This window comes from Populus alba, chromosome 5 (assembly GCF_005239225.2).
Source record: "Populus alba chromosome 5, ASM523922v2, whole genome shotgun sequence".
Lineage (NCBI taxonomy): Eukaryota > Viridiplantae > Streptophyta > Magnoliopsida > Malpighiales > Salicaceae > Populus > Populus alba.
The window spans coordinates 11,962,801-12,034,889 of NC_133288.1; the positions used below are offsets into that span (position 1 = coordinate 11,962,801).

At 31.1% G+C, this 72,089-nt stretch overlaps 6 protein-coding genes and 1 pseudogene across 7 annotated transcripts; 4 read left to right on the forward strand and 3 right to left on the reverse strand.

Annotated features, from left to right (window-relative positions):
• Positions 1-16,461: 16,461 nt before the first annotated feature.
• LOC118045717 (protein IRX15-LIKE) lies at positions 16,462-17,835 on the forward strand. The gene has a single exon (XM_035054410.2). The coding sequence runs from the start codon at positions 16,671-16,673 to the stop codon at positions 17,604-17,606; it is 936 nt and encodes a 311-aa protein (XP_034910301.1). The 5' UTR covers positions 16,462-16,670; the 3' UTR covers positions 17,607-17,835.
• Positions 17,836-23,924: 6,089 nt separating this feature from the next.
• LOC118045718 (probable WRKY transcription factor 7) lies at positions 23,925-25,797 on the reverse strand. 2 transcript variants are annotated; one of them, XM_035054411.2, is made up of 3 exons: positions 24,823-25,797; positions 24,607-24,735; positions 23,925-24,340 (listed from the first exon to the last, which is right to left on the reverse strand). In XM_035054411.2, the coding sequence occupies exons 1-3, from the start codon at positions 25,530-25,532 to the stop codon at positions 24,181-24,183; spliced, it is 999 nt and encodes a 332-aa protein (XP_034910302.1). In that variant the 5' UTR covers positions 25,533-25,797; the 3' UTR covers positions 23,925-24,180. The 2 variants fall into 2 exon arrangements, with proteins under 2 accessions (XP_034910302.1, XP_034910303.1); XM_035054412.2 differs by having other exon boundaries at positions 24,607-24,732; positions 24,823-25,794.
• Positions 25,798-31,209: 5,412 nt separating this feature from the next.
• Positions 31,210-35,578, forward strand: LOC118045719 (beta-1,4-xylosyltransferase IRX14). The gene is made up of 3 exons (XM_035054413.2): positions 31,210-32,176; positions 32,302-32,862; positions 34,928-35,578. The coding sequence occupies exons 1-3, from the start codon at positions 31,452-31,454 to the stop codon at positions 35,154-35,156; spliced, it is 1,515 nt and encodes a 504-aa protein (XP_034910304.1). The 5' UTR covers positions 31,210-31,451; the 3' UTR covers positions 35,157-35,578.
• Positions 35,579-36,282: 704 nt separating this feature from the next.
• LOC118045720 (cysteine proteinase COT44) lies at positions 36,283-38,545 on the forward strand. The gene is made up of 4 exons (XM_035054414.2): positions 36,283-36,897; positions 37,469-37,704; positions 37,809-37,949; positions 38,056-38,545. The coding sequence occupies exons 1-4, from the start codon at positions 36,423-36,425 to the stop codon at positions 38,350-38,352; spliced, it is 1,149 nt and encodes a 382-aa protein (XP_034910305.1). The 5' UTR covers positions 36,283-36,422; the 3' UTR covers positions 38,353-38,545.
• A 515-nt stretch (positions 38,546-39,060) lies between these two features.
• LOC118045778 (UPF0481 protein At3g47200-like) lies at positions 39,061-46,045 on the forward strand (annotated as a pseudogene).
• Positions 45,146-46,615, reverse strand: LOC118045721 (protein RER1A). The gene is made up of 4 exons (XM_035054415.2): positions 46,126-46,615; positions 45,737-45,917; positions 45,566-45,631; positions 45,146-45,468 (listed from the first exon to the last, which is right to left on the reverse strand). The coding sequence occupies exons 1-3, from the start codon at positions 46,500-46,502 to the stop codon at positions 45,575-45,577; spliced, it is 615 nt and encodes a 204-aa protein (XP_034910306.1). The 5' UTR covers positions 46,503-46,615; the 3' UTR covers positions 45,146-45,468; positions 45,566-45,574.
• An 8,331-nt stretch (positions 46,616-54,946) lies between these two features.
• LOC118045722 (F-box protein SKIP2) lies at positions 54,947-56,957 on the reverse strand. The gene has a single exon (XM_035054416.2). The coding sequence runs from the start codon at positions 56,697-56,699 to the stop codon at positions 55,125-55,127; it is 1,575 nt and encodes a 524-aa protein (XP_034910307.1). The 5' UTR covers positions 56,700-56,957; the 3' UTR covers positions 54,947-55,124.
• Positions 56,958-72,089: the final 15,132 nt, after the last annotated feature.

The window sequence follows — 72,089 nt, forward strand, 5'->3', positions numbered from 1 at the left end:
AAAAAAGATTTGGAAACACTTATGTGGTTGATATAAATAAAATTGATAATGATAATGTTAAGTACTTTAGTGCATTATTAGACTCATCTTGCATTTGATATTGAAGACTTCAGCAAGCTAACATGGAATTAATTTATAAATTGTCAAAGAAAAATCTAGCTAAAGGGCTTCCACATCTTGAATACAAAAAGGAAGTGATATTTGATGCTTGTCAATATAAGAAACAAGTAAAGAGCTCTTTCAAGGCCAATAATCAAGTTTTCACAAATCATGCACTTAACTCCTACATTTCGACTTATTCCATCCTATGCATGTTTCTAGCCTTGACAGTAAAAATCTTGCATTTGTTATTGTTGATAGTTATACTAGATTTACATGGGTTTTATTTTTTTTTCTCATAAGAATAAGACAATTCAAGCTTAAAATTTTGAAAAAGAGTTTAAAATGAAAAGGTTGTTTGATTTCTAAAATCAAAAGTAATCATGATGGAGAATTTGACAATTTTGCATTTGAGAATTTTGCGTAGAAAATGATTTTAAGCATGAGTTTTCTTCTTCTAGAACTCTACAACAAAATGGAGGTGTTGAGAGATAAAAATTATTCACTTTAAAAAATGGAAAGAACAATGCTTAAGGAGTATAGTATACTTCAATATTTTTAGGTAAAGAGCACTTTGTGTTATATTTCAAACTGATTTTTCCTTCGATCTATTTTACATAAAACTCCATATAAGTTTTGGTTTGAAAGAATACCCAATAATTTCTCATTTTTGTGTATTTGGGCCAAAATGCTTTATTTTAAATAACAAAGATAATTTGAAAAGGTTTAATGTTAAATTTGATGAAGGTATATTTCTTAGTTATTCCTCTACTAGTAAATCTTTAGAAGTAATAATCGTAAAACTCTAGTACTTGAAGAATCTATACATGTTGTATTTGATAAGTCTAACCTATTTGGTCTTTAAAAAGAAAAAAAAAATTATTGGTGTAAATGTTATTTTTATAGGTTAAACTTAAATGAAGCACAAGGAGACACCTCTAAAAAGAATGATCAAAGGGAAGAACATCAAATGACTCTTCAATAAAATGATCAACATGATAAAGAGCAAGCTTTACAAAGTCTTTCAAAAGTAATTAAAAATTAAAAAGACTCTTTTAAGATTCAATAATTGATGACCTATCAATGAAGTTAGGACACAATCTTCCATGATTAATCAAGTTGATAATGTTTCTTTCATCTCTAAACTTTAACCTAAAAATTGTGATATAGTTGGCACGATGAGTATTGGATACTTTTCATGCAAGAAGAACTTGATCAACTCAAAAGAAATCAAGTAATTAAGAAAATTAGTTTCTAGGACCAAAGGTCACTCTATAATTGGAATCAAATGGGTATTTCACAATAAATTTTATGAATCTAGAAAAGCTATTCAAAATAAGACTCGTTTGGTTTCTCAATGATATAACCAAGAGGAAGGAATCAACTATGATGAAACTTAAGCTCCCAGAGTAAAAACGAGATCTATTTGTATGTTTCTTGCATTTTCATGCTTTAATAATTTCATACTTTTCAAGTAAAAAGTGTTTTCTTAAATGGTTATATTTTAGAAGAAGTTTACGTTAAACAACCTCTTGGTTTTAAAAGCCATAATTTTTCAAACTATATTTTTAAGCTTAAAAAGACTTTGTATGGTCTTTCGTAAGAACCCAAAGCTTGGCATGAGAGACTAAGAAAATTCTTGATTTCAAAAGGTTTTAACATGAATAAAATTGATTCAACATTATTTGTAAAATACAAAAACCATGATTTAATTATCATTCAAATTTATATTAATGATATTTTATGTGGTGCTGCTAACAAATATTTTTGTTAGAAATTGAACTTTATATGCATAAAGAACTTGTGATGAGCATGATAAGAGAGTTAGCTTTCTTTCCTAAACTTTAAATCAAACAAGAAGACTATGAAATACTCATCATTCAAGTTGAATATACCAAGAAGTTAATCAAAAGGTTTGATTTGGAATCCCTATGATTCAAGTCCTGGACCAATAAGCACAACCATCAAACTTAACAAAGATGAACAAAGAAAAAAGATGGACATCAAGAGATATCAAGGTATGATTGGTAGTTTATTTTATTTAACGACTAGTATAATATATATTATTTTTAGCATTTTTTTATGTGCTGGATTTCAAGCTAATCCTAATGCTACTAATTATATTTTTAGATATCTAAAAGGCATGACCGAATTGGTTCTTCGGTACCTTTAGATGAATAATCTTAATTTGACTAGTTATTTGGACTTCAACTTTGTCGATTGGATATTAAATAGAAAAAGAACTAGTGAGACTTGTCAATTATTAGGACATGCATTATTCTCATGGTCTAGCAATGGCATGATTATGCTGGAGGAGCAGGGAAGGTAACACCGCTGGAAAGAGGAGCTAACATGACTGCTATTGGAAGGTCCTTCTCTTTTGAGCTGAAGCTGCTCACGGTTGGAGCTGTTGGAGTGGTCGAGGAACACAACCACCGCTACTCACGACTAAAACGATGATAGACGTTGGCCTTGGAAAACGGAGGAGCTCACGATGAAGCTTGCTGTCAGGGACTGCCACGGGTAAATGGGAGAGAAGATTCTAGCGTAAAGAAAAATAGAGAGGAGGGGTCTGTGCATGGCTCTAGGGTGTTGAGCATAGTTGTGGGTTACGGGGATGAGGGACATTAGAGGTTGTGGTTCCAGCCAGGTATCTGTTAGTTGGGAGATAGGTGCGCGGGTTGTGATAGCTGGGTTTTATGGATCGGAAACTAAAAGAGAAAAGCTGGGTTACTTATTTGAGATGAAGGGCAAAAGTTACTTTCTCTCTTCATCTTTGATCGAGAGGAGAGGACAGTAGCTGCGAGGTTTTGGTTTAGTTTTTCTATGACTGGAAAAGGAGGAGAGGGGCTGGGTCTGTAGTTGGAGGAGCTGCTGTCCTAGTGGTTCACGGTGGTTGACGGTAAAAGGTTGTTGGCAACGGTTAGAGGTTGAAGATGGGTGGTTGATGTATATTTTTTTTACAAAGGTAGCCAAGGAATGGAAGAGAAGAAGAGTGGTTGTTATTTCTTTTTGAAATAAAAAAAGGACTGTGCTGGTAACATGGGGTCACGGGTTTGTCATTTTTATTATTATTATTTTTTATGATTCAGGGAAAGAGGGTGTGATTGTCTATCACTTTTTTTTTTCCCTCTAACTAATTTTCTTGTAATTGTGTGTGCGATTCCCTCATTATTTATATAAGAAATAATTTGTATTTTTTTTTTAATTATTTAGTCTCCAAGCAAACTTGGTGGCCAAGCAACCTATAAATCACTTTAATCCCTCATTTGTTTTTTTCATTTTTAGTCCATTTGTCCATATATTTTTTGTTTTTTATTTAAAAAAAAATATATCAACGTTTGACTCAATAAGAAAAATAAGTCAATGATTTTGAAATGAGTAGGTTAAAAATTAAAGGCATGTCAAAAGTTAATTTTTTAATTTTTAATTCTTTTAAAAAGACACTTAAAATACTTTAAAAATAAAAACTTTTTTTTTTTGTTGCTTTTCTTTCTATTTTTAATTTTGTTTTTGAAAAAAGTCAAAATTAAATTATGACAACCATTCATTAGTCTCTAATGTCTGAGGAACTTCAACCAACTCTCTAATACTTCAGGCTAAAGAATCATTAATCCTCCCCTCAACTCCTATCTGAACCATTCTAAATCTATCTTTTGCTTCTTTAGTCAAAATCAAAGTAGAAGCAAAGACAAAAAGATTTAGAAATCATCTTTCATATTGTTTTATTGTCAAGTCTCCTTGTCTGAGTCCAAAGAACTCTTGCCTTACCTTTGATGTTGTCGAGGAGTAGTATCTAATCTCAAGCTCTTTTAAAAATCAGCCAACACAGCTCATCTCTTGTCTGTCGCGTCTTAAAAGTAGTCCACTAGGTCTGAGCACTATCTGAAAGTAATTGTACTACACAAATTACCCTAATCTCCCAAGGCATTGGAATATGAACAAATGCTTCCAATACATTACTGAAGCCATTACCTTTGCAACCTCACCCCTTGTAATGGCACACAACCACTATATCTCTTATACAATTAATCTAATAGAGTAAGGAATGGATACTCTCTTTACCAGGTGTACTTATAGTCCTTCGCATCTCTAATACAATAGCTTTAATTATCTATTATAAATAAACAAGATCTAGATATGAAGCTCCACCGAAATGCTCTAGCCTCTGTAATGCCTCTAGCTATGGTATCCTTGTTGTATATGATAGGAAAACACCTCTATATACAAAAGGTTCCCTCTAAACAAATTGAGACTATATCTCAAGTGAATGTGATGTTGTATCTTCCAAAAAGCCATTCATGTTATCTCCAGCTCCCTTTATAGAACTCTCTTGCCTTGTATAGGAGTTGGGTCCAATTCTTGTCCCTTATCGGATATGTATCTTCCTGAAATGCATATTTCATTCGCATTAACATAAAATCATTCTTTTTTAAGACCAATCTCATTGGATCTTAACCAAAGGCTCGAATACCAATTTATAACATCCTTCCGTTCAACACATAGATATGTCCATACATTGTACAAATACATATAAATTAGGGTCATTTTTCTATACATGTATACATAATTTGACCATATATGTGGTTATGCTAATCTTAATTTGTTAAAGATTTTACCTATTAAAGATTTTATGAAAATTTTAGCAAGGTTTCTCTAATACTTGGATTGTACCAAGTTATTGTCATCTTCAGGTCATTATACAAATAATACCACAACTCAAGATTTACATACAATTATTTTTCCATGACATATAAATAATAAAGCTTATAAGTAAAAGGATAAGAATATGAAATATGTAATAAGAAAATTACATGAATAGTACTACATCTAAAGAGTTTACAAAATGATATATTTCAAAATAAAGTGAAGGGTTCTACTAATTATACATGATAAGTTTATGAATGCAAAATATACCTAATATAACAAAACTACCCCTAATATCTATATCAACCCTGCTTTGCAGTGTACGATGGTCTTATATAGTTAACTGTAAAATAATAAATACTTAAATAATTAAGTTCATAAGTTCACATTAGCATTTTAAGGATTTTTAATAATTCTCAATACAATTAATTATCCTTTACTTACATATAGATATAACACAATTTTCACTTTTTATCCATAATTTCCAATTTTTAACAATTATAACTTCATTACCACCTCAACTTTCATATTTACTATTCACAAATACATCATCTCATTGGTTTCTATCTAACAATAAAAAATATATTATTTACTTTTATTCAACCATAAAAGCAACAAAATGTTGGTTTCCATTAAATGATGGAAGTTACAAATAATAGCTTTCTTCTAACAATAAAAGTAAATATAACAATGGCTTTTATTCAACAATGGAAGCAACAAACACTAAATTTCATTCAACAATGAAAGCAACATAATAATGGCTTCCATTGAATGATGAAACTATAAATATTGGCCAACATAACAATGATTGTCATTCATTAATAAAAACAACAAATATTAACTTTTCATTCAACAATAAAAACAGTACACATTGGTTTTCATGCAACAATGAAAACAATATATTCTTATTTTTTTATATATTTGTTTTCTAAGCACAACTCTTTTCTCCTTACATTATTCTTTTCTATTTCGTGTACTTTTCACAATCCTTTTTGTTGTAAACTTTATCAAGTAAAATAACTCGAAAGAAAACTAAACTACAAAGTTTAAAAAATTAAGATGCGTAAGCATCTACTGCAACTTCAATTATATGCATTCCTCATGGAAGATGTCACTTTTAGTGCCTTTCTTAAATCCAAAAAAGGTATCATTATCAATATCTCTTTTATCTCATAACATATTAATATTAATTGATTTTACACCACATAATAACCACTTTTACAATTGTATCCTTCATTTTCAATACTAAATTCCTAAGCACATTTGTCATTACAATAAATCAATTTATTCTTTTCTCATTATATTCACTCTCAAATAAATCAAATTCAATATCACATCATTATCAATTCTACTTCCAAATCCATATATTTATTCGACAGCAAAATCCCTCTCTCCTTTCATTTCTTTTTCAATTCTTTTTTATTTTTAATTCTATCATAGTTTAAGTCATTTAAGCAAAGCACACTAATTTATGCATCCTCACTACCTATTCATTCCAGAACTATAATTCCCAAGATTTTAATATGCTAATCAAATTTGACAACATAATCTAATTCCTTTCAAATAATCTCTAATATAACACTTGACACTAAGTTCATACAATTTTCACATATGTATCATCAACATCATAATTTCCCTTTTTATTTCCCCTACACTTGATCGACCACTCTCCCCGCTTTTTTTCCATGTTTTCTTCTTTATAACATCAACTCTTACATCCATTATAACCTTTTTTGCTTACAATTTAACATAACCTCAAATTTTTGAATTAAGAACCCCAATTTATCAATTTAGAAGTTTGATCAAAATTGATTTAAATTTCCATCAAACTTGATAAATCGAGTTTTACTGGATAATAATACAAATTCCAAATTCTAACCAAATGAAAATTCTTCAAGCTTTCTTTTTCTTTCTTCACTTTCCTTGTTTGTCTCACTAAAAATCTTGCTTTCCCTAGCTAACCTCTCTTTGAGTCAAGTGTTTAGGTGTTAAACCCATAAAATCTCACAAGTTTTCTCTCAAATTCTTGTTTTGCCTCAAGTTTTCCTAGAATCAAGCGAAAAGAAATGAAGAAATTTCATTGTCTCTCTCTCTCTCTTTCTACAAGCTGCCGGCCACCATACATATAAAAGAAGAAAATTTGGTAATTCCCATTATGTCCTTTCTTTTACACCATATATATATATATATATATATATATATTTTCCTGGTAATATTTTTTAAATCTCAACGCTTGTTTATACTAAATCTAACTTGAGTGATATTAAAATTTCATTTTTTTTGTGTTTTTTTTTTTTTTTTTTTAGTCATTTTTTCATGGTTTTATTTTTACAATTATCACATAAACATTTTATTTTAAATTCCCAAAATCTATTATCATCTGTTGAGTGTAAATATTTAATTTACCTGCTTATCATAATATTTACTTTAAAATCCTTATAGATTTACGTGGGGCTTTATAAACAGCTGATCATTAAATTCCACAACCGTTGAGAAACGGTTATTCAAATTCCATCACCATTGAAAAACAGCACATCAACCTCTATAACCGTAGAAAAATGGCTCACCAAACACCAAAATGGTTGAAAAACAGTTTGCCAAAGGCCTTAATCGTTGAAAAAACCCGTTCACGCACCAAATCCCACGAAAAAGCAGTTGCTGATGAGAAATGGTTATCATCAGCAACTGCAAAGAATATTCATTAAAAAAAGGAAAAAAAAAAAAACAAAATTATTAAAGAAAAAGTGGATGCAAAGGTTGAATAAGAAATCTCGTACCTGCTAAGTGATGTTGATGGCCTAACAGAAGAAAAGGCCGGGAAGCTGGTGAAGAAGTTCTTGGCAATCTTGGACTGTGTCATCAAGTCAAATAATTGAGAAGAAACAAATTCATAATTTCTGATTAATACAAACAAATCATTAAAAAAAAGAAAAAAAGAAAGAGGAGCTGAAATAAATAAAAGAGAGGAGGGCCATCTGTGCGTGGGGACTATTTTGCCTGATTGAAAGAGGAAAAACAATTTGCCTATGATCTATTAATCGAAGTCGGTATACAACTGTTTGCCTTCTTTTAGTTAGAGAAAATCACGTCACCAACAATGCATCAAAGAGTGAAAGAGAAGAAAGGCCGTGCTGGAATTTGACAGCAGTGAAATGAGCATGTAAAATGCAAATAAAATGAGAAATGAGACAAAAAGCTTTCGAGAAATATCATAGTTTTAAATGTCATGGTTGGAAACACAATGAAATTTTAATTGCTAAATTCGTTCAGAATCATTATATTTATTTAAATTCAAGATTAACTGATTAATCGGTTCGTAATAAAAATCTTTAAATTGTGAAAATCAGGGTCTCGATATGAGATTTTTAAAATCTAAAAATATAATGATCAGGGCAGCAATTTCATCATTTTGGTTTGATATGAAAACTCTTGTAAAAATCTAAACACAATTCAATTGTTGGATAAAAAAATTACCTTTGTAAACCATCATTTTGGTTCAGTGCGACTAGATCTTTTAAGCCTAGAACTGTCACATTGGTTCACAAATACATCTGTCAGGCTGTCCACATAATCTTTCTAATGTAGATTTTCATTTAGCTATGGTAGACCTACATCTGACAGCTTAGAATCACCTGTGAAAACTATTATGTTAACAATAATTTTTTTTTAAGATTTTAATTAAAGTCTATTTTTGAGTTTATAAGTTAGACAAAGAATGTATATTTTTATTGATAAAACATTTTTGAAAGAAAAAAAATTCATAAAATTATAATTTTTATATGAAACGATCGACCAATTATACAATTATATCCAATTGACTAACTAATTAGTAGTTGTCCAGCTTTAAAAGCAAGACATGTTTAAATGTTATTATTTTGAAACACGACAAGTATTTTATTGCTTTAAAATAATGATATTTAATAAATATTATATTTTAAAAGTACGACAAGATTGTACGTTATTTCAACTATTCCGCCAAGAATTTTAATTTAGTGTGATAATAAAAAAAATAAAAAAATCATCGTGCCACCATTTTGTTAACTTCCTTTGCTTTCCATAACAAACTGAGAGAGGTTGCTTAATAATGGAAATCAACAAAAAGAGAAAAAGATGATTGAGCGGGAAATGAATCAACGAAGAATATGAGCACAATTCCCAAAGAAAAAGAGAAAAAGGGAATCAATTTTTTTTATTTGATATAACTCATTAACCATTACTCGGAATTATGAACAAGATCAAAGTTGCTGATTGCTATTTACACATAAGTGTAAATTTAATTGGTCTCTAAAATATACAATTGTTTTAATTAGACATCAAACTTTTATTCTATCATTTGATGTGATAGATTTCAATCAAAATTGATTTCTAAATTTTCAATTTTGATAATTATATTTTATTTTCGTAATAAAATATATGTTTGTTGAGTTATTGTGAAAATATAATATGATCTAAATCATATTTTAGTTATAAAAATATATTTAATGTATAAAACCATCTTAACTATATTTTCAAGACATGCTCACTTATTTTTAAGTTTAGGTGAACTTTTTTCGATAGGGCATCTATAAAAACACAAATTTTTGTATCAATCATAATTTTTTACGTGTCATTTTTATTTTTCAATAAATAATATGAAAAATAAATGGGCATTCATATATTTATTGGTCACTAAAAGGTCAACACATGAGATGAGATGCATAATTTTTTTTAAAACAAGCTCTTTAAATATGAAAACTCACTCAAAAGCTCTCGAGCTTTCTTTATTTACGCTTGAAGTTTACAAAAAAACAAAACTCTATTAAATCAAGTCTAAATACTTCATAAGAGTTCTTGAATAATATTTTAAAGACAAATCAATAATACTCTTTAAAGTATCAAATTTTCAAATTTCATTATGCAATACACATTTAAATTCATGTTCTAGTAAAACACAAATTTTAACCAGATTTCATAAATAAATCAAGTCATTATATATTAAATTCGAGATAAGAATTAGATTATTGTTTTGTTTATTTGTAAGAATATTTAAAATATAAATTATACCTAATCATATATTTTAATAAAATCAAATATTTGTAAATATATACTTGTTTAATTTTAGATACTTAAAATTATGTCTATAGTAAAATTTCAAACAATATTCTACCTAATAAAACACATATTGTACATTATTTGACTCCTGTGTCTTCCACGAGTCCAAACATCAGCGGCATCCTTTCCTCTTTTGATGGCTATGTCATTTATGCGCCTTTGGCACAATGCTTTTTCTGTTCAAAATTACTAGGCCACTAGATTGGTGGTATTGCTGTACCGCGTGCGGCACCAACAAAATTTCAACCCGAAAAAAAATATATTGAGGACATGGTTAAATTTTTAAATAAGTAGAAAAAATACTAACCAAGTTAAATCTTAATTAATTTAATAATATAATAAAAAATTAAGTAACAATAACAACAAATAATTTTTTAAAAAAATATTATCCCATTTAAAGTTGAGTTAACAAACAAAATTTATAATCACTAATATAAATTCATGATAAATTTATAAATAAATTGTATTAACAAAAAATCATTTGTAAATTACCTAGTTCGATATTTTAAACCTGTGGCTCAAAAATCTTTGGTAGAATATAAATCAAATTAGAAAAAATAAAATTGAAAGAGTACTTTGAAAATATGTAATGATTGACTCTAGAACCGAATAGAATAGAAAAAAGAATGGTAAAAAAAAAAAAAGCCAATGACAAAAAATCTAACATATTTTTTCCACATGCACCGCTCAGGAGAGAGAAAAGAATGGAGGTGACGTCGTGAGAATTAAAGCACCATCATGGAAGTCAAACTTTGACTGAGATTGTATGCGTTGTCTGAAGAACTTGGAAAAACCCGGCGTCATCCCCACACGTAGATATCTTTTTCAGGCGAAATAATATTTTATTTATGCAAAAATACTAAAGTACCCCTTTTAATACTTGATTATTACAATAAAAAATGGAAAGATAAAAACACTGACCTAAAAGAATATCATTCTAATTCAATATCATTATAGTAATTTTACCATGCAAATAAAAATAAAATAAAAATTCAAATTACCTCTACTCGTCGGTATTTAATTTTTTCCCTTCAAAAACATATCAATAAATTTTATTGTGAAATTAAATAAATAAAAACTATTACACCGCAGCTCCCAAGGCCAATTATGTTGTCTTTGCAGGTGAAAAATCATCATTTCCAATTCACAATAACAATGAATCTATGTATACAATAATAAATGCATAAGCCATTTTAGTTTCTTTTAACAATGATTGGTGGTGAGTTAAATGGCTAATATATGTGTGCCTTCGAAGCCCGTTATCAATAGAGGGAGGTGATATTGGTGAACACATTAAATTGGTCCCATTTATTTTTATATTTTAAAAATATTTTAAAAAACTTTAAAATATTTTTATTGTAATAAATCAATAAAAATAAGTAAGAAAATCAAACCGAAATCAATTATATTGTCTAATTAATAATCAATCAAATATTAATTGATAAAATTAAAAAAAAAAAAATTATAATAAATCAAAATGATAAAAAAAAAAAATCATAAATATCTCATGCTAGGAAGGCAAAGATCTCCTGGTTTTATGAGAAAATGCCTAAATGTGCGGGCTTGGAGTAGCACATGTGCTTGGGTTTTATATTTTAAAATTCTTTTAAAGGATAGATAACAAGTCATTTTTTCCTTAATTCTTTTTTAAAAAATAGTTAATAATGTGTCATTGATATTGCCTAAATTCTAATGATATCTGGTTGCTTAAAAATTAAATTGGTTTGTTTCATACCAACAAAAATCTATTTTCAATCATATTTTAACTCGAAAAAAAAATATCCTATAAAATATATACATTACTTCTAACAATCCAAAAATTAGTTCTAAAATCTCCAATGAACTTAAAATTAAAATTTTTTTTTAGATTCAGCGTTATCATATGAGACAAGTTTTAAAAAAAACAAAAACCTTGAATAAACTATTTTTATAAAAAAAAAATTTATTAACACCGAAATCAATAATTGTGAAGGTAGTAATCGGTATGAACTGATGGTGGGAGAAAAAAAAAGAATGAAACTCTAAATTATTGTTACATGGTCGTATATCCTTGCACTACTATACCTTTTCCTCTTCCATAACCTTTTTTAATCATTAAACTAAACAACAGAAAAGGATACTTGCAAGAACATGAGCTCTGAATGTGGGTTTAGTTAATAGACACCGGGACACTTGATGGAGGGGAAAAAGAGAGAATAAAACTCTGAATTTATGCCTTTTATTTCAAGTCAATACATAATGAGAAGTAGTAGCAACGCACATGTAGATATATAGCCAAATAGTAATGAAAGCCTGAGCTGTAAAGATTGAAGTTATATATATATATAGCTTAGTTCCATTACATTTAAAAATGTTTCGTAATGATAAAGAGGGAGACATCCATGATTGTAGCATATATACCAAATATAAATTGATTGTTTTTCAATGATGCTTGATCATCAATGGGCACATTGACCAGAGAAAATGCAGCCATGACTTTTTGAGATACATTCAATGTTAAAATCAAACTTTTAATATTAGATAAAGCTTATAGTATGTGAAGAACTATATATTAAATGAGAATTGAGAGAAAATTGGGAGATGTAGCATGTGAAAAAAGGTGCATTTAGGATAGAAAGCACATTTGGAGATGATATAGACAAAATTAAAGCAAGACCAATGTGTTAATTAAAGGGAGGGAAAAAAACATATGAGGAGTGATTAAAGAACCTTATACGAGATTCTGCAAATAGACAATTAAAGCTGCTTGGCCTGCCGTCCTTTAATGGAACCCAAAATGCGACCAACTCGAGCTTATAACAAATATATTTTTTAATGTCTTGAATGCGGATCACCGCAAGATCTGCTAAAGTAACATAAAAAAAAAAAAACTATTATATATAGATATGATTTCATATGATCATGATCATATGAAACTATTTTGAGATGTAAACCCTGATAAAACGTCATATAATTTGCCATAAGTGAAGACCTGATCTTTAAGAAAGACTTGAAATTAAGACTGTCCTTAGCTTTTATTTTATTGTTGCTGCATAGCATGCTCTAACAGAAAATTGTCTTATCTTTATTGGGTTTGGACAATGACCTTTATTATAGGGATCTAGCAGTCGCAATGGCTTCATAAAAAGCATTAACCCCTTCTTTATCATCACTTAAAAGGCCTATAGCCTTGTAAAATGGATATGCAATTCCTGAAACTTTTCTAAGGTCTTTAAAACTTGTTGCCCTTTTAACATGATTCAAAAGCATTTATGGTCTAATGATAAAATTTTAGGATTAAAAAGTTTGTTTCATTTATAATTTCAAGTTTGAGTCCTGTGATTTTTAATATGATAGTTACTAGAGGCTTATATGATCGTTAACTTCAGAGCTCGTGAGATTAATCGAAATACATATAAGCTGACTCAGACACTCATGTTAATTCAAAAAAAAAAAAAAAAGCCTCCAAACATTCATTTGGAACCATCTAGCGAGCATTGTTCAATCAAGTCTAGGACTTTTAAGAACTGATGACAGAGGCTGATGACTTGGAAATACAATATATTGATGAAGTGGAAGATGGACTTGGAGACGGTCAATAGCTAGTGTGTTTTTGTAATGAACAGGGAATTGTAAGAGCCTCCAAACAGCTTCATAGATATGTCCGAATTTCATCTCTTCGGTTCTCTTTCTGCATAGACATTCGACATCTATCAACACCTTTACTGACATATATACTTCAAAAAGATACTTTGTAAGTGTTGAATGGCAACAAATTTCAATATTAATAAGGGCATTCTATCGCATTAAAGGGAGGAAAATTGTAATAAGCAAAAAATAACATATTAAGTCATCCTATGAGGTGAAAAAAATGTATCTAAAGAGCTGAGGTGAAAAAATGTAAGGTTTCAATGATATCAATGGCACTGATCAAAGGGTGTCATCCTATGAGGCCAAACAAAAATATCTTAAATTGTAATATGAAGCTAAAATGAGCACCCTTCAAACATGTTTTCAAATATGTAACTTTGATAATATAATTCTATATAAAAAAAAATAAAAAAAAATTATAAAACTTGATTCTTAATTAATGTTGAATGATAAATTTTGTAAAAATTCTAATTAAAAAAATGATATAAAAAATAAGCCAAGTCAACTTGAGTTAACTGTTAAACATCATTTTTAGGTCATGAGACTAGGATAACCTAATAAAAAATTTAAAATAAATTATAAAGCTTAATTCTCAATCAAACACTTAGAAGAAAAAAAATCTACTAAAAAAAAGAAAAATGAGTCAAGTAGGTTAACCCGTCAAACTTGTTACCCGGGACATGAGATGAGGAAACCCCAATAAAAAGCAAGTTCATTGTTGAAGGACCCGTGACTTAGGTCATGAGATTAATATAAACTCCTAGAAAAAAAAAAAAAAAACAACTTGATTTAACCAGAGTTAAAATTGCAAAACTTGTGACCTTGATTGTGAAATCAAGATATTCTCATAAAAAATAAATCAAAACAAATTATGAAGTTCAATTCTAAAGATCCAATGGTAAAAGATAAAATTTTAAAAAATCAATTAAATAAAAGAAAAAAAATAACCCAAGTCAACTTGGGTTAACTCGTTAAGCACTATTCTCGGGTTATAAGATCAAAATAACCTAATGAAAAGTAAACAAAATAAATTATAAAATTTAATTCTCAATCAAATAAATATTAAATGATGAAATTGAAAAAAAAAATCAAAAAAAAAATCTGAATCAATCAGATTAACTCGTCAAACCTGGGATTCATATCATTAGAATATACTAACTAAATACAAAAAAAATCTAATAATAAAGAATAAAATTAAACAAAAAATACATTGATTAAAAAATCAAAAAAAAAAAGCAAAGCAAAGCATGATTTTATTTATTTATTTATTTATAGTTAATAATATTTTTATAGTTCAACCAGTCAAGGTCAACAATTCAAGAAATTTTGACTAGTTCAAATTGGTTGTTACTGGGTCATTTGTTTAGGAGATCCATAAGACATCTATATATAGAGTAATACATGTGTGTGAAAGAGAGAATACTAATATGAGTAAATTATAACTAATCCTTGTAGTTTATTTTTTAAAATTATATAATCCATATAATTTAAAAAGTAACTAAATAGTCCTTTCACATGTGTTGACCATGCTTAATTTACTAGTTTTTTTTGTTTCAATAAATGCATTATTTTCTGATAAAATACTTCCATCTTATCTAGTTATTTTGTTTTCCTTTTTCTATTTATTAAAATAATATAAAATTGTTGAAAATGATTAAGTCGTCAACTAGTTTAAAAATATATAGTGATAAAATGAATATTTTCCGAAACTACGAGAAGTAGAATAATGACTGATTTACAACTAATTTAAAGATGGCGTCTTTTTGCAAAGCAGATCTACTGCACCGTCTTTCCAAGCCTACGAATGCACTTACAAGTCACAAACAGTTGCCCTCTTTGCTTTTTTTTTTCTTTTTATGCTCGTTTTCTTAAACATTTTCCCAAACAGTTATTCTAAGAGTAAGAGTAAAAAATAATTTTTTTAAAAGAATAAAGATAAGAAAAAATAGTTATAAATAGACTAAATATAAAAAAATAAATATAAAAAATATAAAAAATATTTTTTTTTTCAAAATGATAAGGATATTCTTGAGACAGTAATTTTAGACAGCGTTTGGAAATATTCAAATATTTTTTGTTAAAAATTATTATTTTTTATATTTTCATGCGCTGATTTAAAAATTAATTTTAAAAAAAATATAATTTTAATATATTTCAACATGAAAAATACTTTGAAAAATAATCGCAATTACACTATCAAACAAACAAGCCTTTAAATTACTATAAAAACTCATCTCTCATGTCAATCAAGTATATTGAAAGAAACTTAATAAATTATGTTGAGTGCTGTCTCGAGATTTAAAATAAAACTTAATACTTCCTTAATCACCATACCAATCATTAAGATTAAAAATAATAGAATCGTAATTGTTTTGCCTCTTACCAACCGAGAAGTCGATTTGTTTTGGTCTTTTTTTTTTAATTTATGTGGGTGTTTGGATTAAATTATAAAAAATAAAATTAGTCAAAATATATACAAATTGATTCAAATATTTAAATTAAATTAAAAAAAAAAACCTCTCGTATATACATGCACTTCTACTAATCAGCAACTACAGGAGGAGGGATGTGGCATATATAATCCAACGGTTGCTTTTGGACAGGAATCTTTTGCTGGTAAATGGTCTCTCTCAGAAGGTAACTACCATTTTAAGAAATGATATTGTATAATGGAGGTTGCTTGAGAACTAAAACTAAGATGAAGAAGGAAAAGCGACTTCTGACTTGTAATTAGTTATGGGGTCGCTGGAGACACACCAGCTACGGCTAGCTCCAGCCCAACCACTTTGCGTCTTGCTCCTACTGCACATCAAATGTGGACGGATCTCCCTGTTCTTTTCCATGACCATGAAAAAAAAAGAAAAAGAAAAGGAGTCGTTTGGCCAATCGTAATTGCATTTTTTAAATAAAATAAATTAGTGCAAATATCAGCTCCCAAATATGAGGTAATTATTTATCTTCAATGGTAGCATTAGGTTCATTTGAAATGTGATTAACATGTCATTGTTCGTACTTGGCTGAGCTCCATCTCCTGTTGCTTCAAACATTGATTTGCTGCCTTGAGCTAGCTAACCCCATCTTTAAAATCATTCTCTCTTTTCTCATTTCCATCAAGATTCAAGATCTTGACCGCCACAGCACAGCCAGATCAGAGATTTCACGATTACACTTCTCTCTCTCTTTCTCTCCCTCTCACTCAAAAAATGAAGAACAATAACAATAACAACACAAAGCTGATCCTTCTTCATCCTTACATCCAGAAACAAGGAGGCTCCAATCGATTATGGCTCCTTGCCTTTGTATCATTCTTCACCATCGCTTTCCTTCTTACACTGATCTACACGAGAGAGACTTTACCTATAAAAACCATCACCACCACCATGGCCACTGGCTCCGCTTCTAGCTCCACCTTCGGCAATAATGCTCCACTGCCAACAACAGTCATCAATACTCTCCTCCACTATGCCTCGAGATCCAATGACAGTTTCCATATGTCCCATGCCGAAATCAAGCCAATATCTGACGTACTTAGAAAGTGTTCATCTCCTTGTAACTTTCTTGTTTTTGGTCTAACACACGAGACACCTCTTTGGAAAGCTCTTAACCACAACGGCCGCACCGTTTTCATCGAAGAAAACCGCTACTACGCAGCTTATTATGAAGAGTTGCATCCTGAAATTGATGTCTTTGATGTCCAATACACAACCAAGATGAAAGAAATGAGAGAGCTCATTGCCTCCACCAAGGAGCAAATAAAAAACGAATGCAGGCCAGTGCAGAATTTACTCTTCTCAGAGTGTAAGCTTGGGATTAATGACTTGCCTAATCATGTTTACGAGGTTGACTGGGATGTGATATTGATCGACGGGCCAAGGGGGGATGGACCGGAGGGGCCGGGGAGGATGACACCAATCTTCACATCTGGTGTGCTAGCGAGGAGCAAGAAGGCTAGCAATGCTAAGACTCACATATTCGTGCATGACTACTACAGAAACGTGGAGAGAATTTATGGTGATGAGTTCTTGTGCAGAGAGAACCTGGTGGAGTCTAATGACATGCTTGCTCATTTTGTGGTGGAGAAAATGGATGAGAACAGCTTCCAGTTCTGTCGCAACCATACAGCAGCTTCTTCTCCCTAATTGTTTGGAGTATCCTCTTGATCATGATAAGGGTCTTCCCGAGGGGTCAATGGTGGTATAAACAAGGTATAAAATGTGGTTTATTTATGATCATTTGAAATTCTTAGACCCTCCTTCTGTTTTTCCCTTTTCTCTTTTCTTTGGCTGGGGAGTGTAAAAAATAATTCTTTTTGGCTATGTAAGATGTAATTTCACGGAATTGAAAGACTCAGTTGTCAATTTTGTGTTATTTCTCTTTGTTCATTGCTATGGCAGCACAATGCTCAAGTCAGAAACAAATAAATAGTTCAGATGATGAAGTTTTGTGGGAAATTGATCGTTTATTGCAATTGCGTGCTTGTCGTTTCGAAACCACAAAAAACTGTCTAGGACATGGATTTTTCTGCGGAGGCAGTCACGGCATGAATGGCAAGCACAACAAAGAAAATGATTTTTTAAAAAAGAAAAATTTACCATACCCGCATTTACTTTTACAGTATTGGGATGCTTATTATACCATACATTTAAAACATAACGGTCTTTTACTATTCTATTACATGCACTTATAAAGTTGTTAAAATCATGTGCTTTGCATGCTAAATTATTTGAAAAAATAAAAAATAGGTGAAATGAGGTTGAAATCGGGTGAAATCATTAAAATCAGGTGATATTATGAAAAATCATGATTTCAGGGCCGATTTCATGATTTTAACAAAATACATGCAATGAAGCAAAATTTTCCCATGCTCCAGCTGTCCGGCGTCTATTGTCTGTGTAAATGCACAGTCACACGGTATTCAATCACTGCAGAACATGTGGATTTTGTTTGCATACCACAAAGAAGTAGTGGTGAAATCGAAGGCTGCAGAGATTAAAAAAAGTTTTAAAAGATTGAGGGCTGCAGAGATTAAAGTCAAGGCAATAATATTAAATTTCAATTTAATTTAGATTTTTTTTCCCATATCTTTTATTTTTATTTGTTATGTTATTTTGGCTATTCATTCACCTTAAATTACTTATGTTTTTTAATGGTATGATAGCAAGTAGAAGAAATTTTATAAATATAAATTAGATATAAAAATAGTAACAAACCTTTAATTTAGTTTTCACTATCTTTTGTTTTAAAAAATATATTGTTAATAAAAAATATATATTTCATTAAAAAAATACATAAATAAAAAATAATAATTCTTCTAACAAAATATATTTTTCATAAAAAAAAAATAAATTCATTGTCTTTCATTGAAATATCTATTTTGATTTAAAAAAAAAACAAAAATAAATTTTGATAATTAGCTACAACACCGAGCTGGAAAATAATTATTCCTTTGATAAGCAAAAAACAAATTAATTCCGTCCCTTAAGTTTTTCTTTTTGCATTGTGGCTCTGTAAGTTAGGTGTTATGATTTGATCATGAACTTTGCTTACAACTTGATCCATGAATTTTAAAAGAAAGTTCAATTGATCTGTAATATTTTGATTTGTTTTTAATTTAGTCTCTATAGTTTTAGGTATTTATATTTTCATCCAAAAACTTCATTTCATGTTTCTGTATGTTGAGAAAATCTTAATTAATCTAAAATTTTCAAAGGTGAAATTTCATCAATAAATTTTTCTATTTTTTTATTTTTTTTAGTCCTTATAGGTTTAAATTTTTATATTTTAATCCTAAAAAGTTATTTACCTCATGTTTTAATCCTTAAATATTAAAATATGAGAAAATAAATCATCGGAAAAAAAAAGAGCAGAGAAAAATATTTTGGCCAACCACGTTAAGTAACAAAAAAAACCATATTTATGTCAATAAGCTTGTTTTTGATAGAAAAGTTCATTGAATGAGGTTTTTTATTTTATATCAATATTCAGGGATTTTGACTAAATATTTTTTTTTAATAAAATTTAATCTTGAAAATGGTTCTAGTTCTCATGCTCTTACCTTTGTTCCATAGTTTATTGCACATAAATTATCATTAACTAGTAGGATTCTTTGTATCATACTTTTATAAAAATTTATATATGTATCTATCTTTTGTTTCTTAAAAAAAAGAATACCAATTTATAAATTTAGTATTTAATTAGTGTTCATAAGTTTTTTCATAATTTGTTAGTGTATACATTTTTTTTTAATTCATTATATTAAGCATATACACTATTTTTGTTATTCCTCAATTAGCAAAATTTATGATATAAAAAAAAATCTACAACTCCGACACCATTGAAGAATTCTAAAAAGATAGTTAAAAAGAAGACGGTGCAATACAACTTTATTCTTTATTTAGGGTTTTAAATTTGATGGAAATAATATAAAGAGAGTTGAAATGAGGTCCTTTTGTACTTTTGATCTAGAAAAACAAAGCGCAAAAATATTTATGGTTCATTTAGATTTATATTTTTCTTTTAGCTTTTGCCAATTTATTTTTGTTTTAACGCTCTTTAATCCATAATTGTTTATGAATATTTGTAAAAAAAAATGGATGACGAGTTCCAAGACAGACTTAATGATGAAAAGGCAGATTTATTGCATGAAAGTATGAAAATATTAGGTATATGATTGCTTTCAAATCCTCTTTTAAGAGCAAGTTACGTAATTCCAGGAACAAATCAATATTCATTGAAATAATGATATGATAAAATTGCTCCTAACGTAAAAAAAATTATATTTACATAATAACATTATTTATTTATCCTTACAATAAAAAAAAATATATTATCTTTAAATTATAGGTGTCATGGTCTTCTTATTTTTTTCAAAATAATAGAATTACTTGTTGATCTTAAAAACAAAATTATCATAACTCTCTCACAAAATATTTTTTTTTATCATTTTACTTTAATGTTTTTGTTATTTTGAATGTTATTTAGAGGCATTATTATAATTCAACATATATTAAATATTATTAAAAAAAGCTTGTTGGTGCATGCATGACATGCTCTTATAAGTGGATAGTTCCATGCTCTTGGGACTACGCATACATGGTTATCTCACCATCAAATACTGTTTTTTTGTGGCGGTGTTTCAAAGGTCCGAGCTCCCTCTTGCAATGGGATAGCGTGTGCACCTAACATGTTTATGGTTTGACGCCAACAACTGTTTTTTTATCTCTCTCCTTCTCGAACTCAACGTTATCCCCTTATATAGATTTAGACAAACCTTTTCAATTCATTTTCCCTTCATAATCTATCCTTGTCCTTTTTATTATTATTTTTTTAATTTTAAATAATCTATAAAATTACAATTCTTTTATCAATTTCACCCCTTATTATTTTTTTAGTGTTTTTAATTCGGTCATTATTCTTTTTGTTGCTATTTGGTTTATTTGGGATTTTTTTTTAGATTTTGTTTTACAATCCCATCCTTTTTGGGTTTTTTCTATTAAATTTGATCATCATTCTTTTAATTGCTATCTTTTTTGCTTTGACAAGTTTTTTAGATTGATATATTTTTTTTTACTATTTCATCCTTTAAAATTAAAGTGGTTGGGAATTAAGCTTCTTGATTGAATCCGGGTTCAAGATTTTACTAGTCGTTAGTTTTAGAGATTGGATCATGTTTAGTAGGATCTCCCCTATTTTCTTGGTTTTTTCTATCTTTTTTTTTTAAGTTGAAGTTTTCTTATTTTTTATCTATTTTTTAAAAGTTTTTCTTTGTTATTTTTTTTTATAATTTTCCTTATATGAGGTTATTCTCATGTTCATGACCAACATCATTGGTTTCAAACATTACCTCAAGTTGACTTCTCTCTCTCTCTCTCTCTCTCTCTCTCTCTCTCTCTCTAATTTTGTTTTTCAACATTTGATTTATTGGAAATTAGTCTTTGTATTTTTTTTAATTTACTTTCTATTGGGTTATCTTGATCCTATAGTCACAAGGTTAATGAGTTAATCCAAGTTTACTCATATTTTTTTCTGTTATGTTTTTAATTAAATTTTTTTTTTAGGTTTGACATAATTGTTAAACCCATTTTATTCAAGAAGATAATTTATAAATAAAAATCTTAACAAAAAAATTAACTCATCATATGCTATATTATGTCTTGTATTTAGTTTTGAATGAGAAACAATAAAAATTTGGCCTAATTACTAAGAGAGAATAATGCATTCTGTTGATAATTCAAATACTAGAAAGTTTTTTACTTTCAGCGACATTAATAGGAGGCAAATATCTCTTACATATCATTAATGAGATAATAAATTCATTAAAATACCTTGTATGCACCTAGTTATTTGGGTCTGATATGTTCGTCAAATTTAAGTTATTTTGGGTTTGATTAACTGTTAAGTCCAAATACTTTAGATTTGATGTGTGTACCATGTCCATTTTATTTAAGAATATTTTTTTATAAATAAAATTTCTAACCAAAACTTAACTCATCATATACTATATTATGTCATTGTATTTAGTTTTGTACGAGAAACAAAAAAAAATTAGCCTAATTACTGAGAGAGGATAACACAGTCTATAATGATAGTTCAAAGATTCTTCTTAAGAAAAAATTGTTGAGTAAAATAAGAAGAGCCTATGAATACAGAATAAATTATGTATAGAACATAAGCTTGTCTTCTAAATGTACCAGTGATGTTTAAGGATATCTTTACCTTTTTAAATACAATAAAAAAATCTTATTTAATAAAATTTTAATTAGATTGGAAGTTCTAATCTAAATTAACAAATAACTATGAAAATATTCAAACAATAGCTTCCATATAAATACGCCTTTAGAATGATAATCTTAGCCCCATAAAAAACTCCCTATATGCTTGTTTTTGTTAGAATGTAAATTGAATTTCTTCAAAATCTAGAAAATCTTAATAATAAAGAAAGTAATATAATAAAAAAAATTATTTTAAAAATAGTGAAGATATTGCCTCGTGTCATATTCAAATTAAATAAATAACACAAAATTTATGAATATTTTATCTCATGCAGAAGGCCAGGACAATATGCTTAATGTTTTTCTTTTGAAATCTTTATACTATAATAGGATTTTGCTTTCTGATGTAAACACGGCCAAGTTCCCGCTTTCCGGTTATGGCCAGATAGGGCCATGAGATTCTCTGCACTCCCATCGCCGGGGACACTCCCAGGATCTAATTGGCTTTTAGCTTTCAACTTATTAGGCTAACTAACATTTGTGCGTGCGCGAGTTTTGATAATGATCAATTACTTTAGTGGACCCTTTAGCACTGCTACGTTGGCGTTTAGCAAAGCAAGGAACAAATTAGTAAACATCGTAGGGCCCTTGTTCATGACCACAAAATCATCAATTCCACCAACCACCAATATTGAATTTGGTAACATTTTAAAAAATTATATATATATTTTTACTGCTAAAAATAAAATTTTTAAAAATAAATAAATACTATTTTAATATATTTTATAAAAAAAATATTTTAAAATATAATAAATGAATGAAACCTTTCTTTCATGATTATGGAAACGTTTGGGAACGCGGTCCAAACGGCATTCCTATCAAATTTGATTTTTTTTGTTAAAATTTAATGTGATTTGTACTTTTTAGATCGTTTTGATGTGCTGATATCAAAAATAATTTTTAAAAAATAAAAAAAATTATTGACATGCATTTCAGCACAAAAAATTATTTGAAAAACAACCGCTACCAATACAAGTAAAGAAACTCCCATGCATCTTGTACGGATATCGTTCAAGGTGTGAGGATAAGTACCGAAACGTTTCTCACTTTGTATCCATTTGTCGTAAGAGAGCGAGAACGACACTACATATTTTGAGTGTACACAAGTTTTCTCACCATGGCTATAGCTATGCAAACCAAAAAAGAAACGTTTCATTCAAAACTTATCTCTCTTTTTTCTTTCTCAATAATTCAGGGTAATATTCCAAGTATTGTGTTAACAGTGATTGTTTTTAAAGTATTTTTTATTTAAAAATATATTAAAATAATATTTTTTATTTTAAAAAAATTATTTTTATATCCAAACATCAAAATAATTTTAAAATATAAAAAAATTAATTTAAGATAAAAAAATATTTTTCCCTGAAATATCGGTGACACCGCAGAATCAATCACTGACATTTTACTATTTTAGCCGTCCCAACTAAAATCTGCCGACCTCTTTCTTATGGTCAACCGTCCCAAAAACGACATGTTCGTCCACTTATTTTGCTACTGTTTGACTGTGTCCTTTTCTTCACCTTTTTCTTTCTTTAATTTAATCAAACTACGAGCTTGATGCAAGAAAAGTGAGAAGTAGGCGTCCAAAAACATGAACCCAGAGCTTAAAGCAAGCCATGGAAAAAAAAAAATCAAAGATACCTAGCTTTCTTTTAGATCGATTGGGATCGAATACCAAATCCACCATCTTTTAATCCTTTACTTTTTAGATTTTCAATTTAACTAACATCATACGGGTTCACAGTTGTTCTAGCTAGAGTGGGGAAGAAGAAGGCAGCAAGAATCCCATAGTTTACATGCAAATGAACAAATGGACTGACCCTCTAATCTCTTTCGAGAAAAAGCTGAGTTAATCATCTGATTCCACAGCTCCTGGCCGCTACCGCTGCTGTTTAGAAGTACTGTTTGTTAAACTTTGTCGTTCTTGTTGATGGTGATCTGGTTAAGAGGATTCTAGGATGTGATTGGATGTCTCTGCAACAGAGATAGTGTGGCTGTGCTCTCCTTCATAGGTAACTACAAGCATTGATGGATCATCTAAAGCTCTCTCCACATGCTTGCGAGCTGGACATCCTCTCACACTACTGCACTTGTAGTAACCTCTGTGGAACAAATCAAAATATTATCAGCACTATCTATCTCCAGAAACCCAGTATTTGTTTTTTTAAAAAGAAAAAAATTACTTGTATCATCTGGTATCTGCCCAAGAATCTAAACTTTATTGTCTGACTCAATTATATTTTTAATGTAGACATTGATTCATACGGATTTTTAGCGAAAATCATAGGAAATCAATGGTCTATTGTTTGGAAACTCATGCATAGAACTGAAAATTCAATACAACCATACAAAAAAGAAAGAAGCATACCTTGGATGTGGAGATCCTTTAATGGGCTTTTGACCATACTTTCTCCAAGAGTAGTCATCAGGTGGAATATCAGACATCTTCAAGCTGATTGCTGGAACCCTCACCACTCTTTTCAATCTCATCTTTCTGCTATGCAAGAAATCCACAACTAATAAGTACAAAATCCATGATAATTAGGCGTAAACCCGAATCTTGAAAGAGAGTTATGATTTGTACCTTTTCTTGGAGCAACGGCAACGACCAGAAGAGGCACACTTGCCAGCAGAATCCGAATTTTCAGAGCTACACTTTCTTTTCAAAGAAGAGGTAGATAAAGGTGGCTTCCCCGCTGAAGAAACCCGAGAAACATTTGTGATATGAAAAGATGACGAAGACGATGGCTGTTTGCTATCAGTATCACCAGTCAATGAAGACACAAAAGAGTTCCCAGCTGAAGAACAAGAGAAGTTTATAGTAGTTGCCGAATCTTTCCTCTCAATCTCCCCGTTCTTTGGCTCTACAATAGGATAATGATTTTTGTTATGAACTGGGGGTGGAATCTGCTGGATTGGTGTGGCATAATAAACCTGATTAGCTTCAAGAACTTGATAATCTTGTTCTCGTCTTTGGTTAACTGGAGGAGTAGACACAGGGGCTCTTCTAAAGCGCGCATGGCCAGTTCTGTTACGAGGCAGAAGAGAAACGACTTTCTTGAATTTAGGAGCGGCAACATCTGCAACAGCCTTGCAATCCATTTCCACATCCATGGAAGTTCTCGAGGTTGGAGTTGATGACTGGTGAAGATTTTCTTGATTCTGTTGGGATAATAATCTAATTAGCTTGTTAACACTCTCGAGTCCTGAAGCCGCTTCTTCGACTGCGTTTTCTTCCATCTTAGTTACTAAAAAACAACTGTTCCTGGAAGCCATCATGAGTTCCACAGCCATGATCACTGAAACCACACCATAGAAGTAGAACAGAGAGAAAGACGAGAAAAGAAAAGAAAAGGCGAGTGAGATGAAAATGTGAGGACTGTAGATAAAGGATGAGGGAGTGTCTATTCAGTGTGGTCAAAATTACTTGAACTCGGCTCTCAAAACTATTTAGGAGCACGAATTTTTTCGTGTTCTTCCTTCTCTTTTATCGCCGGAACGGTAGGTATTAGGATTAGCGGTGTGCATGTATCGGGTCGGGTTGGCGGTACAATTTTTAATATAAAATGGAAAAGCGTATCGTACCACCAGACCAAAATATCGTTTTGGGTCAAAATATCTCCATAAATAAATGACATGTAGGACCCGCTAGCCTCCTTCTTGGATTACTAAATAGTTAATTTGGTGTAATTAGTTTGTATATTAGTGCTGTGATGTTGGGGACTCAATTGTTTTAAAAAAATATATAAAAAATATACAGTTTTCGGGAGATTTCGGAGCACTATCATCAAATTGAAAAGTTTTTTTATTAAGATAATTTTCAACCAAAGTTTCTTTAACAATTTATTATTATTATTATTTTAAAAAATTATTAAATTTTAAATAAAAACTAATGATAATATTTAAGAATTGTATCAAAACTGAAAAGCAAGTAAATCTAATAAAAATATTTTAAAGTGTAAAAAGTTAAAGAAAAATAACATAAAGGAATAGACCCGCGAGCTTGACCTATTTTATTTTAATTTTTTTGTATTAAGGGGGTGGCCATGCACACGTTGTACGTACCTTATTTTCTTAAAAAAAATGTGACAAACCAGAGGTTATCTGCCACAATTGATCAAATATGCACATCCACAACGGAATTCAATCCTGCAATCTCGACTTTGTCTTGCGCATGATAACCAATCTAGGCATAGCATGGAATTGGTATAAGATGATTAAAAAGAGTATATTAAGGTATTTTATTATTCACATAAATAGTAAATCACCATAATAAATATTAGTTCTCTTAGAGTGTTTAGATGATAAAACTAAAACAAAACTAGGATTTGTAAGCATTAGACAACATCGGTGTTTTATGATAAATGATATGCAAAATACTAAAATGTGTAAACATTATATTGTACTATTGATACACTCACGTATTAATGTGAATTTCCTGTGCATTTTTTTAATTTTTAATTAGTCATCAAAACTTTTATTTTTAGGCAATTTAATCATAATTAAAGGTTAATTGCTTCTAATTTTATAGGCAAGAAAAAGTTGAAAAAAAGAAGGATTGAAGTGGAAAAAGTGCCTAATATGGGTAACGTGTCTAAATTTGCGTGAAAAGTACACTTTGGTCAACTTACTTCACAAATAATACAATTTTTGTCTCTTTAAATATTAAAAATTTAATTTTGATCCAAAATTTAATTTTTTTTATTTTTTAGTTCTTATTAGACAACAAAGAGAGACAGATTGTAGGATTATGATGATAGAAAGAAATTTATCGTTGACAACAATTTTAACCATGAAAAAAATTAATTTTAATTTCAACAAGTTTCATTTAATAATAAGAGTTTAACTAGGGTGTTATATCACCCTAACATTTTTTGTGAAAGTAGATTAAAGCTTGAAATTTTTTTTGGGTTTTATATTGATTTTTTGTTTTTAAATTAATTATTGGTCTGTAGATTAAAGCAAGTTTATTTGGGTTTATAGATTGCTTTCTATGTTTTGTTTGAGTAAAAAAAGGTGAAATACAATTTTTTGGTTGAAAACCCATTACCTTGATTTCCCATAAAACTCCAGTAGTTAAATTTTAGACCTGCAGATGACATATTGTCTACATTTTCCCCCATTCTTTATGCTGCTAACTCTCAGTTTGGTCCTTTTTTTTTAGTTTGCCTTAGATTATTTGGGGAAAAATAAAGGTTTGGAATGAGGGTCAAGCCTCTTTACATGTACGGGCCACACCATTTGTATGGCCTAAGAGCATGGGCTGCCTTGCGGGCCTAACCTATATAATATATATATTTATTTATTTTTTATTTCCTTTTCATGAAAATTAATTTTTTTTTTAATATTAATGTTTTTTTATGTTTTCGAAATCTTTCAGATATACTGTATCAAAAATAATTTTTTGAAAGATAAAAAATATTATTTTAATATATTTTCCAAGTAAAAACATTTTAAAAAGCAACCACTGCCACAACCTCAAATATCATCTAAAATGTTATATTAGCTGTGTTATATTATTTATATTCTTGAATGATATAAAATTATTTTTAAAAATAAAAAGGAAAAATAATAGGATAAAAGGACATAATTATACAAGAAAAAGGTTCGATTGCACCATCATGGCAATTATTTGATTGGATTTGTTAGGATTCTAAAGATTTTGTGCAAGATGCAAATCAATTAATTAGAATGTTGTTCTCTGTGATATGCTTACAACGGGGCCAAACAAGCCATCAAGCATGTGTGTGTGTATAAAAACATACAGATGGTACCATTCCATCAAGAAGTTGATGTTTCATTTCTTTTTGTTTAAGCAACTTTGTCCCTTTAGGGATGGCAATTAATGGATATGAACATCACAACAACATCTCTTGTAATTTTTGTTTCTACTTGTCATCCTTACGAGTCAACAAAATAATTTTATCAATTTAGCTACATTTCTTGCAACGATGTTGATTATAGAGCATATAGCAAATAGAGCAAGAAGGTGTTTGCAGTATAGATTTGTATATACCCTTTATCTCCTTTGTATATTATACTCCGAGGGTGTTTGCACTAAAGATATAATTATTATTTTAATGTGAATTTTACTAAAAAAACAAACAACAACTCACCTTATCTCTATCCCAAATATATACAATGCCGTCGATGGATTCCAAGAAGAATCTTTTTAGTTTTAATATTTTGATTTAGAATAGTCAAATTTGAAATTGAAACATGTCTAAAAATCATTACACAATGGCATTTTATAGTTTCTGGAATTGGAGTATGATGTAAACAAATAATCTTTATATGATCAAGGAAACAAACAAAAAAAACTCGCCCTAGAAATAAACTAATCAAGTGCTAATTGCATGCTTAGTGAGTCCATTTCTTTAATGCTAATCATCAGGTAGGTTATGCCATTACTTGTACACGCTTTTGCACTGGATAGAAACTCTGCCTCCGTAGCCTTTTCCACATGCTTACCAATTTTAATCCGATGGCTCACCTTTCCTACCAAACGTTGACCATCGGCACACCACCATTGACTTCTTCAAATAATTAGATGGAGTAAAAGTTGATGAGCCCATCAAAATAAAAAAAAAATATAGGAGTAGATAAATATTGTCAAAACATGCAATTGTGCCAGCGGATTTGTAGTCAAAATATCGAACCCGCGTGCATTTTGATTTTGTGGAGCTTGAATCCGCACTGTTGAGTTTCATGAATTTGCTAGTATATTTTTTAATATGAAAAAATAAATAATGTGAGGATTATTTAGATATGATTCAATTGATTTAATGGATCTAAAGATAATATTTATGATTGATAAAAACATGATTTATAAAAATTTTCAAAATGAACATCTTTTATTTAAAAAAAAATATTAAAATGATAATATATTAGATCGATCTGAGTTAACTCGGATTAATTTTTCAAATTTAGAATTTGGATCATGAAACCATGATTATTTTATAAAAAAAAAATTGATACAAATTATGAATCTCAATCTCAAATTAATTCAAAGTTAAATGATAAAATTGAAAAAAAATTAAATAAAAAAATAACTCGTCTCAACTCGAATTAACTTTCCAAACACATGATCCAGGTCATAAGATTCGGATATCCTTATAAAAAGTAAATTGAAACAAATTATGCATCTCAATTCTTAAAAAAAAAAAATCAATATTGAAAAATGAAATTGGATTTAAAAAAAAAAGACATAGAAAAATACCAAAGTCGACTTTTGCCAAACTCATAACCCGGGTTATGAGATTGTGATAACCTCAAAGAAAATAAATCAAAATAAATTATGAAACCTAATTCTTAAACAACCAAAATATTAAAGAATCAAATTAAAAAAATAACTCATTAAAAAATGGATAAAAAATGACTCGAGTTAACAATGTTAAACCAACTAAACCCGTGACTCGGGTCATGCGGCTAGTATAACTTGATAGAAAGTAAAATGAAATAAATTATAAAGAATAATTTTTAATTAACTAAATGTTAAAAGATGAAACTGTAAAAATATTTAATTAAAAATATATATAAAAATATAAATTAATCTAGTTAACTTGATAAATTCATTTCATAATAATATAATAATTTTATAAAATAAATTATAAAACTTAAATCAATACGAAAAGAAAACTAAATTAGAAAAAAAAAAAAAAATGAATAGTAACTCGTGAAGTCTCATTCAAGGTTTGTTATAATTGTATCAAAGTCTTTATCAAAGAATATATACACACACACAAACACAACTAACGTCTTCATGATTCATACAAGAATTGTTATACACACACACATGTAGAAATCCCATTATTGTAAGATCTAATATGTGCGTTTATTTAGTATTAATTTTTGTATTTTCGGTGTAAAAAATATAATTAGGTGTTTGATAATATACTAAATTATGTTTTATATTATAGGGTCCACCAAAAATTTAAGTTTGAAACATAGTCTTTGTGAAGCAGTTTTTTCATGTTTTTTTAACTGATTTTAGTAAAACTCTATTTGTATTTGCGTTTTAAAAATATATTTTTTTTAAAATTTGAAAATTTTATTTTTTTTCTTTACTTCAAATTAATTTTTTTTGTATTTTTAGATTATTTTAATGCTCTGATATCAAAAATAATTTTTTTTTTAAATAAAAAAAATATTTTGATGCATTTCCAAGTAAAAAACATTTTTAAAAACCAACTATAATCAAATATTTTATACATATTTTTTACTGTATATAAACCTTAACCATAATTTTTATCAAATATATATCTAAATTCAATTAACCACACTTCTTTTAAATCACAATCATAAAAATTATCTTAAAAACAAAAACACACGCTCACGTATCTGCAAAGCAACTTCTAGTTTTTTTTTTTTTTGATTTACGTGGGTGTCCGGGCCAGCTTGCGCGTACCACGACTAATCCCACAGCTCACTGAACATCCTACAAACCCAATGAGCATGTAAGACACCGCGGGGGTGACAGACGTGCACGGTAAGGTTTGAATCCAAGATACAGAAAAAGAAAACAAGTCCCTTCAACGGCTGGGCCAATACCTCACGTGCAACTTCTAGCTTTCTTACAACGAGCTATGATGGCAGCTAATGTACGATACGCTCCATAAAATATGAGAACGTAATTTCAACTAAAGCTCGAGTAAATGAATATATAAAATAAAAACTTTGCCGCAACCTTTTATTTCAAGAGTTAACTAAATTAATACTAATTTGTAATAATAACAAGAGCTCTGCTCTGTACTTCAAGAATATATTATCCTTTTTTATTTTTAAAAAATTCTTATCTATTTGCACAATAAGTAATTATTTTTAGTTGTTAAGTAATTAGTCACAAATTAAGAAAGTAAGAGAAAAATGAGGAATTAGGTATTTATTTGCTCAATCCAAAAAATAATTAACGTCCTAAATGAATTAATTAACAAATCCACCCAATCATGAACTCGTGCCTCTCTACCCTCCTCCCCCCTTCCTCTCATCCCTGTCTTATGCCCTTACAAACAGCCACAGCAGGACAGTGGAAAAAAAATAAATCCCTCCTTCTTCTTTTTAAACAGTAAATAAAAAAAAAGAATTAAAGAAAAAAAAAAAGGAAGACCTCAACGAACTTGAAGCAAGCACCTCTCCTCTCCATCTCCTCTCTCAAATCTTACCCACCTTCTCTCTACAAACTAAACTCTTAGAGAGAGACAGAGAGAGAGAAAAATGAAACTCTCCATGCTACAGCAGAGCTACATGAACCGCCGAAGCGCAAGTTTTAGAGGATCATCAGCACCCTTAGATTCATCCACAGACAACACAATCAAATCACCAGCCGCCATCTTTTGGCTCCTTCTACATGGCTTCTGCTGTCTCATCAGTCTTGTCCTCGGCTTTCGCTTCTCTCGTCTCGTTTTCTTCTTCCTCTTCTCCACCTCCACCACTACAACTCTCTACATAGCGACACCGTTCCCCCATCTCACCAAAACGAATAATAACATCAATGATCCCCCCATTGAAATCCCGGTTATCAACAAAACGCTGAGTTCGAGTTCCAGAGTTGTGGTCGGGCGTCACGGGATCCGGATCCGGCCATGGCCGCACCCGAACCCGAGTGAAGTAATGAAGGCGCATCAGATAATAGAGACTGTTCAGAGAGAGCAAAGGACTCAATTCGGTGTGAAGAGTCCTAGGACCCTTATTGTAGTCACGCCCACTTATGTACGCACTTTCCAAACTTTACATTTGACTGGCGTTATGCATTCTCTGATGTTGGTCCCCTACGACGTCGTCTGGATCGTGGTGGAGGCCGGTGGTGCCACCAATGAAACTGCTTCCATTATCGCCAAATCGAGTATCAAGACTCTTCATATTGGATTTACTCAGAAAATGCCGAATTCTTGGGAAGGAAGGCACAAATTGGAGACTAAAATGCGACTTCGAGCTTTGAGGTTAATCTTCCTTTTCTTTTTAAATAATTTCTAGTTTAGTTTAGTTTGCAGTCAAGTTTCGATTGGAACTGATTATTTTTTTTTTTTTTATTATTATTAATGTAAATTATATTGGTGCGGAGCAGAGTTGTGAGAGAGGAGATGATGGATGGAATAGTGATGTTTGCGGATGATAGTAACATGCATAGTATGGAGCTATTTGATGAGATACAAAATGTGAAATGGTTTGGTGCGGTTTCGGTTGGGATTCTGGCTCATTCTGGTGGTGGTGGTGGTGAGTCGTCTTCAGCTATGGCTGAGAAGGATGTGAAACCGAATTTGTCTAATCCAGCAATGCCTGTTCAGGGCCCAGCTTGTAATGCTTCTAACAAATTGGTTGGCTGGCATACGTTTAATTCATTGCCGTATGAGGGGAAGAGTGCCGTTTATATCGATGATAGAGCTACAGTGTTGCCTAGGAAGCTTGAGTGGGCTGGGTTTGTGTTGAATTCAAGGTTGCTTTTGAAGGAAGCTCAAGATAAGCCTGAATGGGTCAAGGATCTTGATTTGGTTGATGAGAATATAGAGAGTCCTTTAGCTTTGCTGAAGGATCCTTCTATGGTAGAGCCGCTTGGGAGCTGTGGGCGACAAGTTTTGCTGTGGTGGCTTCGTGTTGAAGCTCGTGCTGATAGCAAATTCCCTCCAGGGTGAGTTTCTCTTTTTTTCCCTTGCGTTGCGCTTCCTATCTTGATTTAGATAATAGCTATTGGAGTAAGTTTTCATTATCTTTAGCATTGCCTGTCATTTTAATTGTAGGAGCATATAGATAAGAATTCTTGTGTGAACTACTATTGTACTGCTCCTGTGTAATTTTGAGGCTACAGTTAACCATCAAGTTCTGCCCCAAGTGTCGTAGCAGGTAAGGATATTTTTTTTTAAAAAGAAAAAAAAAAACAGAGAAAAGAAAAAAAGGAAGAAAAGAAATTGCTGGATGATAGGTTGAACTGCGACTCCTGCCCCCCAAGACAGTTGTTGGCATGCCTTGAACTTATGCATCTTAGGTAGCATGTTTTTTTCATGGAACTGTGCTATAGCATGACATTATGTACCAGGAGCAAAAGAAATAAAACAGAGAAGAAAATTGGCTCCCTGCATGATATACTGAAAAACTCTCCTCCTTGATATTGCGTCAATGGTGTTGATGAACTAGCTAACTCTTGGTTTTATATTGGCTGGTGTAACAAATGTTGATGAACCATTTTAGGGATGCTGATTTGTATGAAAAATTCACTTATCAATGGTTACAGGTGCATTGTTCCATTGATACCATACCACGATTATTTCATAATCTCATGAACTCCCTGTTGTTAAAGTAAGGTTTCTGTATTTTTCGGAAAGTTAATATTTTCTATCCACAATTTAGGTAATTCATTGCTCTCTTCATCCCACAAAGAGCGTCCATCTTACTATTTTTAGTTATCCCAACATGCATATGTAGCCAGAGAATTAAAGGGGTATAACCCTTAAAGTTCCATGTAGAACTGTTTCTTATTGAAAGAATTAAGGGGTAGTTGTAGAAAATCCGTGGAAAAAATGAGGTGGTGCTGTTTTAATTTAGTTTTCTTAAACTGTCTGAAAAGTCAAATTGGACACTATGTGACAGAGAGAATGGTCATTAGCTTTTGGTGAGAAAATAGACTCAAGCCTACTGGAAAATGTGAACAACTACTAGATTTCTGGAGTATAAGCTTTGGAAAGAGCGTGTTGTTCCATGCAGATGAAATGGATGGCGTGCATCTTTTATTGCTACTGAAAGAGATTGGTGGTACCTGAGCTCACTAAGAGGTCAATATTAGTTGGTGAGGACTTGGGAAACACTGAAAGAATTGACCTTTTCTTCATTGTAATGAATAGATTTTTGAAGCCCGACACTCACTTTTCTTTCTTCTTTAATGGCCCAGAGGATCAGAGATGTCAAACACTGTTGCATATGTTGTTGATGCAAATTCCATTATCTTCAGAAATTCAGGGGCTGCAGGGCCTGCCACATTTATTTTGTAGACAGGCTTTCATAATTTGCATGTGCTTTTTGATATGTTGAAAACTTCTTCTTTTCCTAAATCTCATTTGCTTAGGCTTTCATGATTAGTAAGGGAATTTCATCAAAATACTTTGACCCTCATGATTTGTGCTTGTTTGGCTGGGCATTGCACAAGATGGTCTTAGACTCTTAATGAGAATAGGCTGGGCCTTGCATTGCAATTTTCCTTGCTTAGGCCATCAGGTTGTGGTCCTTTATACTCCAAAATCAAGGTAATATGCTTCAAAGTGTTTTTTTAGTTGTTCTAGGTGTCTCCTAGTTGTAACTATTAAAGATGTATTTATCTTTTAAGTCTCTTGAATTATCCTAGACTAGTATAAATATGTGTTCATAGTATTGTAAATCCAAGTCCTGGTCTATGGCTTCCTCTCTTAGGAGAGTAACATAATTAAAGGGGAGTGTTGGAATTAATTTTGAAGTTTTCATTCAAAGTGTCTTTTAGTTCTCCTAGGTGTATGCATGTAACTAGTACAAGTTCAAGCCCTCTCTTAGGAGAGTAATGTAATGTAAGAGTTCCCTTCCTTCTCCCCTTAGTTATTTTCAATATGGTATTTTCAACAAGAATCTGTTGTATTCATTTGTGCTGCAGACAGATGGTTGTTATCTTCTCTTACCAATTTGGCAACTGGGTTAATTTCCAGAAAGCTTAATTCTACCATGTCTTCTTACAGATGGATAATTGACCCACCGTTGGAAATTACTGTGCCATCAAAACGAACACCATGGCCAGATGCTCCTCCTGAACTCCCTTCCAACAAAAAGTTAACAATTAACCAAGAGCAGACTATTAAGCATCCTCCAAAGACTCGATCACCCCGATCAAAACGCAGAAGTAAGAGAAAGCATGAAGCAAAGGTGGTGGAGACACAGGTTTCTACAAGGCATTCTGAACAAAATTGACAAGGACAAATCAGAGATACTGCCTTGTGAATTTGAGAGTGCAGGCCTTCAGCATGAAGAGATTTCATTGATAAAGCAAAAGGCAAATGATCTTAATTACCAGGTGGGTGGCAGTTCCATCTGAAAAAAAGTTAATTAGAGCTAGTGCCAGTTGAAATTTTTCGTCCGAGTTTGAGTCCACCACTGTTTCACATTATTTTGCTTTCCTTTCCTCCTTTTCTTTTTTCTTTTTTTTTTTGTCCTGCATGTTGATTGGTTGATATTCTGTGGGAAAGGTATGCCATTAGGCTCCTTACCTCTGCTGCCAAGAAATGCTAGGATCTTGTATCTGATATGTGTCAAATTATATATACAAATCTTCTAAATAGGAAATATAGAATCTGTTGGATTCAGCAGAAATGAAACCCGTTGTAATTCTTTCATTGCTTGCAAAGATGATAATGAACCGTGTACTTCGCCTATTTTGAATCTACAAAATAATGGCCTGAACGTCAAATATTTCGGCCAAATCGGAAATTGGTTTGCCGAATATGACAAGAAATGATAGTATTCCATCAAGGGAATGCAATAATTGTGTTTAAATTATAGTATCTTGCACGGAAATTTGAATAAAGCACAATTTTACTTGATGCCTTGGTGGAATATGGCTGTGACCAAGACTCAGCAGCGCAAGGATTGTCTGTTAGGTGATATGGACCGTTAGCTACACCAACAAAACAGAAGAGAGGATGAAATTTAATGTGTTGTATTTTAGACCGTTGAAATCTGTGGCCGAAGAAGCAAGAAACTTGTATAGATCGAGCAGCCTCTTCATCGTCTTCTTCTGTCATTGGATAAGGGGAGATTTTCTTGTGTATATGAGAAGATGAAAATAGAATTTAGGTTAATTGTCTCAAGCAAGTGGATGTCATGTATCTACCAAATTCTCGGGAGCCTTGTTGCACATTTGACTGTCTGGTAAGAGAAAACCATGCCTCGAAGCAACCTCTGAGGATGACTCCAATGTGGTAAAACCTAACATGCGATGACCAACGGACTTTGTCTCCTTGCATCGGCAACTGATTTTTAAGGTAGAAACAATTACTTCTCCTAATTGCCAACCGAAGGGCTCGGATTGGTCTTGTATCTTGTAAGAAGACTTGTATATGACAGTTTTACTCTCGATTATGCATTATTTCATTGCCTTTATAAAACTCACATCGCTCTCTCCTCCTCTTCACAACCACTCTCTCCATCCACCACCATCGCTCTCTTCTCAAACCAAGCATGGCGCTTGCCATATCAGCCCTTCTCTTCCTTCTCTTCACCATGTCATCTGCCTTGGACATGTCAATCCTTACCTCTAGTGACAATCAACTAAACCATGGTCGATCAAGCTGGAGAAGCGATGATGAGGTGATGAGTATGTACAAATGGTGGCTTGCAAAGCATGGTAAAGCATACAACAGGCTAGGAGAGGAAGCAGAGAGGTTTGAAATCTTTAAGAATAATTTGAGGTTCATTGATGAACATAACTCCCAAAACCATACGTACAGAGTTGGGTTGACTAAGTTTGCAGATCTTACCAATGAAGAGTACCGTGCCATGTTTCTGGGCACGAGGAGTGACGCTAAGCGTAGATTAATGAAGTCTAAGAGCCCGAGTGAAAGATATGCTTTCAAGGCTGGTGACAAGCTGCCGGAATCCGTGGATTGGAGAGCAAAAGGAGCAGTTAACCCGATCAAAGATCAAGGAAGTTGTGGTAATAATTCATTTCCTTTTGTTTCCTGAAACAATCTAACTGTTTTTTTTTTTTTTAAAAAAAAAACAACCAACAACTGGGCTAGTTTTTCGTTGTAACAAATATCATTTTCAGTACAAGGGGGGGGGGTGTCTTGGCCTTTATACAAAGATAATCGTCCACCCATGCTCATCTGGATTCTAAAACCAAGCATTTTGCTGTTTGAACTCTCGAGGTTTGAATTGAAGATGTCATATGGTGTTGAGCACAGCAGCATCGTTTAATTTCTCATAAGAAAGAAAATAGTGTTCATGAATTAGCAGGAGCTGGTAGTTATCTTTCTAGACTTCCAAAATGGTAGTTTTTGCACCTTTTGGGTGGCACAGGGCGTCTCGTTTCCGTTCATGCATGTCGTCACTGAAAAGACAAATCACATGAAATGGGCCAGTCCATCCTTCTCACAACCCAAATAATATCTATAAAATTATGAGTTATGGCCCAGTTTCAAGGCAAACTCAGCTAGTTTGCCACTTGCCTCCACTCTTGTTAGAGTTGGGCTAGGCCTAAAATTCTAATGATATTGCCGATGCAGGTAGTTGCTGGGCTTTTTCAACAGTTGCTGCTGTAGAAGGAATAAACCAGATAGCAACGGGGGAGTTGATCTCTCTATCAGAGCAAGAACTTGTAGATTGTGACAGGACCTATAACGCAGGCTGCAATGGAGGCCTCATGGACTATGCATTCCAATTCATTATCAACAACGGTGGCCTGGACACTGAGAAGGACTATCCGTACGTAGGAGATGATGATAAATGTGACAAAGACAAGGTCAGTATCATATACAAATGCACATTTAAATTATAATCAACACCAGATTGTTGGGTTTTACGGTTCACGCTCTTGGGGTTCTTGCCTGTTTTGGATCTTCACAGATGAAAACTAAGGCTGTTAGCATTGATGGGTTTGAGGATGTTTTGCCGTTCAATGAGAAAGCATTGCAGAAAGCTGTGGCTCATCAGCCAGTTAGCGTCGCCATTGAAGCCAGTGGCATGGCTTTACAATTCTACCAGTCTGTAAGTCGAATCATTCTTTAATCTTCGTGCCTCATCTTGCTCTTAACACGTCAATTTGGAATACTTGTGATTTGTGAGCCTTTTCGTCCTCTTCTGATCTGCTCAGGGAGTGTTCACCGGTGAATGTGGGACGGCCCTCGACCATGGTGTGGTTGTTGTTGGATATGGCTCGGAGAAAGGCATAGATTACTGGCTTGTAAGGAACTCATGGGGCAAAGAATGGGGGGAGCATGGATACATCAAGATGCAGCGTAACGTCCGCGACACATACACTGGCAGATGTGGAATTGCAATGGAATCTTCTTACCCAGTCAAGAATGGCGAGAACACTGCTAAACCTAACTTGGATGAAGCAAAACAAGAAGGGAAGGTGATTGAAGGTGTAAAGCTCGATGATTGGTGAGATTCCGTGTTGATTTATCGAGCTGAATAGACGTTTATCCTTCTTGGTCTAAGTTTACCGAAAGGACAATCAGGCGAGCTGTTCATGTTTGTTTCTAATTCCATGCATGATTATCGTTGTATTGTATATATAGTTTTTCGCTATTCCTGTTTAGGTATTTTAAAATAAATAAAAACATGAAACTTGAATGATATATTCGAGAATAAGTTAATTTTATTTTAATTAAATAAAAAAAAAATAAAAACAATAGAAGATGTATCAAGTTTTAAAAGAAATAATTAGGATAATATGAGAGAAATTTTATTTTATTTTATTTTATTTCAAAATATGACTAATAATATATCTTAATTTATAGCTCATTAAATATGAAATAATAAAATAAAATATAAAAAATAGATCTGATCAACCCGAGTTAGCATGATAAATTTATAACTTCGGTAATCAAGGTCGAACCAACCCAGAATATTATGCTAAACTTGTGATCTAAATTATGAGATTAAAATAACTTGATAAAAAAAAAAAAATAATTATAAAGTTTTTTTTAAAAAAATACATGTTAACTTGTTAAACCCGCAACCTAAGTCATTAGACCTGGAGCACCTTATCTTGAAAAACCATGAAGTGCAATTCTCAATCAATCAAATATTGAAAAGATAAAATTAAAAAAATAATTTCAATTATATAAAAGAATTAAAAAATACCAAAAGAATGAGATTAAAATTAAAATACAAAATAAACTTTATATTTGATTGAATGACGAAATTAAAAAGAAAAATTTATATAGCAAAAAGAATCTAAAAAAATCAAAAGAATAAAATTAAAATTGATATAAAAAATAAAAATAAACTTATTGTCACAATGAACAATGTTTTTAAGTAGTGTAGAGCTCTACAACATTTGTTTTAAGGCTATTTAGCTTCTTTTAATTGTAAAAAACAACAACTAAAAGGAGTAATATGCTACAACTTTAAAATAAATGGTATTTCTCTTGGAAAGTCCATCGATAATTAATTTACACTTTACATCTGCTTGTGTATGTTAATTGCTTCCTCTTAGTCATAGATAAGCAATGTCCCAAATAAAACAAGTTATTGCATTTATGCATTTCAGAACATTTCCCATCAATTTATCAACCATTTATTTTAAAGCTAATATATAATTATCAACCGTTTATTTGTAAATTAGAAGACTTTTTTCTCTAGCATGTATTCAACCTCTTGCTACGTACAAATGTGTACAAGATATACTTAGCTTATCGTTGTATTAAAATATAAATTATCTTGTCTTTACACTAAAATCTAAATTTAAAATTATCTTATCATCTCTTTGCCATCCAAGACAAAAAAAGACAAGGTTGCTAAACACTTCATGTTGCTACCTTTGCTCTAATTTAAGATATTTTTTACATCACCTGACTTGAGCCATCTAGTATACCAAACCTATCACAATTTAGTATTTTGGCAAGTTGGTCATATTCTTATGTAAATAAACCTTTCATTTCATCCTAACAACCTGTTGTAACCATTGAATAATTAATTACTATCTTGAGAATCATATTCTTAATGCTTTGAGCTTACTATTTGATTATTCTCTTTTCTATATTGATTTCTAGTTTTACTTTACCTAAAAGGGTTATATTACTTCCTTACAAATACATAGACTTTAACATTGTAATCTACTCTTTTTAGTTAGTGGTGTTTTCATAATTTATGAGTGAAAAATCCTTTAAAATGTAAGTGGTAATAAGCATTTGGGTATTTCGTTGTGAGCTTTTTATGTGAGCTTTTTAAAATGTGTGTTGGTTGGTTATTCTTCTACATTATTATCAGGAGTTTAAAACTTATGATAAAATATAGCATTTGGTTTTTATGTGAATTTTAATTGCAATATGAAAGGCTACTAGGCTATATCTTAGAATTATAATATAATTTTAATAGACCTTCCACCATCTACATGAAAATATGACATTAAAAGCTTTCAAATGTTCTGAAATGCATAAATGCAATAACTTGTTTCATTTGGGACATTGCTTATCTATGACTAAGAGGAAGCAATTAACATACATAAGCAGATGTAAAGTGTAAATTAATTATCGATGGACTTTCCAAGAAAAATACCATTTATTTTAAAGTTGCAGCATATTACTCATTTTAGTTGTTGTTTTTGACAATTAAAAGAAGCTAAATAGCCTTAAAACAAATGTTGTAGAGCTCCACACTACTTAAAAACATTGTTCATTGTGACAATAAGTTTATTTTTATTTTTTATATCAATTTTAAATTTTATTCTTTTGATTTTTTTAGATTCTTTTGCTATATAATTTTTTCAAATTAGATACTTTTCTTTTCTATTTTGGTGTACTCTGATTCATTAGAGCTCTTTTCATCTATGTGCAAGTAGTTCCTTACTGGTTATGCAAGAATTTGATCATAGTACAATATTCCACGTAAAAGTTTCATAAATAAAAGTTGTTATTCTTCCAAGTGTCCATATAACTAAAAAGGAAGGGGGTAAGAAAAATGTCATTTATGATAGCACTAGATTTATATTTATTATGGATTACTATTTTGTTTTATAATAGAAAAATTTAGTCTAAGGGTATTTTGTGTATTTTATTATTCTTTGAATAATAAAAATACAAAAATACTCTTAGAACAAAAACAAATTAAGCATGGCATATAGGGTATTTTTGCATTTTCAACTTTAAATGCACGGTTAACTTTAAATGCACAATTAAGTTACTATAATTCCTTGAGGTAAAAAAAAAAACAAATTTTGATCATGAACATTTTGTCGTTTTAACCTTGATTTTTTTATTATTACCAGGTGCGGTTAGGGATATATTTGTACTTTAACATTTAATGTATCAAAAAAATCTTATAAAGTTACTAGAATGCCCTTAAGGTAAAAAAAAAAAAAAAAGAGATAGCTTTGGTGAAAGGTTATTTCTATCATTTTAACCTCGTTTTTTTTTTTTGTTAGGTGAGGTTAGGGGTGGATTTATACTTTAGTATTTAATGAGTTTTTTTTTTTTTAATAATTTACACGTGTGTTACACACATCAGCACATGAAAGATTCTTATGTTTTTGAGCAACTCATACAGCGTTACCTAACGGCCAAACAGTGGCTTTTGAGGCTACATTCAAATCCTCTCGACAACCCCTTCATGTCTGTCTAACTCGTGTTCTAAACAAAACTCTGGTTTGATGTTGGGAACCCTTTTTTTTTTCCCCTTCTCTCTCTCATCTTCGGTGTTTGCTCTAACTCTCTAAATTTTCACAGTTGCCTCTCAATTTATTTTGCCTTTGGATTTGGTCATTGTTCTTTTAGTTTCTGATTTTTGTTCTAACTCTTATGTAAAGTTTTTATTTTTCTTTCAATTTTATTATTCAACCCAAATTTTCCATGTGTTTATTATTTTTTTATTTTTGTTCTCATTCTTTTGATTTTTTTCTTAGCCTTTTTGTGCAATTTTTATTGGTTTTCAAATTTATCTCTCGATCAAAATTTTTGGTGTATTATTTTTTTTTTAAGTTTGATCCTCATTCTTTTGATTGTTTTTGTCTTTTTGTTAAAGCTTTTTCCCTTTTTGATTTCACCGTGCAATTGAAAACTTTTTTGTTTCCCAGTAATTTATTTTTTTATTTTATTTTTTTTATTCTTTTAATTGCTCTTTTGTTGTATCCTTTTATATAATTATTTTTCTCAATTTTATTTCTCAATATTTGATTTTTGGGGATTGTGTTTCATGGTTTTTCCATATATGGTGCTTTTAGTCTAATGACCCGAGTTATGAGTTTGGAAAGTTAACTCGGGTCAACGCTTTTTTTGTGGCTTATTTTCTTTTATGATTTTATTGTTTGATATTATTTTGTAAAAAAAAAAAAAGGTTTTGTGTTTTTCTTCCATTTCTTTTATGTTGGGTTATCCTGATTTCATAGCATGAGCCACGGGTTTTATAGATTAATTCGTATTGGCCAGCTTCTTATTATCTAGGTTATATATTTATCATGCTATTTTAGGTTAACTCGAGCTGTGTTTTTTTTATCCACTTTTTATCCAATTTTATATTTCTAAATGTTTATTTTTAAGTTATTGTAGTCATTGTTTTGGAAAAAAATGTCAATTTATTATCATTATCTATTTTTTTATTATTTAATTAAAATAAAAAGAACTTATTTAATTGGCGGATGCTATTACTTGAGTTGTTGATTTTTTATATTTATTTGAACAGCATGCTTGCATTATCTAAACGCAGCGTATGGCGAAATCTAGTAAAATACTATTACCGAATACAATTTTGTATCATGATGATGTCGGATAAGATGTTTTATAAATCGAGAGATTTTCCCCCCCTATATAGCTGTGATTGTACTTTTGTTGTTTAGACAAGATGACACGGCAAGTTCATGGTCAAAGTTGTCCTCTACCGAGTCCCCCATTACCTACGGGAGGGCGATGACAAGTCTTATTGTCCCCCGGATCGTCTCCTTGGTGCCTTACCACCATGGCAAGAAACGCCTACGCTAAATGGATCGACATAAATGGCGTTCCCTTCATCATATCCTCAAGCGTACTAATCGGGATTTATAGCTCTATCTTGATTCAATCAGAGAACTTGAAGAGAAAGTTCGTTCATGCTATGACGGGCCAATCATTCTCAGAAGCAATGAATTTGTGGAAATTATGGTTCTCGATGGTTGCTTTGTGCTTGAACTGTTTCGAGGTGTTGCTGAGGGATTCAAGAAACTTGGCTATCCTAGAAATGATCCTGTTTTTGCAATGCGTGGTTCGATGCATTCTATTCAAGAAGTCTGTTGCGAACAGGGCCTCAACCTGTGCCCAGAAATTGGATCAGGCGGTGGTCAAATGCTAATCGTGTTGCTGACAAGCGACGCCAACAATTAATCCTTTGTGTCACAGAGATCAGAGAGGCTGTTATCAATCACTTTTCTTCAATCGTATTGCATTAGAGCAGTGCCATATTGACTGGGGCAATGAAATTACCTCGTATGTGATCTTCGTGGACAACTTGATTAGCTGCCCTGAGGATATAGCATACCTCCATAATTGAGCATTGGCTTGGCAGTGACGCTGATGTTGCAGACCTCTTCAACCAACTCTGTCAAGAGGTGGTTTCCGACATAAATGACAGTTACCTCTCCCGATTGTCCGAGGATGTAAACCAGCATTACAACCACAAGTGGAACACTTGGCGAGCAAGTCTTAAACATAATTATTTCAGCAATCCTTGGGCGATCGTCTCATTGTTTGCTGCTTTCGTGCTGTTACTACTTGTCACAGACCTTCTACGGAGTTTATGCTTATAACAGACCAAGATCAAGATTTTGATGATGATTTCTTGATTCTTTTTTTTTATTATTATTATTCTTGAGTTGCAGTAATCTGAATTAAGGTTTTCAGACAAGGAAAAGGGGTTTTTCTGTATAATATCTTGACCCCCCTCATTCTTTGAGGTGAGAATTGTGTGGCCTCTATTCTTTTGAGTTTTTGGTATTTCTTTGTATGAGTTCATATACAGAAGGTTACTGCAATAAAACAATGGAAGCCACGTGATAGAATTTGTAATTTTTTAAGTGTTTGCTCCTTTTTCAATGAACTTGCAATGCTGAAAATACCAAAGTTCTCAGATTGACTGACAGATTTTCTCTCAAGCATCATGTTCTGCAGACAATCCGATGAAATCCACAACTCGGGGGAAAGATTTAGGCTCCCACCTCCACGACGGTAATGCACTTCCGTCATAGCTCTGGATGCTTGTTGGGAGGTTATCACAGAAGCGTTCAACTTCAAAAGTACGATTTCCTAATTGCGTAATAGCCTTCAACTCGGTATATTAATTGAATGCTAAATTTCTGCAGAATTGTAATGCGGGCACTAATGAAAAACTTATAAAACCCAAATCTAACAATGGCCAAGGGCAAACGTACGTCAATGATTGCTCCAAATGACATCAAATGGCAAGTGGAGCTTTGATGAAGGATGCTCGGAGATCTAGCAGGATGCCATTGTTTGTGTTTGATATCATGAGACCAGTACATGTAAAAGTCAACTAAGCACATCATACCGAAAAAAGGAAAATATAAACTGCTAATGCTCAAACCGTGGAGTTTGCAGAACACCTGTTGTCTAAAATGAAATCCTTGCAACACCCTGATGGGAATGAATTTGGGCATGTTATATCTGGTTATCGTTTACTGTACTTGTAATGAAGTTGTATACATTGAGAGAACTACATCTGCACCAACACTTACATTAGATGATTAGTCAGAGTACCAAGTAAAATAGGCAGCCTAACAATCTTGTCTTTTCTCGCTTTAACATCTATTTTGCAATGAAAAAGGCTATATTTGTCACAGATGTTTGATCACAAATAGCACAAATGAAATCACAAAGTTGTGCTCAATTCAAACTCTACCATGTCTCCAGCCAAGTGCTATTCACTCCGACACTTCCATGATAAGTTAGCATTATTCTTTACCAATATGTTATACTATGTTCTCAATCTGCTTCACCACTGGCCAGCAAGTACACAGGTTACATTCAAGCAAGCTTCTCTAAAAGTACCTGAACATGGAAACCACCTGCCAAAACTCTGAACTTTGTGCATGCTCAAACCATTGACAGCATCAATTCCAATCCCAAAACGAGGATTTTACAAGGTCCATTGAAACTAGTATAAACATGCACCCTTGCAGCATCATTAGTATAGAAAGGTATGATTTAGAAGAACATGAAAAATAGCAATTATCTCAGGTAAAAAGGCATCACTGGGTGAAAAATGGCATTTTCAATTGATGAGAACCGAACAATTTATAAGTAGACTAAGCATAATTCTAATGCACCGACTGGCATGTCCCTCAGTAGACTACAAGTCAGTAAAGTAATAATTTAGCAAAAGAAATGCGGCATGCCCACTTCTATACAAAAGCAATCCTTGTGAAAAAAGAGCATCATGAACCACTGGGCTTTCCACAGGCCAAGCTAGCTGAGTAAAATATGGGGAGTCTTAGTAGGAAGAAACATTCATTGAATGAACCAAAATTGGTCCTCAAAACAATTCTACAACCACCATAGCCTTCAAAACGCTCAGCCTGTCAACATAATATAGCCAAAAGCAATCAGACTGCATGTACTCAAACAACTTTAACCAAACAAATAACAAACATGCACACATTAGTTTCAGACTACCTATTAAATTCATTCCTTAGATAGATCAGCAGTTTCGGTGGAAGGTCCCTTCTTTCCATCATATCGCTGATAGACAAGAGCAAATAACCAGAATTAAAACCAAACAATCACTGCCGCAAAAAAATTAACAATAAAAAAATAAATAAAACAGGATGTCAGGTACAATGATACCTGTTTACCAGTAGAGAATGGAACATATCTATACTTGATCATATGGGAAATCTGTCTCCTCATAGTAAGAAAGAATAGCATGACCCAGTAAATAAGTAATATCGGCCAAAACACCGGCACATCAAACACGAAGAAAAATGTCATTACAAAGGCAATGCAACACGCCTTCGTAATTGAATACCTACATTCATAATTCCAATCAAATTCAGTAATTCCATCCCACATGAACCTTCCCCTTTCGTTAAACACTACCCAAAAAAATATATTATCCAATTATTTAACATTTCTCATTAAAAAAAAAAAAAACAATTTCACTACAAATCAAGAAACCCTATAAACGGTCAAAATGAAAAAATCAAAACAAAATAACGAATTGGATGCTGCCTTACCAGAACTTGAATTCGGGCAACCGGCGAACGAAAGGACGAAACTCATCGGATCCGCGAGTAGGAAGAGTGGGGCCGTCATGGATCTCAGGGTCAATTTGGGGGGACAAAAATCCAATCAAGAGATTAAGCAAGTAAATACCAAGACCGTATGTGACTATGTAGAAGCCTTGAACAAGGTAGACGCGGATTGCATAAATCAATACTACGACTAAGCAGGAGATCCAACGGTAGAGGATGTGAGGGACCGTTTTGTCAAGAAAGTGTTGGTACCGCCGTGAAACAGCGAAGGACCACCGTGAGATGGTGGTTGCCGGGGTTGATGACAGAGAGGAAAGATCGTCTCCTGAGAGAGTTCCGCTTGGCTGACCGGTTTCCATTTCTGCTTTTTTTCCTGGTTTACTGTTGGGGTTCTGGGTTTTTATAAGTTCAGTCCTTGTGCGCCTCTGATTTCGGACTTCGGGGAGAGTTTTTGTGGGTTAATATATCTATTTCTTGAATTATTATTATTATAGAATACTACAGGGCCATTGTTTACGGACTCACTTGACACCTTGGATTTTCTATTTATTTTTTAATAATTTAATTTGATCTTTAATTTTTATTTTGAACGATCCAATTGAAAACTAATTATTTTTTATTTTTTAGTTAATAATGAAATTGAAATAAAAAAGTCTGAAACCAAAAGGATGTCGGATTGTTATAAATTGCATGAAAAATATACTTAGGTCCTCAATGTTTAAATATATCGCAATTTATACAATTTAAGTCCCTTTAAATTTTAAAAAATTACTTTTGGTATATAAGTTCATTTGTGTTATTTTTTAGTCCCTAAATAAAAATAGAAGAGAGAGAGGTGTTGTCGGATTCTAGTAATGAGAGAGAGTCGTTGTTCGCTGCATTTCTAGCCACCAAAATTGGTTTTTTTAGTGTTTACGAGTTTCATAAGATGAGAAGAGCTTCGTAGTGGTTGTTTAGAGACTCAAAGTTGTATGAAAAAACAAATGTAAGTTGAGAAAGCCAAAACTAACTCGATTTGATTTCGGGTTTTAGGACTAGTTTTCAGGTTTTTGGAGTTGATGAAATGATTTGTATAGAAGATGTAGAGAGAACAAACTGATTACATCAACATCCTCAATCCTCTATGATCAAATAACTAATTTGCTTGGAAAGTGGCAGTCAAATATTATTAAGCAATAAACAACAATGCTAGAAATCTATGCAATCAAGCAACTAATCTACTCAGGAAGTAGCAATCAAATAGCAAGGTAAAAGTCCATGGACAATTGCTCTTAGCTCTTTAGGCATCCATTTTACTAATATATTTAGATTGTCTAAAATTAAAATCACATTGCTTTTCTTGTCACTATAGGTGTCATATGGAATAAGTGCAATTAAACTAATTAAACTTGATTAATGACATATTCATTGTGTAACAAAGTAAAATTCACAAAAGTCACATCATGGGTGACGAGGCAATAACAAGCTTAAGTAACTCAAAAGGAAAGGGAAGAAGATATACATATAAAGAGGCCCAATTAAGCCACATGGGAGAGTAGGAGAGAAAATGAAGATAGGGGAAGAGAAAGTAAAAGGAGAAGGAAAGGGAAGAGGAAAGGAGAGAAATAAAATGAAGAAGGGCCCAACCATGCTTTTAGGAAAAAAAGAAAACAGAGAGAGAGGAGGAAAAGATTAAAAAAAAAAGGAGGGGGGAGAAAGAAAAACCTAGTCGGACCAAGAAAAGAAAAGTAAAAAGACAAGAAGAAAAGAAGAGAAGGAGAACAAGAAAATAAAATAAGATAAAGGGGAAAGATCCAATCAAGTCAAACATGCCCAACAAAGCATAATGAGAAAATAGAGAAAATATATATATATATATATATATATATATATATATATATATATATATGTTGTAGATTTTTCATGAACATACAACACATAAGGGAATTATCATCATTGAGATGAAGCTAACATCGCTAAGAAAGAACATCATTGGAGGTTGAAAGTTATTACATGCATTGTAAAACATGGTGGGCTTGTTTATATGCCGAACAATTTTCTTTTCCTTGTTCTATTTTGGTCTTTGATTCTTCCACAACTCTTCAATTTAGTCTTAATTCAACCTAAACAAGCTCGATAAGGGGAAAAAAAAAGGGGAGGGAAAAGGTGGTCAACCCAAACCAGTAAGTACACATTAATTTTTTTAGCGTCAACAAATCTCAATATTTGTGAAAACCTAATTCTCATCTTACAAGTTATCAGTGCAATGCCCATTTAAATTCTCCAAGTTGTCAATACAACACCTACCTAAATTCTTTAACCTTTTAGTATTGTGTCTATATGAATGCCTTGTCTCAAAACTCGTCCTAATAGGCTAGTTGCATAATCATGCATAACAAATGAAATATTTTCCTTGATTACTTGTATGAATAGGTCTATGACTTTATAACCTACAAAGCAAATGCACATGGTCTAAGGTATATAAATACCAAATGATCACTAAATATAGAGGTAACATAACATATCCACTAATATAAAGCACAACATAAATTCTCTAATATATTATTTTTCTCTTATGCTTTGTTAATATAAGCATTGTAGGGTCTTTTATTCTAAATAGAGGACTTATTTTCCAGGAAAACATGGATTATAAATATATGCCCAACTTTAAAAAAAAAAAATCAAACTCATTAAACAATCATGAGAATTCCCAGATCCTTTTAAAGTTTTTTCAACTTCGTTAGTGGTGATATTTGTATAAACATAACAAAAGCCAATTTGTTCCCTCCTCTTCTTATGTATTCATATTTTTTAAAAAATTCATGACTAAAAACTTAGAAAAGCTAGGGCACATAAGAGTAATGACCTCTTCACCACACATTAATTAGCCCTTTTAGATCTTTAACAAATAGCCCAACAAATAAAGATCCGCGTAGAGGTTGTTTTATTCTTACAATAGTAGTTTAGAACCTTGCCTCTCCAATCTCTCCCTCAGAGATTGGCACAATCACTAGTTGCACCACTTTAGTATATAGACAACTTTAATTTTTAAGAGAAATAGGATAAAATGATGTATAATAAAGTAAGCCAGAACATCATCATACTCCAACTTAACTTATATAAGGCTATGACTATTGTGGTGAATGTTCTCAAACTAGTTACTATAGATATAAACTCTTAAAGTAAAAAATAAAAATAAAAAATAGAACATCATCTAGTCAAAACATAAGAGTGGTCATCAACATCACTTTATGAGAATCTAACTTGGGTAGTTCTGAGCAAAAAAGGTCGTGGTATGTGGTTAGATCTATTATAATGTAAGCTTCAGAGAATGAATACAACCCCCACTAAGTGGGTGGTTCTTCACTTTACAAATGAGTGTTGGATACCAATTTATTTAAGAATTATATATCCATAAAGATAAATTTGCATAATTATATTGGACTTAAAAACCTAAGGAACAAGTATAAAATGTATGAAATAACCTAGAATTAGTGATATAAGATAGTGATGTTATATGTAAAATTCTTTCAATAAATTTTTGCAAGTCTACATAGGTATGGTATCATAGCCTAAAGCTCAATTATATTTTTAACCTTAGTGATCTTTTCTTTAAACTTATTTTTCACTTCAGCACAAGCATAACAACTAAAAAAAGCTGGACTAAGCTCTTCACCATTACAGAATTAGAAAACAAAAACCTAAAAACATGTATGAAAAGATTTTATAAAGGAGCGCTTAAAAGGAGGGTTTATTTGAACCCATTGCCACTAAAACCTTAATTAATGGAGTTTATGAAAATATAGTTTATGGGAATGACTATACACTCTTAGATTAAACTCTCCTCAAATTTAGGCAATTAGTAAACAACCATAATTATAGAAAGGAAGTTAGTGTGGCAAGACAATGATATCCTCAGTTCTAAATACAAAAAGAAAAGCCTCTTAAGCATCGTTGATCTCTACTTATAATATCCTTAAAGCAGCAAAAAACAAAAACTAAAAAGCTTCATTTGTAGTTTGTTGGTGTTTTTCGAGCTCAAGACCACACTATTGAATCCCACCTAAAATAAGGTATTCACTGTCATTAATAAACAAAAATTTCTATAGTACCCCTAATGAAAAACGACACCAACACATACAACCTTAATAAGTACTATCTTTTTTCATAAAGATAAGGGTCATGATATTGAGTATTGTTATATACTAAAAAAGGAAATAGAAAAATTGATTGTTAAAGGTTACCTTCAACAATTCATCAAGAAGAAGTCACAACTTGAAGAAGAAAAAAAAGAGATCGGTGTGCCTCTAAAACTTTTTTCTAAAATTAAAATGATCTTTGAAAACGTTTTTGTTTAGAATGACTATAGTCGGGCTAATAAAGCATATGCAAAGCAAGTTTTGGTTGCCTTATGTCTCCCAAATTTATGACATAACTATATCATCTTAATGTCTAAAGAGGAAAAGGGGATAACATTCCCCTATGAGGATGTCATAGTAATCATATCCAACCATAAAGTACACAGGGTAATCATAGATGATGAGAGCGCTATCAACATCCTCTCTAGATAAATGAAGGCATAAGTAGGCATACACCCTTTCAAGTTGACTATAGTAAAAACTCCTCTAATAGGAATAGAAAATAATAATGTGCTAGTTGAGGAAATCATAAATGTATCAATAAGCATTGGTAACTATCCCAAATGTTACACAATCTCACAAACCTTCATGGTGATAAAGATAGAACTATCTTAAAACACTATCTTTGAAGGACCTTTTCTCTATTAAATAGATACTTTGATTGGTACCATATACTTAGCCATGAGGTTCCTTACTGAAATGTTAATGACTATGGTGAGATGAAATCAGATAATATTTATGGAATGTACCTTTACTTTCCTTATAGTTAAGAAGTCATTATAGATCAATCAACCAATACTAAGTAAAGATGTATAAGATTGCAAAGAAATGAATATTTATAAACAAAATGGCACCTTACTTGTAGAATTAAGTTTACTTTTAACCCTAGAGAAAAAATCCTTAAAATGGTCTCTAATCATTTTAATGTCAACCTTTCCTTTCCTTCTAGCATTTAGATTACTTAAAATGTATTTTAAACTTTTATTTCACAAAAGTGATATTTTCTTCATGATTCTTTGTTATGTTGTTATCCATAAGATTACTCATCTTCATTATTATATATGCAAAATACACATGTATCCAAATGAAATCTTCATATAAAATCTTTATAATTCCATATAATAATCTTCCTAAAAAAATTCGTTGTGGTATTTTCTCCATAAGATTCTTTACCTATGTAGGAGTTTTTCTCGTCGGGCTCAAAACATGTATCCCCAACACAGTGAAGTCATCAAAAAATAACATAGCCCAAATATAATAAAGAGCATTTCTATATGTGATAGCTTAACACTTACTGCAACATAACTTTGCCCAATCACAAGGCATTCTCCACCATGAAAATGGTTTTTATGGAACTTTTTCTTCACCTAAGTACAAAACAATCTCCAATGGAGCTTAAATATCAAAACACCCTATGTGAGCTCTCTCTAGCTATATTTTATGAAGAACCTTTATTTGACTCGAACACAAGCATGCTTACTCCTCTCAGGATAACTTGCCTAAAAAGTTCATTGTCTTCTTTCACTCATGCATACAAAGGATAATTGACATTAGATGATTTTGATTCGCATTCTCATAATTTATCCTAACTGCACCTCCCATTTCCGAATCAAAATGCCCCTACAAGTAAGAAGTAGAGTTTTTGAAACTTCACATAGTTTTAAAAACTAGATGGGGAAATTATTAAGACAGGATAAATAAGCCCAACCAGGCGCAAGAAGAGGCGAAAGAAAAGGAAAAAAAATAGAGAGAGAGAGAGAGAGAGAGAGAGAGAGAGAGAGAGAAGGCTCAACCAAGCCCAATAAGAGAGAAGGGCAGAAAATAAAGAGATGAGAAGATAAAAAAAAAAAAAAAAAAAGATGAGAGGATAAAATTAGAGAAAAATAGAAAAGGGCTTGACCAAGTCCGAATGAGAGAAGAAAAAAGGGAAAAGGAAATAAAATATCAATTAGGCTCATAAATGAAAAGGAAAAGAAGAGAATGGGGGAAAGAAAAGGAAAAAGATTGTCATAGATACGCGTACTATATAGGAGGATTCCCCTTGTTAAGATGAAATCAAATCCACCAAGAAAGACTTCATCAAAGGCCAAAAATTATTGCACACAGAGCTAGAAATTGGCAGGCTTGTTCACTCGCCGATGCATGTCATATATGTGCCCAAATTTATTTATTTTTTTTTCTATGTCAATCACTAATATTTAGAAAATAAGGAGAAAAGAAGAAGAAGATGTGTGAAAAACAAGGGAGAAAAGGTTAGAAAAAAAAAAAAAAAAAAAAAGAGGGGTTGTTGAAGATTTCTCATAGATGTGTATTACATAGGAGGATTCCCCTCGTCAAGACGAAACCAAATCCACCAAGAAAGACTGCCATCAAAGGCTAAAAATTACTACACATATAGTTAGAAATTGGCAGGCTTGTTCACTCGCCGACGCATGTCATACATGTGCCAAAAAAAATTCTATGTCAATCACTAATTCTTCAATAACTCTTTAATTCAATCTCAACTCAAACAATGGAGCTTAATAAGAGAGAGGAGAAGAAATAAAAAGAAAGAGAAAGAGAAAAAATGGCCCCACCAGGCCCAACAACCTTGATCCAATCAAACCCACAAAGAAAAATGAAGGAGGAGGAGGAGGAGGAAAAAAAAAGAGGAAAAGAGGAAAAAGTTGGCTAACCTAAATGGGAAAGCACACTGATTCTTTTCATGTTAAACAATCTCAAAGCGTATGTGTAACAAATTTAAAGACAACCCAATATAACACCACCATCCTTAATTCTTTGTTTAACAAGTTATCAGTGCAAGCGCACACCTAAATTCTTATATAACAAGTTGTTAGTATGGTGCATACTTGGAACCTTATCTCACAATTTCATAAGATGGATGCTTACATAAATAACTCATTCTAAGAGGTTGATGGTGTAGTCATTCACGCAAATCAAATATTTTTCATGGTTACTAATACGAGTAGATTTGCAACCTTACAATCTACAAAGTAAATATATATGATCTGAGGTATACAAACATCCAAGGATCACTAGGTATAGAGATAACAACACAATAAATCCATACACAAAGACCACGACATATATTCTCCTATATTTTCATTTTTTTTTTGCTATATATTATTTTTCTTTTACACTTTGTTAATATAGACATCAAAGGATCCCTTATTTTGCAAAAGGAATTTGTTTTGTATGAGAACTTGGACTATCAGTCCAAGCCTAACTCCAAAAGAAAAAAACTCAAGCCCATTAAACAGTCGTGGAAAGATTTAGATTCATTAGAAGCTTTTTTTTCAACTTCGTTGGCAAGCATGGATTAGGGTCTTATTCATAACTCAAATAGTCTACTCAAAGCAGGTCAATCAAGTAATTAAACATCTTTACCCTGTAATTTCACATTAACTAGTTATAAAAGCAGAAGACTGAAATTGGTTTCAATATATTAAAAATGTTAAAAATAGGAAATAACCAGAGAAGAAACAACTTGATCCCTTCATCCTAGAACATTGACTAAGAAAAAAAAAAAAAAAATCGGCGTTTATTGTTCAATGAAGACCACCAAGAAGGTGATAAACAATGACTTTGTATTTTCGAGTCTATATATCATCGTCGAGTCACCATCACAATTTCTCGCTTGGTCTTTCTGAATTGTGCGCCTCAGCCATGCCCTACAAGCTAAGATACTTCCCAGTAGCTCCTTCGAACCCGCAGGGTACTGTATCATCATGAACAGAAGCTTTTTTTAAAAAAAAAAAAAAAAAACATTGCCAATAGGAAGACAAAATTTAGTTCAAAGGCTGAAGTCGACATCAAAATAAAAGACAGCTAACAAAGGCAAACCAAATATTGAATGCCAAAACATCCAGAAAATTCGGAGACCAATATATAAATCATGCTAAAATAACTGAACTGGACCATGAAATGTGTCTCAGGCAGCTTGTCTTTGAATTGGCTATCATTTGCAACAACACGGTTTTGAAAAAGAGAGAAGTACTGCATCTTTAGTTTGAAGTCCATGGAAGACTCAGTTGCCAGTATTAACCACAAAATAAGGACCTGACCACAAGGCTGCTGTGTTTGCACAGAGTCAGAGACTGCCGTGCTGCAAGAAGCTACGCAGCATTCAAGAAACCACAGGCATCGTGATGAACTCATGAGATTTTTTGAGAAGTAACATTCGGAAGTGATAAACAAAATGCTATTTTACTCTCTTTTTTATATATACAAATATGTTATTTTTTTTATTTTTTACAAGATTACTCCTTTTTTAATTATACATTTCATAAATTTAACAAATTCATCTATATTAACTTAAATTATTTATTATTATTTTTTTTTTAATATTAGATTGATTAAAAATTAAATTGCTAAATAATCAAATCATATTGAGTTATTAAAATAATTATATCTCAAATATATTAAAATACCATTTGAATGCACATAAAAAAATAATTGAAAAGAAACAAATATATATATACTATTTAAAAAGCCATTTTAAAATGGGAGATGCTCTAATGGTTACTTTACTTTTTGTGTTACAGAATAATAGAAAGTATTTCTTTCTGAATAATTTAGTTACAATAAAAAAATAAAAAAAATTCAAGTAATAGTTACTTCAAGTTATGGAAGAAAAAAACCCAAATACAAGTGTGATAAGAAAGAAATAGAGACAGACTGACTGATAAACGGAAGTTCATCTTGTTTTAATTTAACTGCTAACAAAATTGAACAATCCAGAAAGAGACAACATATACTGTGAAATATAAGAATCAAGTAATTAGCGCAACCAATAGAAAAAGAAGAGGGCGAATGGATCATCAAGAGTTGGTTTCTCATTTTACCGACTCCTACAAAAAACATTCACAGATTGCTACTTGAACTATCCCCATGATTTGATGACTTGTTAAACGCACAGGGCACCAAGTTCCTGCTGGCAAAATACCCTAGCTTCGCCCTAAGCAAAGCCAATCTCCCAACGCTGACTGAAGGGCCATCACCGACAACTACTTGGTCACCCATCACCGGGAATTCCATACCACTTTCTTGACCCCCAACATCACTGCCACTGCCATCCAACCCTTCACTTTCAGCAGCATCGAAACTAACAACAAGTGACCCCTTGCGCCGCGACAACCAATTCACAACTTCACTGCTAACTCCTCTGCATTTCTTGACCTTAACCTTAACCAAATTCGGACATCCCCAAGCAAGTGCTTCAATGGCAGTATCAGAAATAGCACAGCCCTTGATGCAAAGCTTCTTTAACTCCACACATTTAGCTGCAATGCAAGCAATCTCCGCATCACCAATAGCTCCGATCCCGCACAATGCCAATCGCTCCAATCTCTGACAGTTAACAGCAATTGCTGCCATACTCAAATGCGTAACCTGAACACAAATCAAAACAAGCTCTTGTAACTCCGGGCACCGTTTCGCTACAGCTATTAAACCCTCATCTCCAATCCGATTAATGTTCCACCCATCAATATGAAGCTTCCTCAACTTCCTACAATTCTCTGCCACAGAAACAAGCCCTAAATTTGAACAGTCAGGATTCCTTACAATATGCAAACTATCTATATTTACACATTTGGCAATTGCTCCAAGTCCAATATCACTCACTTGCAACCTCTCTAAATGAACATCACTCAAAATCCCATTTCCATTCCCAATTTTTACAAGCACACTATCCCAATCACCTAAACAACGAATCACTTTCAAGGTCTTAAGCTTCTTGCATTCAACCACAAGCGGTTCAAAGCACTGCCCATTAACCAACTCCTTCAAACAAATGGATTTTATACTTGATGCGGCTGCGCCGGGAACGATGATCAATTCGTTCCCATTATTGACACTTCTAAGCCGCTTAATAGTCAACTCTTCAAGATCAGTACAATACTTTAAAATCCAATTAATTCCTTCAACCCCGAAATTGCACGAACCGCACGAAAATTTCGTCAAGTTCTTACAATTTTTAGCAAAGTTAGCCATACCTAACTCAGTCAGTTCACGACATCCACGGAGCTTGAGTCGCGTGAGATTCTCGCACCGGATAGAAATCATCAGCAACGCATCGTCATTTAAGCTAACAGATTTCCGACCACACCGGAGAGATAGTTTAGCAACCGAATCGAATCGAGTAAAGATCGTAGGCACATAGGAAATAATCTCCGATTGCGCAATCAGAGAAAGCCGGCGGCGACTTTGAGCATCGACGCGTAGCCATCGTTTGCAGACAAGGGATGAGCTTTTGCGGTCACCGGCTCTGAGAAGCTGGAATATGTAAGCTAAACAATCGTCTGGTATGTCCTCCGTGTGGTCTCTGAGAGGTCCGATATTGATTTCGTCGGCTAAATCTGAGGATTCGGATGAGATGGTCGCGGGGGTTAAGAATCGGTTGATTGAATAATTAGTGGTGGAAGATGATTGGCCCATTTGGTGAGTGAGAAAACGAGCCTCTGGAGCAGCTGGTTCCAGAGGAGGTCCCGTCGTGTTAGGATTTCGAGTTTTGCTTTGCAGAGATTGAGAGGAGAGGGAGCGGGTGTGCTAGGTTATAAATACGAAGAGGATAATTAATAATTATTTGGTTGAAACTGCTCTTGGGCAGTCAAAACAAAGGAGGAGGGAGCGAGGGAGGTGCGTGTCCTCGTCGTAATCGCCACGGACCGGCTAGATAGATACAGTTATAATCTGGTGGGCGTGGAGATTGCGTGTGAGCGAGTCATGTTCGACGTATTTTCACAACTTATGCTTCTATTTTCATGTGTTTTTTAAAATTATTTTTTATTTTAAAAAATATTAAATTGATTTATTTTAATGTTTTTTTTTTTTATGGTTTTAAAGTGTTTTTAAACAAAAAATTGTTTTAAAAAATATCATGCACCACAATCTCAAACCCTCTAAATGTTGGAAAAGTAAGGTATTTTTATTTACTACCAAGTTTTCTTTTTTTTAAATAAAAAACTATTATAGTTTAAATACAAATTGATGAAATAGTACAATTTATACATGTTGTGATTAGAAAACGTCACATTCAACCTTATCGTTATTCAAAAAATACAATATTTCAAAGAAATTGTGAAATATGTTTCATAAATTATGATGAGAATAAAAGAGAGAAAAGGATAAAGAAAGAGATCTTGGAGGTACGATGAAAGCTTCAGTTACAACATCACCAATATCATCAAAAGATCTCAATGAGATAAATCTAAATACATCAAAAAATGTTACCAACAATGATTGGAGTGTGTAATACTTGTCACAAAAAAAAATAGCCAACTGCCCATCTTTGAGCGTCAAATATAACCCATTCTTGATCACTGTTGGTAACCTTCCTTGGTGCCATTGGATTTATCTCATCAAAATTTTTTATAATGCTAGTGGTGTTGTAATCGAAATTTTATTGTGCCTCTGAGATCTCTGGCTTCACAAATTACAATGAGAATAACAGAGAAAATAAAGAAAATAAAGACCTTAAAAGCACATCAAAGCTCATATTACGACATTACTATTATCATTAAAAAAATCTAGATGAGACAAATCTAATAATATCAAAAAATGTCATTAATGATTACTGGAGTTGGGTACACTTGCTTTCAAGAACAAGTGAGCCACCTGTCATCTTTGGATGGCAAGTGTGGCTTACTCTGATCATTATTAGTGATTTTATTTAGTATAATTGAATTCGTCTCATTAAGATTTTTTTATGATATCAGTGGAGTCATAATCAAAATTTTGATATGCCTTCAAAATCTCTTTCTTTATTTCTTTTTTCTCTTTTTTTTTTCTTATCATAATTTATGCAGTTTATTTAACAATTTCTTTGAAATATAACACTTTTAAATAGCAACAAGGTTAAATATTACATTTCACAATCTCAAGATATAAAAATTGTGATATTATGCTAAAAAAAAAAAAATTATCTTATTTTACCAATTATTTATGAAAGAAAGATTGCTAATTTTCAATAATGGATGAAATTTGGAGAAGGGATTAATATTATATTATAAGGGACATGGATGAGTGGAACAACTTGTAGGAAGGAAGGTGCTGTTTGTTTTGTTTGAAGCACTATAATCATAATTTAGGCCCTTTTATTTTTTAAAGAAAGGCAGCAGAAAAGAAAAAGGGCACGATGTCTGTGACCCCAAGAGCTTGCTTTGAACAGCAGAAATTGAAGTCGCTCAGCGCACTAGGTGGAGGAGGGATAAAGGCCTAGGACCACCTTTTTACACGATCAACCCGTGAACCGGTCTTTTGCTATTTGAAGACCGTTTGGTTTTTTTAGTTAGGTTCATTATATAAGGTTTTTTAGTTGAATTAGACCAACCATTCATCTGGAGTTTTTTCATAAATTTTTATCTAGTCAAATTCAACGATATTAATATCTTGAAAAATAAATATATATTTTTAATAAAAAATAATTAATATAGTTTGACTTAATGACCCAGCAATTCTAACTACGAGTTTAATATAACCATTATTAAAGTAGAACTTTTAATACTATAAATCTATATTATATAAAGAAAGATCTTTCTCCTCCATCTAATGTAAAGCAAGTGTTTAAGATTATGATATATAATATTTTTTTGAAATAATTTTTTATTTGAGAATGTATTAAAATAATTTTTTTATTTTTAATATTAACATATTAAAATCATTAGAATACATTAAAAAACATCAATTTAATAATTTTTCAAATAAAAAATACTTTTAAAAAATATCTAAAAATAAAAGTAAAAGCTATGTAAAATATCTTTAAAGTTGAAGTCACAACATGGGGGATTGGAAAAATATCGAGTGTTAATAATTGAAATTATATACATAAAAAAAAAAAGTTAAAATAAGAATCAAAAGGTAATGATATATTTGATAATTGTTTTTGTGTTGCAAGTAGAGAGTATTATAAAAGCAACTTGCAGGTATCAAAATTGAGAAATTAGCAAGGAGTTGTGCTTTCTTATGATTTTGGCCAGGAAAACGACTTCTCCGTCAAAGCACAGCCAGCCTGAGCACGAAGACAGAAAGTTTTTGCGCCAATGCAAGTAATTACACGCCCATCAACAAATATACATAGGACATGCTTGTTATATATATATAGTTTTCATGGAAATTTAATTTTTAAAAATTAAATTATTTTTTGATATTTTTCAATGTTTTGCTATGTTATTAAAAAAATTGGAAAATAGATTATTAATATTTTTTTTTCAAGTTTTATTAAAAGAATATAAACCAAATCTGTCATATAAAAAAAATTGAAGAAGAATAAGATTAAAAAAATCAAATTTCAAAAATTATTTCAAATAAAAAAAAATAGTAATTAAAAAAAATGAAGATCAAATCTAACAGATAAAAAGTTTGAAAGATAATAAAATTAAAAAAAAAATTAATTTCATAAATTATTTTAAATAAAATAAATTACAATCAAAAGAATGAGGATCAATTTTGATAGATAAAAAAATTTCAATTTAAGAAAAGGATAAGAGAAAAAAATAACAATCAAAAGAATGAAAACCAAAGTTGATATAAAAATAAAATTAAATAAAATTCTAAGGGTTTAAATTGAATTGAAAATAAAAATAAAACTCAAAATAAAATATATAACTATCAAAAGACATAGGATCAAATGGTATAATCAACAAATAACAAAATATTTTTTTAATTTTTTCGTAACTTTTTAGAAAGTGTTATCCACCCAAAAATAAAAGAAAAACAATTTCCAATCAAACTCACAATTCAGGATATGAGTCTATGATAACCCCACAAAAAAAAACAAATCGATACAAATTATGAAGTTCAATTTCCAATCAAACTCAATGTTGAACGATGAAATTAAAAAAAATAATTAAAAAAGGACCCAAAAAAAGACCCATGTAAACTCGAGTTAACCTACCAAATATGCGATCTTTGTTATGAGACTAGGATAACCCTATAAAAATCAAATAAAAATAAATTATGAAGTTTAGTTCTAAATATCAACCCAATGTTAAATGATGAGATTGAAATAAATAAATAAATAAATTACTTAGGTCAAGAGATCGATATAACCTTATAAAAAAGCAAATTGAAACAAATTACAAAATGAAATTCATAATCAACTCAATATCCAAGAATGAGATTGAGAAAAGAAAAAACAATTATGGTTTGACTAAAATAAATTTCAAGACAACATCTTTTTTTATATAAATACAATGGTGATATATTAGATTAACCCGTGTTTACTCATATTATCTTACCCAATCACAAACTAAGTCATGAGGCCGTGATAAACCCATAAAAAATATATCAAAATAAATTATGAAATTCATTTTCTGATCAATTCAATATTAAATGATGATATTAAAAAAAGAACAAAAAAATGACCTTAATTAACACAAGCTAACTTACTAAACCAGTGATCCATGTTATGAGACCAAGAGAACCCTAATAGAAACAAATTATCAAGTGTAATTTTCAATATCAACCAAACATTTAAAAGATGATATTAAAAAATCAATTAAAAAGAAAAAAATGACTCAGTCAACCCGAGTTAACTTGTCATACTTACAATCCATATCATTAGTATGTGATAATCTCATAGAAAAAAAATTAAAAACAAATTATAAAGTTTAATTTTTAATATTGAAGGATAAAATTTTATAAAAAAAATCAATTTAAAAAAGAGAAAAAAATAACACTAGTCAACCCAATTTAACTTGCTAAACTCATGACCCATGTAATGAGACCATGATATCGTTAAATAAAACAAACCAAAATAAATTATAAAGTTCAATTCTCAATATCAATAAATATTGAAGATAAAATTAAAAAAAAAAATAACCCAGATTAACCTACCTAAACATGAAACCCAAGTCATGATACCAGAAAAATCTTATAGAAATCAAATTGAAACAAATATCATTTTTAATCAATGCAATGTTAAAGTATAAAATAGACAAATAAAAGATAAATAAAATAAAATATTGTTCTAATGAACAAAGCTTTGTGAGTAGGTGAATGATGAATTCACCTCCTCTTTTAATTATTGTTACTAGTCTTGATATTTGCGCTCCATTGTAGACTAGATTAAAAGTCAAGTTTAGCATAAAAAAGAAGAATGTATAGGGTTGTTATGTTTTTGTTCAAACAAAGAAAAATTTAAAATGGGAATAAAAAATTAATCAATAATCATATGTACAAATCTCATTGAAATCAAATTGAAACAAATATAATTCTCAATCAACCCAATGTTAAAATATAAAATTAAAAATAAAAACACAAAAAAGTATTGTTTCAGTTAGTAGAGCTTTGTGAGGAGATGAACGGTGAATACAATTTTTTTTTTCAATTATTGTTATCAATCTTGATACCTGTGCACTATTGTGGGCCGGATTAGAAGTCAATTTTGGCATAAAAGAAGAAGAATATGTAGCATTGTTAAGTTTTTGTTCAAACATAGAAAAAAAAAATAAAATATGAATAAAAAATTTGTTATTTGTATTTAATAAAAAAAATCAATAATTATATGCACAAATCAATATTTAAAAGAGTCATTAACAATAACCAAACGCTAAATAAAAAAGTTGAGATATAGATGTAGATAAAGAAAAATGTCCTTTACTTGTACCATGTTATTTATTTTTTTATTTTTATTTAATCACATGCCACTATTTTTTTAGAAAAAATAAGAATTAAAATTAAAGCAATGCAAAATCATTCTCTAGTATAGATCCCCTTCTTCTTAATAATTTGACTTGGCCTAAAGATATAGCCTATTGCATGTCGGGGTTTCAAGTTAAATCATGTTGGAGTTGACCTACTATGACATGCTTAACCAAATAGGTCAAATCACAACTCAATTATCCTATTAAAAACCCAATTTGACCAAAAACATTTCAATTCATAGTTGTTTAAGTTTTTAAAATTTGAGATGATGATATTTTTTAACGACACGAGTATACTTGACTCAACCTATTAAACAAATTATGATCCATTTAGGTTTAATAAGTTTTTTTTTTTTAGATTGAATTTATATATAGTTATATGATAACAAAAATAGACACGCAATGAAAAGAAGTTGAATAAAATTTAAGAAAGGAAAAAAATGAAATATCATAGAGGGCTATACAAAAAACGTGTTTGTTAATATTAGAAAAATATGCTATAATATTATTAAAAACAAAGTAAATTTTGAACAATACTTCATTAAATAATATCCCAAATATATTTTTAATTCATTTCTTTATATGAATTTCAATTAAAAAAATTCAAGACCTAGCTTGATTTTAAAAATTATAGAAATATTAAATAGTTAACTTATTTTTTAAATTATCAAGAAGACGATATTTTGGATCAAAACAAGCTAGCCTAGTTAATCATCAAAGCTCATGATCTGAGTCAGGGACATGCTTGAGTTTATTAAGTATTTTTTTATAATCCACCTTTCAATTAATTATGCAACAATAAAAATAAATATTTGCAACAAAGATATCAAAGAACATTATATATATATAAAGAGAGATAATTTTAGTCACTTTAATTTAGATTAAAGAGAAAATCAATTGAAAAAAAAAAAACATATCAAGTGGTTAAACCTAACTAAGCCAATATGCTTAACCTATAGAATAAAAAAGGTCATGCATGTAGGCTTGTAAGGCCAAGCCCATATACATTTTCATTTTATTTTATGGGGTTGGTCGAAAAGATCACACATCTTTTTTTATATTAAAAAATAAGCAGATATCAAGTTGTCTTAAAGCTTAGAATTCAACCATTAAAGTGGTGAATAAAAAATCATGGCTAGTGAATTTTTGATCTAAGAAACAAATTTTTAATCTATTTTCATCTAAACATATCTAATAAACACCCTTAAAAGCTAAAATCTAATCCATCAACTAAAAATACACTTAAATCAATCCAAAAAATACAAAATCAAGTCATGATTTGTTTTTTGTCTAGTCCGATCTCTTTTTTTTAACCAGAAAAGGGAAAGATATATACAAAAAATTATCATAGTCAAATGAAACCTAATAACACAAAAAAGCTATTTTTGTTATTAGAAATTGATTATTTGTCAAATTTCTTTCTTCTTCATCATTTTCAATGACTCTCTCTCTCTTAAATCTAAAAACTGAAAAATATACAAAATGAAGTGTTGGACCAAAACATTCAATTAGAATATTAAAGGGGCTAAAAATGAAATTTGAAAAAATCTAAAGGGAAAAAAAGAAAAAAGACTGGGGTGAAAAAATTAAAAATAAATTATTTTATCCATAATATTGAATTGAATTCTTGAACTTTTATTTTTTTCAATCAACATAACCGAATTATTTTTTTCAAAATCAAACATTAATTAAATATTAAGATATATTTTTGACATCTCAAGAACCCTTTAAGAACCCAATTAAAATAAATTATCAACTCAAGATTTTGTATAACATAAATAAAGTGGTGATTGAAACAAAAAAAATCCCAAAAGAAGAAGAAAAAAAAAAGAGTTCAGTAGTGTTCCAGTTCAGATTCCACAGTATTTTTGCCATAGGTTTTAGTTTTTTTTTTTTTTTTTTAATTTGTAACTGTGATGTAATTTATAATTGTAATAATTAAAGCAAGTTTTTTTTGGGGGGAAATGATGAGGCGTGAGTGGGCTTTGGATGTGAAGTCCAGTCATTTCTTCAATGCTTTTTTCGCTACAATTTGACAGTACTTTTTGAGAGAGAGAGAGAGAGAGAGAGATTTGAAAAGCATTCATCAGCAAAACCCTCATAACAATAATTGAATCGCTGAGAAAAACTCAGATTAAGTGGGGGTTTTGCATAGACAACAAATCAAAGTCAGCGGTCAACATTTAATTCAATCCTAGGTCAAATACGTTAGAGCAACTAATAATTCAGCAGGATTCCAACTTTCTATGAGCAGATTCAAGTGCCAGAAGAAGAAGAAGAAGAAGAAGCTCCTGCCACCGTCGATTCGATTGACTGGACCATTTTGTGAACCCTGTCAATGGTCTTGTGGCATTTCCATTTTCATTTTCTCTGCCCCTTTTGAACACTAACTGGTGGAAATTGGGCTTTTCTTTCCTTTTAAGATCTTGATGGCATGTGGTCAGGCTCGAATTAAAGTATGAAAAGGGCTCGATCGATGTGGGTCAATGACCCAAATAAAAGAGAAACTGTTCGCCCCATAAACAAGCCTTTGTCTCCAGATTATTTTTAATTTTCACCTTGTTGCAACACAATTAGCCATCTTTCCTATAGCTAGCTACACACCATCTCGTTTCTTCCTACCATGATGATATTTTTCCTCTCTTACATCTCTCCTTAATTTTAGCAGCCTTGTTTGTTCTTATATGCGATTCCCAATTGACCGTCGATCTTTTGTTTGCATGATTTCCAAGCCTTGAGTGCCAGCTTCATGCGAGCACATGCATAATTATGTGTACATACATGGGTGTTGATCATATTGTCTTGAGATGGTCAGCTATATATATATATATATATAGGCTTCGTAATAGTGTAATCGAACAACAATGGAGTGGATGCCCCACTAGCTACCACCCTCGCAATGATTCTAACCTTTTTCCAAATCGATTGATCACTAAAGCGTGGAGTGGATTGGAAGGGTCATACCGGGCACCGATTCATGTTTGTGGTGTGCTTTTTTCTCAAGATTAGTCAAAGCCATGGATGCCATGATTTGCAAGGATTTTTGTTGTTTCGAATAAGTGTTTGTGTTGCTAGAGTGGATGGCAAAGTACTAAAACATTCTCATGGTGTGTTTTTTGTTATTGATTCTGCATCGTGGGCATTGTTAAAATAACAGGTATGTAATTACTGATCAACACAATGGCTAGTGGAGTGGGAAATAATCAATGGCCATTTATATCCCAGTGTTTTGTCATCAATTGCGTAGATTTTTCTCGCTAGAACACTCTTTTAATCTGCTAAATCCGATGAGTTAACAACGGGAAAGGCAATATTGATGCACGTAAATTGTTGCTGGTGTTAGTTTTTAGGAATTCAAGAAGAGAAAAGGGCATGCCGAAAAAGAATTCACAGTAAATAAATTAAGCAGTAGGTTGAGAGTTGGTATTCGCTGGATTACACTCCTCTTTTGCATCCAACTTCCATTGATTCACTGCATCTCTCTCTCTCTCTCTCTCTCTACCTCGCAGGTCGAGCCATGAAAGTGAGAAAAGATAAAGAAGAGAAAGAGGGCCAGGAGGCTCAAAAATAATTGGGTGCATGCAGTCTCCTAAAAGAGCCTCTCTTTGGCAAAGAAGAAACAAGTTTTTACTGTCTTTCTTGATGTAGTGGCTGGCAAACATGGCCAATTTAACGTGCAATACAGTATTGGAAGAGTAAAACACAGTACGAACATGAAGTTGGAAAAAGATCAGAGAGAGAAGAAGTATTCTCGTAGACGACAGGTTCTTTTTCGAATCCAAGCAGGCTCCCATGAACACTACAAAGACATTGGAAACGACGGAAAGTGTAGAAATAATCTCTCTTTAACCTGAAAAGTGATGATAATACTACAACACGAAATTAAATAAAGAAAGAAAAATAGTTTCGGCTTTTGCTTTTTTCACTTCTATGCAGGATTCGGAGGCCCAGCTGAGAGTTTTATGAGGTGACCTTTTTTTTGTTACTTTTGTTTGAATTAACGGTGATGAGGCAACAGTTTTACCTCATGCTTAACTGATTGTATGTCACGTGATTACTTTTTATTTTTCATTTGAAAATATATTAAGATTATTTATTTTATTTTTTAAAATTTATTTTTAATATTAGTCTATTAAGATAATTTAAAAATATATAAAAAAAAATTTAAATTAAAAAATATTTTAAAAACATAATTGGACTACAATGTCAAACATGACCTTAAATTAGTGGGTTATAATTATTCTTTGGAGTTGAAATCTTAAGGTAAATTACTAGATTATTTTCCCGTGTTACATGGTAGATTTGATTAATTAAAAAAATATATCTAAATATTGATAATGTATTTTCAAGAAGGAAAAAATCATGTAGAAATTGATCAAATGTGATTTGGTCAACTTAGCAAGTCAAAAAACAACTTAGATAATAAGAAAAAAAAATATAGTTTGACTAAAAAAATTTAAGATGACAATATGTTTCAAAAATAGTTTGATCCAGGTCAACCCATGATAACAAGTAAAATCTATGATCCATATCATGGAATTATAATAACCTCATAGAAAATAAATAAATAAAAAACATGTTGAAGATCAATTCCTAACCAACTCCATGTTTGAATAATAAAATTAAAAAAATGAGTCAACCCGAGTTAATTTGTCAAACCTAAATCAAAAGACCATTATAACTTAGTATAAAATGAATCAAAATAAATTATGAAACTCAATTATTAAACAATGAAATATTGAAGAATAAGATTGAAAAGAAAAACCCAAGTCAACTTAGGTTAACCTGTCAAACTCTTTACTTGGTTTATAAAACTGAGATAACCTAAAAAAAAAAAAACAAACCAAAACAAATTATAAAGTTTAATTCTCAATCAATCTAAATGATGAAGGATGAAATTGAAAAATAAAATTCAATTACAAAAAGGAACTAAAAAAAAAAGCCAATCAGGTTTTGCAAAACTCATGGCCCGGATTATGAGACCATGCTAACCTTATGAAAAACAAACCAAAATAAATTATAAAGTTCATTTTTCAATAAATCTAATATTAAAAAAAATAAAAAAAAAATAAGATTCAAAAGAAAAAATAGAGGACTATTATTGTTTTCTCTACTCAAGTTAGGGCTTGTAAATTAGTAATCCTTCCACTAGAGTTGAAATATTACCTGAAAAAGTTATTGTTTTTCTATAGCATATGATTTCTTTTTCTTAGGATCTCTTGGTTGGTTAGTATGAACATGCACTTCGACTCTTCATATATTCAGAGCGACAGTAAACACAGCCATACATCTTCATTCATCACTTCACTACGAGGCAGGCTGTATCAGCCATATGGCCACTTGAAATTGTTCATCACTATATAATTGTTCATAAGACAAAATGATATTTTTATTTTTCACTAGATAATTGTTCATCGCTAGATATTCTTATTAATATCTTTAATAAAAACAAGAGATCTAATATTCTTTATATGTCATTCATTTGACAAAAACCAAAAATATTCATAAGACAAAAAAAAAAAAAATTTAAAAAAAGAGATAAAAAGATACCTCTCAAACTAAAATCTCTTTGTCTCATTTTTCATTTAAATATTTGTTTCTTAGAAAACATTCTATTACTATTTCAAAAGCAAATTTTAATTCTAAAAAGATAAACCCTAATAATTTATATGTAAATATGTTAAAAAAACATAAGAATAACACAATACCTGTGTGTTATCCCAGGAAACTTTTTAAAAGTGTCATCAAACTAATTTTAATTTGTCAATCTTGAAAATTTCCGATCCAAATTTTTGTTTAGCCTTGGTTTCAAACTAAACCATGGGATTGACCTGACGTAACCTGATTAATTTGAAAGGTTAAAATAAAATGCAAAAGACGAATAAAAATATTGTTTGATTAAAAACAAAATTCAAAATAATAATTTTTTTTAATATTGAGGTAGTTATATATTTAGTTATACAAGTCAATTTATCAAACCTGCAACCCATGTTTGCTTTTTAAATTATTTTTTTATTTAATTGTTTGATAACAAAAATAAATAATCACAGTAAATCAATTGAATTAAATTTTTTTAAAAAATAATCAAAACAGGTTGTAAAAAAAAGAGGCTTGCTATTATTACATAAAAAATAATCTTATTAGAGAACAAAGTAAAAAAAATAAATGAAATTTGATAAAATAATAACTAAAATACATTCTTAGTTAATATATATATATATATATATATATATATATATATATATTAAATTCTTTAATTTTTAATAAATAAAATATAAATGTTTGAAAAAGAAGTCATGTATGCCCACCTAGAAGGCTTAAGATGCTAGGGTGATTAAAAATAAGCTCTTGTGTGCATTGGTTTGTCAATCAAGACCTGTGTACCTTAGCTATTTTAATTTTTTTAAATTAAATGGTTGATGAGTTGTTAATTTACTGTTTTTTTTTTCAAAAAATTAGATAATTCATCATTAACATCCCAAATTTCTGGTTATAAGAGAGATGATTAGAAAATCAAACTAAAACATTTTTTTATCCAAAAACCTAAATTTAATCTATTCACCCATAAAAGAACTCTTGTAACCTCAACTAACTAACTAGTTCTTCATCTTAAAAACCTCTTAAATTGGTTAAAAAACACAAAATTAAACTGGCAAAAACAATCTTTCAATCCTAATCTTTTTTTTTTTTTTTGTAACGTGAAAGCCCCAAAACACCTCAATAGCTCTCTTCAAAAAGAGAACACTTTTGTTTGATTTTTTATAAATGAAATCCGACGAAATTACCTCTTTTTTTCTTTTATGTCATTTTTGTATAACTTTGTCTCTTCTATTTTAAATTCATTGACTAAAATGTAAATAAAATAAAGATTTTTACTAAATCATATAATTTTCAAACTAAAAGGATCCAAAAAAGAAATCTTACAAAATCTTAAGGCTAAAATATTACAAGAAAAAATGCACCGGCTAAAACGGCAACTATTTTACCAAAGTTTTAATTTTGTTCCTTCATTTTTATTTTTTCACAAACAATAAAAATGATTTTTTATTTGTAAAATTAAGAACCAATCCTATGTCAAAATATTTTTTGAGACCATGATAATTCATATAAAATAATATGAAACAATTCATCAAGTTGAATCTCCAATCAAAATTACAAAATTGAAAAAAAAATTGATGGCTATAGTAAAAAAATAAAGGATTTTTTTTTTTTAAAAAAAAAACATAAAGGGTTCCATTTTATCTTACTCTAAATTTTGATCCCTTCATTTCTAATGTTTCACAAACAATTAAACTGAATTTTATTTTTTTAAAAAAAATATTTATGAAAATAATTTAGTTCTCGGCACACCTAATATTAAATTATCTATTTATCTTTAATCCCATCAAAAAATGAAACTAGTTGGCGAACACAGCTAAATGATTTCTAAAATCAGTAGTTTTTTTATTATTAATATAAATATTAAAATCATTTTATATATATCTTAATTAATTTTATAAATTTTAAAATTACAATTAAAATCATGAATGTTCTTTTATCTTTTTGAGATGAGTAACTTTTCAAGCAAGTGGTGACTTGTAATAATTTAGAAATCGAGTAGTTAAAATGAGTAGCTACTAATAAAACTCAAGGACAGATTTACTGGCAAGAACACATACCGAGTTAAACATTACAGTGGATGTCATTGGTATTAATAAAGAAGAAGCAGCAAGGGCCAAGCGTAATTAGCAGAGGGAGTGTTCTTGGGATACTAAATACCAGTAGTAATGTGCCTCATTGCACAGGAGCAGCTAGTGTCTATAAATGGTGGCCAATTATTTGGGCATTAATGGAAAATATTGGAGAAATAAATTTAGTAGGAATGGGAGACATCAAGGGAAGCGTACGGCGGGCGTTTCTGGCAGACAAGACGGCAGCAATTATGATAAGTTGACAACAGATGAGAGAGACGGAGAGGTTTCTTGGGCTTGCCTGTTTTCAATGCAAACAACCTCCTCCTCCTCCTCCTCCTCCTCCTCCTCTCTCTCTCTCTCTCTCCTCTCTTTTTTTAACCTTTCCAAAGCAAAACAAATAATAGATAAATTGACATCTCTCCTTTTCTCTCCCATGAGTTGTCCCTGTCTACTCACTGCCCTCAAGGCTGTTTCCAACGGGATATTTCTCGTTAATTACAAGTTAGCTCGTAATGAACTTGTTTTGAAAAAGATAAAAAACAAGCACCTCAGAGAGTACATAAAACTGAAGAAAAATCTACTAAACCCATCATTCAAATCGAGAATACATTGCTGTAGGTGATTTAAATAGAGTCATCACGATAACTTAAATGGAACGACGTGTCGCTTTGAAGTTTTGTCCATCTCTGCTTATATTTTTACAGAGATACAAAACATGCAAGGAATTTTGCCAAGTGTGTACGTGATTCCAGATATGACGTCATATATAAACTAGGTATCAATTATTTTAACTTCACTAATCAAATCTATAATTCTTCCTCGTCCTCTCAAAATCATGAATTGAATCTAAAATAACTTTTTTGCGTTTGACATAAAATTAAGAGAGAGAGAAGCGCTTTCCCAAGAGACTTTTGGGCGAGTACAATGACCCTAACATTTTGCCAGCTAGAAATGCCTCCGCCCACAGGCTAGGAAAGATTCAAACTCAAATTAAGGGGCTAGTGACCCTTATCGGTATCGGAGTTAACCCTAGCAAACGGGGCTAACATTTGCATCAGCAAGGCCTCTAATTTCCTCCCATAACAGATACATTTCAGCTTTTTTTTTCTTTTTAATTACAATAAATGATTCTAAAATTACTCCAACTCATGAACATTAAAAAGCAAAATCAAAACCCTCACTTCATGGTTGAAATTTCAGCTTAATTAATTGGGCATTGACCCTTCAGCGTCCAACACAATTCGTTTTGTCTTACATAGCTCTGCTGTCATTTCACCGAATATTGTTTTGCTTGGCATGTGAAGAAGATACCGAGAGATTTCTACGGCACTTCCCTACCAATCCCCAGAAAATTGCAATTGCTTCTCAAGAACGTCAGAAATGCTAGCAAGGAATGGCATATGACTTCCGAAGAGGAACCCTTTCATCGTTCAAAACCTGAGCTGTAGCGTCCGAACGACAAGAAATTAATTCCCCTGGGTTTTACTGTGATATGGCAATGACTTTCAGGCGGAGTGCTCGGTTCAGGCATTTAATTTTGGCTATCATAAACGACAATTAAAATCATGACGACTAGGCAAGTCTGAATAATTATGCTTTGAGCATCAGTGCTCTTTAAGGAGAAAATACTCAACGAGCAGTTCTCAATCATTATTCCATATGACAGAGAGGCGAGTAAAGAATTAGAGAGAGAGAGAGAGAGAGAGAGAGAATTACTGTATGCCTGGTAAAAAATTATTACGGTAGTGTAGTGCTTTGTTGAAGTTTTTACAATGTTTTTTTCTTTTTTAAAAAAATATATTAAAAACTATTTTTTTATTTTTTAAAATTTATTTTTAATATGACATATTAAAACAAAAAAATAATTTAAAGCAAAAAAATATGACAAGATCAAATGTGTGTGTGTGTATATATGTAATATTTATAATCTTATTCATATTATATTATATTTTTAATAATAAATAGTAACTAGATAATGAACGTACAAAATCAACTAATAAATTATAAATATTAAATTTTTTCACTCAATAAATATAATATAAATATAAACTCGATTTAATTTGATGAATACTCAATATGATCTTTTGCCACGGTGAATCCAGCTTGCCACTTGTTTGATGTAAATAAAACAGTAACAAGATTCGTTGCTCCACGTGCAAATGCTAAATCGAACCAACTAGATTTCATCGACCTGGTAAATCCTATGCACGTGGCTCACCCATGGCGGGAAAACACAACTACGGTGGTGAATAATAATAGCACGGGAAGAAAAGCAGTGGAAAAAACTGGTCACTGAAGCCTATTATATTTCTTTTGCTTTTTTTTGCTCTTCGAGCAACTAGGATATTAATTTTTATTAATCTTTAAAAAAATAATAATAAAAAATATCTTATAAAACTTAAAAAATCATGAATATTATTTTAAAAAATCACTATAATTGATGACATGCTTATCTAACCCTCAACAAAACAATGATTTTTATTATATAGTAGGTGGTCGAGTGATAGGCG

What these genes read in the sequence shown, in the direction of transcription:
- LOC118045717 (XM_035054410.2), top strand. Translation starts at nt 16,671, where the DNA reads ATGAAGAACAATAACAATAACAACACAAAGCTGATCCTTCTTCATCCT.
- LOC118045722 (XM_035054416.2), bottom strand. Translation starts at nt 56,699, where the DNA reads ATGGGCCAATCATCTTCCACCACTAATTATTCAATCAACCGATTCTTA.
- LOC118045721 (XM_035054415.2), bottom strand. Translation starts at nt 46,502, where the DNA reads ATGGAAACCGGTCAGCCAAGCGGAACTCTCTCAGGAGACGATCTTTCC. An exon ending in TTGCCCGAATTCAAGTTCTG is followed by an intron (nt 45,918 to 46,125) that starts GTAAGGCAGCAT and finishes TTATGAATGTAG; the next exon opens with GTATTCAATTACGAAGGCGT. An exon ending in CATTCTCTACTGGTAAACAG is followed by an intron (nt 45,632 to 45,736) that starts GTATCATTGTAC and finishes CTTGTCTATCAG; the next exon opens with CGATATGATGGAAAGAAGGG.
- LOC118045720 (XM_035054414.2), top strand. Translation starts at nt 36,423, where the DNA reads ATGGCGCTTGCCATATCAGCCCTTCTCTTCCTTCTCTTCACCATGTCA. An exon ending in ATAAATGTGACAAAGACAAG is followed by an intron (nt 37,705 to 37,808) that starts GTCAGTATCATA and finishes GGATCTTCACAG; the next exon opens with ATGAAAACTAAGGCTGTTAG. An exon ending in CTTTACAATTCTACCAGTCT is followed by an intron (nt 37,950 to 38,055) that starts GTAAGTCGAATC and finishes TGATCTGCTCAG; the next exon opens with GGAGTGTTCACCGGTGAATG.
- LOC118045719 (XM_035054413.2), top strand. Translation starts at nt 31,452, where the DNA reads ATGAAACTCTCCATGCTACAGCAGAGCTACATGAACCGCCGAAGCGCA. An exon ending in ATGCGACTTCGAGCTTTGAG is followed by an intron (nt 32,177 to 32,301) that starts GTTAATCTTCCT and finishes GGTGCGGAGCAG; the next exon opens with AGTTGTGAGAGAGGAGATGA. An exon ending in GATAGCAAATTCCCTCCAGG is followed by an intron (nt 32,863 to 34,927) that starts GTGAGTTTCTCT and finishes GTCTTCTTACAG; the next exon opens with ATGGATAATTGACCCACCGT.
- LOC118045718 (XM_035054411.2), bottom strand. Translation starts at nt 25,532, where the DNA reads ATGGCTGTGGAACTCATGATGGCTTCCAGGAACAGTTGTTTTTTAGTA. An exon ending in TGCCGTTGCTCCAAGAAAAG is followed by an intron (nt 24,736 to 24,822) that starts GTACAAATCATA and finishes TTTCTTGCATAG; the next exon opens with CAGAAAGATGAGATTGAAAA. An exon ending in AAAGGATCTCCACATCCAAG is followed by an intron (nt 24,341 to 24,606) that starts GTATGCTTCTTT and finishes TTTGTTCCACAG; the next exon opens with AGGTTACTACAAGTGCAGTA.